Here is a 72,089-nt window from a genome sequence, read left to right as displayed (position 1 = left end):
GAAGACTCAATTACTAGAATAATAAAATGTGGACCTTATTTAAAGACTGTGAAAATAATGGGGATAATTGTGAAAGTAATACAAACAAGAAAATTTAGAAAAACAATAGAACAAATAAAGTGAAAGGATGGAAAATTTTGACCAAAATTTGGAGTCAATGAGAAAATATTCTAATGGTTATTCTAAAACTAAAAATAGAATATCTAAAACTAAAAACACAATGGTAGTAAACATCTGTCTGGGGACGGGGAGACACCTGTTATCAACAAGGGGGCTTGAATGAAGCATATTTGTATACCTAACCCTTAACTGTACCCCACAATATTATAATAAAAAATATTGATTTAAAAATAAATAAATAAATAAATAAATAAAATAAAAACACAATGATGATCTGAATGGAAGACTATATACATTAGTTTTGAACTAAATGACAGGTCAACATAAAGATAGCTCAATGGAAGCATATGCAAAAAGAAAATGTTGAGACTAAATTAAACAGCACAGAAAATAAAAGATATGTGGGAGTATGCACAAAATGGTCAACATACGTATAATGGGAGTACTAGAATTAAAAAGTCAGAAAATTTGGCACAAGCTGACAGTTTCAAATAAGTAATGTCTGATAGTTTCCTAAGTTCCAGGTGCCAAAAAATCAGAAAGCCTAAAGAAAGAAAAAGGAAAAAAAGAGTGGGATAGGCTAAAGGAGAGCATGAAGATAAATAGAAAATAGAAGGCATAGAATAAAATTACCTTCAAAGAGCAACTCTCAAAGAGACAGATGAACCTTAAAAAGAAAAGGGATACTTTTGAAAAATGTGAATCCAAATCTAATGATAAATCTTAAATATACAGAGAGTCCTGAGTTCAAAGTCTACTCTGAAGCCATCATTGTAACTTAGAGGAGTTTCCTAATCTAACTATGACACTCAGTAAATTAGGTAAGAACAAGAGCCTTGATCTTTGCTTTTGGGCCATCAAGTCAGAGAGAATCATAATAGAACTGCTTTACAGAATCATTCAAATGAACAATTACACAATTAATTTCTTTTCTCCCACCTTCTTTCTCAACTTCTAATGTCACTTAAAGTTTTATCTGGAAAAAAAAAATTCTAGAGACCTTACAAGAAAGCCAGTTGAATAATTTTAAACTTAAAACATACCTCATAAATCTGCAAAATATCTAGTGGTTTCTGCCTGAAAATCTCATTATTCTTACTTTCTAAAATAACATTACTACCTCTTCTCATGGAAACTAAAAATAGCCTTAATATATATTTTTTTAAATGGGGAAAATTTTAAATTGTCATGGATTAATTATTTAGTTCAGATTATAAATGAAAAAAGTATAAATGGGTCTAACAGATACTCTCAGTACAGTTACATAAATTCCGAAGGTACAATCAGTGCTTTTAATGGGAAGGAAGGATTTTAGCCAAGTTTTTCTTTAAATGTAATGGACAGTTTAACGCTTTACTACTTCTTTTCCAGCTGTTAACTGTATGTTACTTTAGAAAGACTGTTTCCTGTATCTAAAACACTTAGTCTAAACCATTCATGTACACTCTGCTGCTTAAGAGAGAATGATGTTTTGAGAGATTCATTTTTCAAAAAGCCTTAACTCAATATGCTATCCAAAAAAAAAAGAAAACTGTTGTAGGATTATACCCAAATACCATAGCCTAGAATGTTGACTTTTCTCCTAAAATGTTAAACATAACAAATTGACAATCATTAAGAAGAGTGTTGTTTTGCATATGCATCACACCAGTCACAGAAAATTCAGTGCTTCTATGATAGAACAAGCTAACAATTCCTTTCAGTCATACTGTAAATATGGTACACACTAAAATAGACTTCTTTTATGTTGATATTACCAAAATTTAGCAAAAATATTATATTTTGAAGGATAGTGCCAAGAAGTCCATCACTGGGTCACCTAGAGTTTTTGTTTTTTAAATGAAAAAATGTTGTGTCTTTCAAACTTCCAAACATAAATAGAGGAATTTAACTAATTGAATACAAATAATGTTTCACCAGAGTCAAGTAATTATTAGTAAGAGATAGACAAAGAAAGTTCCGAAATCCCAGTACCATTTACTTCTCCTCTCCTCAGTGGTTGTTAGTGAAGGCTTTGTCGAAGATGAGTTGGTTGAAAAATTGAGGTTTTGCTTCTGGAATCTCTATCCTGTTCCATTGGTCTATATGCCTGTTCCTGTACCAATACCAGGCTGCTTTGATTACTGTAGCCTTATAATAAAGTTTAATGTCTGGAAGTGTGTTACCTCCGGCTTTGTTTCTTTTGCTGAAGATTGTTTTGGCTATTCATGGTCATTTTTGTTTCCATATGAATTTCTGTATTGTTTCCAACTCTGAGAAGAATGATGGTGGTAATTTAATGGGTATTGCATTGAATATAAAGATTGCCTTGGGTAGGATGGCTATCTTAACAATATCGATCTTCCAATCCAAGAGCATGGAATTTTTTTCCATTTGTTTGTGTCTTCTTTGATTTTTTTGAGTAGTGTTTTGTAATTTTTGTTGTAAAGGTCATTCACTTCTCTGGTTAGGAAGATGCCAAGGTATTTCTTTTCTTCCTTTCTTTTTTTTTTTTTTTTTTTTGTGGCTATTGGTATTGTGCTTTTTATTTGGTTCTCTATCTGTTTGTTGTTGGTGTATAAAAGATGACAGTCTTTAGCAGATTGATTTTGTACCCTGAGATTTTGCCAAAGTCTTTTATCAGTGCAAGGAGGTTTTTGACAGATTCCCTTGGGTTTTTGAGGTATAGGATCATATATCATATCATTCACAAAGAGAGAGAGCTTAACTTCTTCTTTCCTATTTGGATAATCCTGATTTCCTTCTGTTGTCTAATTGCTCTAGCTGGGGCTTCCAACACTATGTTGAACAGGAAGGGTGAGAGTGAGCAACCTTGTCTTGTCTGGTTTTCAGGGGAAATACTTCCAATTTCTGTCTGTTTAGCAATATGTTCGCTGTGGGTTTATCATAGATGACTCTTACTATTTTGAGATATGTTCCCTCTATACCTAGGTGTTCAAGTGTTCTTATCAAGAATAGATGCTGTATTGACTTTTAGTTCTCTTTCTTTGTTGGGTCTTTGCCTAGTTTGTGCATCAATATGATGTTAGATTCGTAAAATTCTTTGGGGAGATTTCCATCTTTCTCAATTGCCTGAAATACTTTCAGTAGGAATGGTATCAGTTCCTCTTTGCATCTTTTGTAGAATTCTGCTAGAAATCCATCTGGTCCTGGGCTGGACCACATGCAGAAGAATGAAACAGGACACCTACTTATCACCATAAACAAAAATCAGTTCTAAATGGATCAAAGATCTACATGTAAAACCTCAAGCTACGAGAATCTTAGAAGATGCAGGAAACATCCTTATAGACACTGGAATAAGCAACAAATTCCTGATCACAACCTCAAAAGCTCATGACATAAGAGATAAGATAGACAAGAGGGACCTCATCAAACTAATAACCTTTTGCATAGCAAAAAAAAAAAAAAAAAATCAAGAGAGTGAGGAGACAGTCCACAGAATGGGAAAACATGTTTGCCAACTGTATATCTGACAAAGGCCTGATATCCAGGGTCTACAAGGAACTCAAATGTGCTAAAAGGAAACAAACAAACAAACAAAAAGCCCTATTAAAAAGTGGGTAGGAGACATGAATAGATACTTCTCAAAAGAAGACATACAAACAGCTAACAGATACATGCAAAAATACTCAACTTCACTAATCATCAAAGAAATGCAAATCAAAGACACACTGAAATACCACCTAACTCCAGTCAGGATGGTCATCATTAATAACTCAAAAAACAAAAGATGCTCAAGAGGATACCAGAAAAGGGATACTTCTACATTGTTGGTGGGAGTGTAAATCAGTACAACCTGGGGAAAACAGTGTGATGATTTCTTAAAGATCTAGAAACTGACCTTCCATACAACCCATCAATCCCTCTTTTGGGAATATACCCAGAGAAACTCAAATCATTCTCCAAAATGATACCTATGCACACATTTGTTGCAGCACTATTCATAGTAGCAAAAACATGAAACTAACTATGCTGCTCATCGAAAGTGGACTGGATAAAAAATGTGGTACATTTACACAATGGAACTTTACACAGACATGAAGAAGGACAAAATTATGGACTTCATAGCAACTTGGATGTATTTAGAGTCTATCATACTCTGCGATCTATCACAAAAACAAAGAACTGAGTGCCACATGTTCTCACTCACAAGTAGACCTGAGCATTTACCATAATACTACAAGACAGTGATTGGCAATAGTGATGAACTGCTGGCGGAGGGGTACATAACATCAATAAGGGTACCTGAACCTAAATCAGGTGAAGTGAACATCAATGGAGCACCTAAACTTCAACTATACGTACACCATTTATGTGCCTAGTACTGACTTACACTCTACATTTTAATACAATACAATTAAATTAAATTAAATTAAAACATTTCAAAATCAAGAGGATGTATTATAAGACATGGAGACTCAGTTAGGTCACCAAGGAAAACAAGAGATGTCGTCATTCCTATTTCTTGAGGAAAGCCTATTGTGAGTCAAGTCCTGCATGGGATCCATGGGCAACACTGATGCGACTGGAATCTATTATTGCCTTCCAGATGTAACAATTTAGAAAAAGGCAAAAAGCGCATGGCGCATTATACATTTATAAATAATCATGATGCAAGTGAACTGATACATGGAAACTTGGAAACATAATACATAATAGGTAAGTACTATTGATTTTAATGGACTGGAAAGACTGGGCACATCTAGGAGAATTTATTGGATAAGGTGAGGTTGAAACTGGAATTCAAACAGGACTCTTAAAATAGATATGCTTATGAATCTCCTGAGGATCTTGTCAATGTGCAGCTTATAATTCATTAGGTCTGATGGCACCTGAGATTCTGCATTTCTAATAAGCTCTCAAGTGTGGTCATTGCTGCTAGTTCTGCAACCACACTTTGAGAATCAAAACTTTAGAGGACAAATAAAGTTCTATCTATTATCATTTTGGGGTAACAGCAATGTAATTCAAATGTAGAGAACCACTTGAGAAAATACACAAAGGCAGCAAAATGCAACAATTGTTTAGGAATTGCAAATAGCTAGTGTGACTGTTGTGTTAAGGGGGCAGCATGCAGAATTGTTGAATTTTACTCCCAATTATCTGTCAAATTCACCTCCACCTACTCCATGCTATCTCTTCAATCTATACCTTTATCACTTACTATGATATCTGAATCATTGGAATAGGCATTCCTTCTCCTAACCACTTGCTTTTTGAAATTATTCTTCATGATGTTGCATAGAATTATTTTTCTAAAATACAAATCCTTGCCTCTCTCATTCATCAGGTAAAGTTTGGATATTGGGGAATGTCATAACTAGTTTCCCTAACACTCTCTGGGGTTTCACTGTTGCAATCTACAGCAAATCTTCTGACTATATTATAGCAGCACCAAATGTCTTAGAGTTCTCTTAATGTGTTATGTGATTTTGTTTTTACACAACTGTATATTTGCACACTTTTTTTCCAGCTTGAACTACACTTCCCGACTGTGCAACTGAGATAACCCTATTCACTTTTCAAGACTCAGCTACTCAAAAACTGAAGCAGGAGATTTACTTGAGCCCAAGAGTTTGAGGCTGTATGCTAGCAAGGAAAACAGAAAAAAAATCGTGTCTCAAAAAAAAAAAAAATCAATGTTAGTCAACATTTGAGCCATTATAGGCAGATTGACTCACTTTCTCCTTTGTTCTCTTATTTTAACACATGCATTCTCCCGTGTTCTCTTATTTTAACATATGCAGCAATCATTTATTGAAACACAGACACACATAAACAGCTAATATATGCCAATCAGTGAAAATGATAACTGATGCCCCAGCCTTCATGTTGCTGAGCGTATAGTGGGGAATGTAGAGAGTGAACAATTACATGTGTGTTCTTCTTAGAAAAAAAAGGCAGATAAGTACCCTTCTGTTGAAAAAAATGGATAGTCAGAAAACACTGATCCAATATTCCCATGTGAAACAATCAGCCAAGGATGAGTAGTGGCTGATGAGTAGTTTAATGAGGGTAGTGCATTCTCTCAAGTTCAACAGTCCTCACCTTACACATGTGTTAGTCTGGGTCTTGACATATTTGGGTTGATTTTAAAGCAAGAGAATGGCATAAGCAAATTTCATGTTTGGAGGACTATTGGTCAAAAATAAAGAAAATAAACTAACAGTGACAAGAGTTGATATTAGGTAGGCAGTCACAAAAATATTGTTGCAATAGTCCTGGCAACAAATGGAGTTGGCCTAGATACGGATGGTATGAGTAGATACAGAGACAAACAGGTGAGTTAAAAAAATATTTATGTTTTAGGTTAACAGTGTTTATTACTTGTGTATGGGGCATTATGTGAATAGAGAAGTAGATGATGACTTCTAAAACTCTGACCTGAATAATTTGCACCTTCTGGTATACAATGGGAAACAACATATTGCATAATAGCAGTTATGAAGCTCAAAAGAGATCTTGACTCTAATTTTGTGCACTTTCAGTTTGCATCTGTAATATATATGTGTAGATATGGCAAGTAAGCATTTAGGCCCAGAGCTAAGAAAAGAAGTCAAGCTGATGGATGTACATTTGGGACTTGTTGGCATATACAAAATAGCTGTTTTATGCAAAAGGATGAGACCACATAGAAATAGGGCTTAAAATAAGAAGTAAGAAATACTTAAGAGGATATTCAGCATTGAATAATTGTGTAACAGAAAGACAATTTGGCCTAAGACCGAGAAAAAAATGAAAGACTTCTAAAAGACAGGAGCAAAACCTTTTTTTGTTGTTTGTTTAAATAACAAGAAAACCAAGGGAAGACAGTATTTTAAGAAGAGAAGTAAGCTAAGAATATCAGTACACCTGCTCTGAAGAGCTTCCAATGCAGTGCTGACATGGAGCTAACAGGTTCTCTCAGTGGAAGGTGTTTTAGAAGAGACATGTTATAATAAACTAGCTAGAGAGGGATGAGGAGTGGATAAATGATAAAGAAGTAAAGGCAATGAGCATAGACAAGCGTTTTAAAAATGTACAAATGAAGAGAGGAAGACAGACAGGGTTAGTTAAAGGATGAGCAGAGATGGACCCAAAGGATGAAATATTAATGTAGATGATGTGGATGTTTAAAGGCTGATGAAAACACCAGTAAGACGGAAGAGAGGAAAAGAAAGGATGTGGATTCATGTCAATGACCTTTTTAAGATAAGAGGAAATGGGAGAGAGGAGAGACCATTGGCCTTGAACAGGACAAAGGCCACAGTGCCTCTGTTAAAACCGATAGTCAAGACGAATGATGGCTGCAAATGCAAATACTTGCATGGAGTGAGAAGTTCAGGCAACTTTCCTCTGATGGCTTCTGTTTTCCTCCTGAAGTATGAGGGAAGTGTCTCCCAAGGAGAGATGGTAGAGAGAGAGAAGTGATGTCTCCCAAAATGTGACTCATCAACACTTCCCTACTGACAGCATCAGTAGGGAGACAAGGAGGAGTGCTCAGCCTCACTTAATGAAATACCAAAATTAGCATTTAAATAAGTTACTTCAAACACATGGACGTTTGACAATCACAAAGACAAGAGAAGGAAATAAGGGAGTCTGCTTCTTTCAGAGCTTGCTTAATGTTCCTTAGAAAACACCCCAAAGATATTGCTTTGAACTTGAAGCTTTAGATCACTCATCTCTCTTTGTCTCCTTATAAGTAGAGACCTTTGTTTCCATTCCAGTTTTGACATTTGCTTGGTCAAAACTGCTAAGTCCTCACTTGTTCCTCAGCTAGTCTCTGAAAGACTCCTGTTCCAGAGTGAGCTGGGCATTGACCAGGTCACTTCCTCCACCCAGGGAGGCACCCTTCCTTAGCTTCCCCATGACAGAATACTGAAGTAAAGCCTGATTGTCCTTTCCTTCCTTTTCTTTTTAAAATTCCCTTATGATTTATTATTAACATTTCTAAAGAGAACAAGTAGAGATGACTTTGCTTTGTCACAGTATCAGTTATAGAACATCTTACTGGGTATGTTTTTATTTTAGAATTCACTCTTTTGAGCAACCCCTTTGGGTCTCCTCCCACTGTGGGAGCTTTTCTGTCCTCTCGATAAATCCTGTTTTAAAAAAAACAAAAAGAATTCACTCTTTTACAGTTACTGCTCAGAAACTTTCACAAAAAAAAGTCGTGTTGTGAGTGATACATGTCACCATATAAACCATATCCACTGAATTATGAATTATTAGTCTGTCGTCTCCATAAAGCAGTTAAGTTTTTAGGGTGTGAATAGCAATGAGATCAAAAACCCCTCCAATGAACAGGAACGCTTGTCCTAAATTCTTATTGTTAAATTATTAACAGTTCAAAAGGCATTTGGTTGTATATATCTAACTAAAAGCTCTCTATAACCATTTTTTAAAAGGTACTAAATTCTGGTAGTCATTACTAAATTTTATATGAGAGGGACTCCCAAAAAACCAGAATTATCTTTTGGAGGACAGGCCCCTTGTAGTCCATTCAGAATTTATTCCTCTAGATCAAACAGTCAACCAAAGCTTTTCATTTGGAAGTTTTGAGAAGGTTGCACCACAACTGGGGAAAGAAATGTCTATCTTGAGTTGTGGCAAACAGGTGACTTGTTCTTCCACCATGAAAACACACTTGCTCACACTACTCAAAGTGTTCGGCTGTTTTTGACCAAAAGCGGCATGACACACATGCCCTACCCTCCCAATTCACCTATTCATTTATTCAGGGAAAAGTTTTTTGCTGATGTGGAAGAGGTGAAACAAAAAATGGCAGAAGCACTAAAAAACTTCAAGACTGACAAGTTCAGAAACTGTTTTGAGCAGTGGAAAAAGTGTCTCAATAGGTATATTACATCAAATGGAGAGTACTTTAAAAAAATATATATATATATATAAAATCTTAAAGATGGGGGTACAATTCAGGATTAGGTGTATAAATGGACAACATACAGGCAAAGAGTAATTTGAAGGTGACTGATGTTTAAACATGTAAGAATAAATACACATTTTTTTATAAATAAATTCTGGGGGTTTGGGGGTTCCCTCTCATATATTACCAGGGGTTACTAAATATTTCTGCACTTGTCCACATTGTTAAAGGTGATACACAGCTAATGTGTCTAAATTCTTATGTAATGCAACTTCTTCAGTGATTAACTACCTATGAATGTGGATTTAGAAACCTGTAGTATAGTGTAAAGTATTGTCTAAAAATTACTAGCTATTTTAAAGTTTACAAGGCATTATTTTTTTGTTTTTTTGTTTTTATTTTTGAGTTGGAGTCTCACTCTGTCGCCCAGACTGGAGTGCAGTGGCCGCTCCCGGCCACCGCAGCCTCGACCTGCCGGGCTCCGGCGATCCTTCCGCCTCAGCCTTCCAACTAGCTGGAATTACAGGCATGCGCTACCACGCCCGGCTGATTTTTTGATTTATTGTAGAGATGAGGTCTTGCTGCCCAGGCGGGTCTCGAACCCGCGGGCTCAGGCAATCCACTCACCTCAGCCTCCCAAAAGGCACGGGATTACAGGCTGAGCCACCGAGCCCGGCTACAAGGCACTATTTTAAAATTAAATTCAGCTATTTAAACTTATAATTTCTTATAAAGAAAATAATAAACTACCACATTTCCTATTAGGAAATGGTTTGCCATTACTCCTTTTAATTTTCTTTCCTCTAATTTGTTAACTATCACTTGTTCTTTTTCTAAATAAATTAAAGTAGGATGGTCTTGAGACTTTTTCCCCCTAGTAAGGATTGAAATGAGTGCATTAGACCAGGACATTTGTGAATAAAACTCCCTAGGGATACTCAAGGCATGTTGTGTTCATTTGGTTTTGTTGTTGTTGTTGTTGTTGTTTTGAATTGGAGTCTCACTCTGTCGCCCAGACTGGAGTACAGTGGCTGCTCCTGGCCACCGCAGCCTCGACCTGCTGGGCTCCGGCGATCCTTCTGCCTCAGCCTTCGAGTAGCCGGAATTACAGGCATGTGCTACCATGCCCGGCTGTTTTTTTTGATTTATTGTAGAGATGAGGTCTCGCCAAGGTGCCCAGGCGAGTCTCCAACGCGCCGGCTCTGGCAATCCACTCACCTCAGCCTCCCAAAGCGCGGGATTACAGGCTGAGCCACCAAGCCGGCTGTTGTAGTTCATTTGTATTCTCCATACAGCAGTAGTTCAAAACAAACTCTAGGTCTTGGAGAAATGTTGTCAGGTATTAGCATATGAATGAATTACTCATTTAACAAGTATCTGTCAAGTATCTATGCCAGTAATAGAAACGAATCACTTACATTATTTTGTTTTATTTTGTTTTCCTTCTTCTGAAAGATTTAGACAATTGAACAAGACTGCAATGCAGGAGGTACTCAGCTTTTGGTTGCCCCACCCTTAGATGACATCTCTCATGGAGAATTTGATCACATTATCACATGACAAATGATGAGGAGATGTTTCAAGGTAGCAATGATGAGGGAGGTAGTGGACAGATCTTATTGAGCTCCCACTGCTCAGGCAGAAAGCTACATCATCCTTTCATCTACCCCAGCCATACTGACAAAATCCCATGTTGATTTTCTACTTCTCATCCGTTCCCCATACCCACCTAAAAATTTCAGGAACAGAAAAAGATACAGAGTTGTCAGAGGGTTGGCTGAAAAGTCTCACCAAAGGATAACTGCCTGAGAAGGGTATGGGTAAGATAGGGGACTTAATACATATGTATTTGTATTTGCATTTCTACTATCTCCTGCTCTTGGAATCCATGTTCTTAGATGTAAAGACAGCAAATTTTTCAACCATCCACTGGCATAAGCACGTAAGAGGTGCTGGCTCATGGGAAGTGAGTCTCTTTGCATGAACTTCCAAAATCTTCAAAGTACCTGATGGGACAACTTGCCTGGCCCAGATTTGTGCAATTTTGATCCTCCCCTCATGTTGCATGGTTCAATGGAGGTAGTGTTTGTGAGGTTTAGTAACTTTTTAAAAAAATTAAATAATTCATTTGCATGCTAATTTAACATACATCCACATATTTGTGTTTGTATAAAATGGTAGTAACTATTTTTTGAAATAGCTTTTTTCTTGAAGTACTATCCTCGTATTTGGTGAACATAAAGTTATTAAAATGATAACACTTTAAACTGTAATTTTAAAAATCTCAGTTTCATAAAGGCAGAACTATGACTTGCTTTAGATAGAAAAAAATCAGCCAATAGAAAGTTCTAATTATGGAGAAATAAATGAATCTAAATACTTTTGACAGGTGGGAGTTACTCTTAGATGTGACTGAATTAGCCACAGCTGCTTTCCAGAGAATAAAGCCCATAGGCTCAGTAAAAAGGCAGATTGTTTTTTGTCATATAGTCATGTTGAGCAATAATATTTAAGGAGCTATGTTAATGCAAGTTAACTCCATTTGTATCTGGTGCACTAAAAATTTAACACAGAAAAAATGCACCATATGTGAAAGAAATTAAGTGTATGACCACCCAGAGGTATTCAACAAAGTGGCATTTCATGGAACATTGATGTTTTTTGCAAATCTTGATATTTCTCCCAGTTACTTCATTCCATATTAATAGCTATATCTAGAGACCTGGTCATTGACAATAATTGAATTTAATATAGCTCAGTTTCAATTTAAAAAAACAGCAAATTTGTCTTTTCTGTTTGGAACTAACAAATTCAATACAAACTCATGATATTCATGGCGACAAATGAATTTATGTTACGTCTGGCGTGTGGCTTCATTTTTTCCCACATTGACTTCCAAATAGTCATAATTATTCCAACTATTCGCTCTGTTTAATCACTAGGTATTTAGTGGCATTATTATTTGCAGACATATTATTTTATAATGAAAACATTAGCTATCACAGAAAAAAAGAAAAGGCCAAATATATTCAATGAAACAAATGTTTGCATAGACTTACATTATACAACTATGGAATAAAAACAAAACTTATATCAGTTGAACATTATTTGGTTTGAATTACCATAAAAGAAAAATAGAATATTCTTTCAAAGATTGAATTGAATTTAAAAAGAACTTTTCTTTGATCCCATAAAGACTGAATTGTGCCGAAGACCTGAAAAGAGTAGAAAATGGGAACATTCCTTCAACTGATGAAACCAAGTACACTTTCTATGTAAAATAATGTTATGTTATAATCAACTGAATGAGAATGAAAGGGAAGTGTGACATGCACATATCTTATTTTATAGAAGAAAAATCATATTCATTTTTATAAAAGAAGCTTTTAGAGAAGTCATGGTCACGATATACTTTCTATATGATCCATTCATACCTCTGTATTAGCACATCTAGGAGCCCACAAGAGGGAGTAAGATCCAGCAGCATGAAGCAACAATGAAGTTAAGGGAAAAAAACACCTTTTTTTTCCTGGCATTAATACGTCTCATTGCTTAGGCATGACTTGAGCAATAACAAACAATAGATAGTTCAGATTCATTAGGAAGTACTCTGCTTTTTGTGGACACATGAGGTGAAACTAAATATGACTTTAGCTAGAGTGGATCTCATCAGTTCTGAACTTACTCACACAAATATGCTTACTATGTCAGCAACGCAGGAAATGTTATCTCAAACCTAATAATAATCTCTCAGTTTATATTTTAACTTTGATACTATTTACTCATTCAGGGAATATGATGAAAATTTTACTATTATAATTAGTAAAGCATGAATGAAGACCAAAGTATTTTGAATTCTATTTTTAAAACCATGTAGATCCATTAAAAAAAGAAACAAAATGTAGAAAAATACAGAGAAGAAAATATAGAAAAATAAATCTCTGCAAACTCAATCTAATGGACTTTGTCCTATTTTGCGACTTATTTTCCAGAATTTTTTTTAAACCCTTAATGCAAAAATTACTTAGAAATGTTTAAAGAATAAAGTATCTGCCAAGATTTCTATGCTTAAAAAGAATTTTGTACTAATCCCCAACCTCATTAAACTCCTTTACTCAAACAGTAATTTTGCAATAAAATATATATTTACAAACACATACATATTCCACATAAATTGCTAATAACTGTGTCAGTACTGTTATAAAGAGATTTTTCCAGGACGAAAGAGAATCTAACTTTTGACTTCTAATTTTTGTTCCAAAGGAAAAAAAAATCAGAGCCAATGGCACAGATAGGAAATCTACTAGCATTTTCTGCTCCAAGACTGTATCAATGTTCCCTACCACACCCAAAGAAATGCTATTTTGTTCACATTTGACATGAAGAAGCCCATTCATACTTGGGGATTTAATGGGACTGGTAGAGCTCTTATTTATGGACCTGATAGAAGCTCCCTAATGCATGAAACAGATGTACCACTCTTAAACATCTACATTCACATCTGAAATAGTTGTGCAAGGAAGTCCTCTTTCTATTCTTCAGGGAGAAAGAAGTAGAGTATCAGAAAAAAATTTCAAGACACATCGATAGCATATTTTGTGTTATGAACAATGAAACACAGCATGAATGCATGAATATATTCAAGAATTTTGATACAAAATTCCTTAGCTTGTTCTTCAAACTACACATTGTAAAGAGTGTTGTCAAAGCTACAAAGAGTTTTAACAATCTTATACCTGATCCCACCCATTCAAAAATAGTATTAATATATTCCCAGTAAACTTCACTGGCTTTGTTTAAAAATCCAGTAGCAAAAAGAAAAATGAAAGAGAAAGAATAACAAGGCTAAGATTCAGTAAAGAGCTGAAAGTCTGGGGGGCAGCATTTAGCATCTTAAACATTTGTTTGGCCTATTTAGAAAACACATTTGAATATAAGAAAAAAATATATATATATATACCATGATAACTCTGAATGAAATGAATATGCCATTTAGAGGTAGATATGGGGAAGAGATCCTGCTTTTACTGGCAGAGTAACAACATTTGTGACATTATTGAAGGCCTGCTACCTCCACTGAAGGTTGTATTCCTGTAATGGAAGACTCTAAAATGAATACATTTATGAGGCAGCATACTAGAGGAGTCCTTAGTTCTGTGTAGGGCACACTTGGGTTTGTGAGGTAATTGTCTGGACATAAGATCTTTCCACCATATACCTGGCTTCTTTCCACTCCCTTATCCCTTTAGGGAGCAGCCTGGGGCCAAGGCTGGTCCCGGTATAAAATCCCAAGTAATGAGTCACAGGGTGCAGGTGATGGAGCATAACTGAGAACAATGTAGGTGGCACCCTTACACACTGTAATTGTGAATGCCATTTAACAATTTGAATAATTAGCTAACTTGATTATAAAACAGCTTGCTGTATTAACCTGAGGCAAGGATTCTTTCTTCACTGACAGGCTGCCATCAGTGCCTCCAGTAACTTCTAATAATCCAAGGTTTTTCCCAGCTGGACCTCCAGGTGACTTCTTTGGAACAGACAATGAACGTCATGGGCAAGCCCTCTCAAATTTGGGGCTACAACATTAAAGGTTTGAATTCTGGTTCCAACTGCCATTAGCTATGGTCCTTGGGCAAGTTAGTAAAACTGTTTTAGTCACAGGATTCTCAATTTTAGAATAATTATACCTATTTTACAAAGATGTGGGAAGAATATACAGTATGATGTAGGTAAAGTCTTTAGTCCCCTTTCATGTGAATACTGCTGACCACACTATAAACTTCCTCCATGTTTGATATTTCCTCCTTCTTCCTTTGTTAACTTCTTTCTTCTTAACACTTCTTTTTTCTTTCTCTCCTTACTTTATTATTTAGGCACCTTAGCATTACTTGAATTTGAATACTTGAATTTTATGATAGCTAGGAAAACTGTAATTTTCCAAATAAGAGAGTATGCATTCTTTCTGTAAATTCTGTAGCAAAAAAAAAAAAGGTAAATTAAAAAATTGGCAGAGATTATTGTAAGCATGTTTAAAATTCTGCCACATGGGATAAATAATAATAATCTTTATTAAGTGATTGTCATGATCCACACAGTTTGCTAAACCCTAAGTGTTATGTAATTTAATTTTCACAGAATGTTCATGAGGTGGTAGTTACTATGGTCTTAACTGTAGAGCTGAGAACCACAAAAACTTGTGAAGATGGCATAGTAATGTACTTTATTCTACACTACAATTTTTTAGCAAGACAGGATTTGAAACTTGACCATCTAACTATGCTGTTTTCATAGACATAATCTCTAGTGGAAATTCTGACAAGAAAGGTTTGTGTCATACCCCCAGAAAATACTGTTCCTGTCAACAGTAGATAATGGTGTAAAACACAGGGGGAGCTCAGAAAAAGATGATCATTAGTGGCAATAGGGTTTCTTATGTAATATAATATAATTATATTATATAATAAAACATATATAAACATATATAAAACATTATATAATAAAACATAGTCATAAACTTTAATCTTAAGAGAGGCAACTGCAACGTAGAAAAACATTTGGTAATAAACTCAATCCCATAACATTTAAAAAAATGAAAATGGCATTTACTACTTAAATATCTCAAAGTAACTTTGATTATGAGGCACTTTTATAATAAGCTTTTTACTTTTGAATAGTGTTTTACTATTCAAAAGAGAGGTTCCATATAGCCCACACACAGTTTTCATTATTAACATCTAACATTAAAATGGTGCATCTGTGACAATTAAAGAACGTATACTAAAACATTATTATGAACTAAAGTCTGTGTTTTATTCAAATTCCCTTAGTTTTTATCTAGTCTATTTTTCTGTTCTAGAATGTCACCCCAGAAACCACATTCCATTAAGTTGTCATGTCTTCCTAGATCTTAGGCCTTTCTTAGTTGTGACATTTTGTCATTAGACATTTTAAAGAAACTGATCATCTATTCACATGGAGATGGAATTTCATCCATTTGTAGTAAGTCTTCAGAAATAAACATGCTCAAGCCAAGTTTTTAGTAAACTGTAGCTGTGAATTGCTCATATCAACAAAGAACTACATGAAGTTCAAAAATAAAAGCTGGCTCTGTTAATGCATCTTACTTCTTAAATGCTGTTTCCAAAATGCAGACATTTACATACGGGAGAAATTTGTACCATACCTGCCTTTTAAATAGAAACAACTGACAGCTAAACCAAGCACCATGACATGATAATTTAAAGCGAAGATGATAATCCAGGGAGGGAGCTTTGAAATCATCCAGAAAGCTTTGCAAAGCCTCACTTAATCTGCTGCATTAATGAAACTCCTGAGTGTGTGTTCAGTACAACTCCTGAGCTATTTTAGAGCTCATTTTAAATCACCCACAAAACCTACAGTTGAATCCAACTGAAGAATGCTACTAAGCAAAAGCAACTGTCCTTAGTATGGCTAACACATAATGCAGGTTTAAAATATATACATATATAAGGATTGATCATTTTTTGTTTGTTTGTTTTTGAGTTGGAGTCTCACTCTGGCGCCCAGGCTGAAGTGCAGTGGCACACTCACAACCACCCCAGCGTCGAACTGCTGAACTCCGGCGATCCTTCCACTTCAGCCTTCCAAGTAGCTGGAACTACAGGCTCACGCTACAATGCCCGGCTAATTTTTTTTATTTTATTTTAAAGGTAAGGTCTTGCCAAGTTGCCAGGACTGGTCTCAAACCCACAGGCAGATAGTTCTTTCAACCATTAGCAACTGACCAAGAGTATCATTTTCTTTTTAGATTTCAAAAAAAAAATCAGCTCTTTCAAGCAGAATTTTGAGCTCCTCCCCACAGTCCTCCCATATCTATATAGCTTCTTTGAAATGGAAGGAACCCTTGTGGATCCTGAAATCATTGCTCTCAGCCACTGGCGTTGGCTCTTCAATGTGGATTATTCCTCTATTTTTGCTGGTGGCTAAGGGTTCTCTATATGAGCCCTACTTAGTGCCCTGTGGGGACTCAAGAATTTTAGAGAAAACTATAGAACCTATTCTAGACAAAAGGTAGCCTAAGGAATCAGTTTTCATTGCATAATGAATATCAAAATGGAAATTTCTATAGTCTAAAAGAAATAGTTTAAAAAGTGTCAGGAGAATGTCAACAAACCTATGAGGTAACGCATCCTTTTTTGTTGTTTTTTTCAAACAATCACTCTCGTCACAAGGTATCATATAAGATTTCCTGATTCTTGGACAGAAGAACAAACTGATACTTCAATGAAGATACATTGGTCAATTTTTGTGTCTAAATTTATCAGTAGAGAATTAACTCTACCTGAGTATTGGGAAGGTAACAGTCTAGGTAATCCCAAAAGAATGTGAAAAAGTGAGGCAATAACAATGAGAGGAACAGAACCAGCATCAGAACCCTGTGAGTTCTCCTTTCACATCACTGCCTAGGTGCACAGAACAGGTGCCAGGTAGAGGTTATGGCTCAGTAGAAAATAGGATGCCTGGGTAGGCATGAGGTAGCAGTCCTAAGTAGCTAATTGTTTCAGGGTAGGGCAGATCAGTGGCCAGGATATCAGTAAAATGCAGAACAACTTGAAGACATCAGCTCAAAGTTTTAGGAAAAGAACAACTCTAAGAAATGAAGGCATTCTCTTTGAGTTATATAGTCATTTAAAAAATCATGGTCCTCTGGCTAAAAATGATCAAATAATTACCTAAATGATGATACTATTTTATGCAACAGAAGATTTTAGAAAATATATATTATACAGAAACTACTAACTGGTATTTGAGGCAGAGTTAAGAGTGGAGGATTTTTCTTAATTGAAGAATGCTAATAGATACTCTTAACAGAGTAGGTATTAATAATGCTAATATAATCAAAGTAGGAAGACAAAAAGAAGACAATCGTATAAAATGAGATTAAACTCCACCAAGTGTTTTACTTACAATGGTGTATCTAATAAGACAATCCAAAATTAAATACACATTAAATATTGACCACTTTTTATACTTCTTGTTTGGCAGCGTCTTTAAAGAAAATTGTATGGTTAACTCCAAACCTCTGAACACAATAGAGTCTTTTTTAGTTTGTTCAACATTAGCTCAAATACCTTACTGTTGATGCAGCATCGAATTTCTGTGATGCCTTATAAAGGAACTATATTTAAGCATAGACGTTTTAAGTTCTCTAAAATTAGTAAGAGGAAGAAATTTTTAAAAATACTAAGGAAGGGTGATCAAATAGCAATAGTAATAAATAAACATGGTTTCTATTTTATAATCTACAAACAGAAATAAATAATATTAAATATTTCTCAAAATCTCATTGTCTTATGTGAAACCTACAACTTTATATATTCCCATAATTTTGGCATCTCATTCATGCTCTGGAGTTCCTGGAACAATTATACAATCTAGGGGTGGGGAAAATTCAATTTGGTTAAATGCAGAGAGAATTCACAAAATCTTAGTGACTAACTTCAGAAAGTAGTCTCAAGATTCTTAGTAATCAAATGTACTTGCTTTGGGCCAGATTTAATTCTTGTCGTTTAAAATGCATGTTTCAAACTGGCCAATCTGAAAATACACATAAGATTCTCTTTGGGGATTTATCTCTGCGTTGAACACTGTTGGTATTCCACTCAGATCCCCTGAGATACATTTACAGCCTCTGTGTAGTTTGCCTGTAACAGCTGGCTTCTACGGCATGCTTCAGATTATTTCTCCTGAGTTAGTGAATCTTTCAGGGCCAGAAGTATTTGGAAGTTTACCTTCACTCAGTTCCTCCAGGCAACCCCATAGCCAATAGCTGACTGGCCCTGGAAAAGAAGCAGGCTCCCTTGTCCTGAGAAGGGAAATGCTCTGCAAAGCTCCCATTGGGATGGGATGGAGGATGGGAATTTGATGGGGAAAACAAAAAAAGGCTTACCTTTGTTCAACTTCTTCCTCTCGGTACTTGATACTTCCAGGTACCCTTGCATGTAAATCTACATCTCCTTGTTGGTTTCTGGGAATCCCAGTATACTCTATTAATGTAATAGCTCTTCAAAAGAAAGAAAATTAATTTCACATATAGATATCGGTGTGAAAACATAGATTATCAACTACATACCTAACAATACAATTAAAAAGATCACATGGCAGTAATTTCAGGAAAGCAAAAGTTGTTCTTTAATAGTTTTACTAAATATAATTAATATTATTTTTTTCAAAGGTAAAAGTAATCATGATTCGTGGATAGAAAATAAGAAGGGTAGGACTCTCTGAACTTATAAAAATGAGTGTTAGTCTCATGCTTGATGAGAAGTAATCACTTGTATGCAATTTATTGTATACAAGGGGTTACTTTCTGTATTAGAATTAGCAACGCACCCCTGTTGTATAATTCCATGATTATTTCTTTTCATGTAGAATTCATCAAAATCAAATACAATACATAAATGAAGATCAGTATCACCAGACTAAAAACGAGATCATTATAATCGTATAAAATAGAAAATAAATTGGTTGAAATATTAGAAAAGCAGTAAATGGCAAGCTCTCCATGATATATTTCAAAATAAATTTGTGACGTTTGAAGTTTGTATTTCCTGGATTTATCAAAGCAAGCCTTTAAAAAATATAATTTCTCTCATTGTTAGAATTCTTATATTTGCAGCAAGTTTGGTTTTTTGTTTGTTTCTGATTATAAAAAAACTAGCTTCTTTAAAACCGATGTCTAGTTATTCATACAGAAGGCTTAACTCATACCACAGATATTAATAAAAGCTTTTTCAAGACTTGAACATCTCTGAAAATGATCTGTATTGTTGCGGGAAAACAAATCAGAGAGACTGTGACACCGAGCTTGATAAACAGAAAGCTGCACTTATTCCTGGAACGCCGGCGTTTGGCCCAGCGGACTCCAGTCGCAAAGGCTGGACCCCGATCGCAGTCGAGTCTCAGCTTATATAAGTTTTACATTGGCTTTGTGGGGAAGGGGCATTTCGTGGTGTAAGTTTTGTACTTCTTGTAACAATAGCACAAGCTTTTGGTTTTGCTCGCAGGCACAGAGCAAGGCGTTTTGCGTTAACAAACTGGAACATTTTCATTGCAATATATGTTTTGAAGCGTTTTCTAAAAGCTCCTTACCACAGTGTGAGGGAGGACCCCAAATGAAATTTAGTTACAAAAAAAATCAGTATTTATTCTTACATGTTTACATTTCAGTCATCTTCAAAATATTCTCCATTTGATGCACTGTACCTATCAAGACACTTTTTTCACTGTTTAAAGCAGTTTTTGAACTCATCAGTATTGATGCCTTTGAGTACTTCTGCTGTTTTTTTGTTTCACCTCTTCCACATAGACAAAGCGTTTCCTTTTGAGGACTTTTTTAAATCCAGAGAAACAAAAAGTTAATCAGGGTGAGGTCAGGAGAATAGGGACGCCGGGGCAAAGGGATCATGCTGTTTTAGGTCAAAAACTGTTGAACGCTCAGTGCGGTGTGGACAAGGGCACTCGTAATTCACCCATCACAAAAAATAGTGAAAGAATCTCCAAAACAAACTCACTGAAGCTGAACACAACCTTTCATAACAACGCTAGCTGGTACACTGAGGCTGAAGAGTTCTGAGAACACTTACCTAACGGGGAAGCCTATACTACAAGCCCATCCTCCCAAGGATAATTCCGGATATTTTGGGTCCCCCCTGTTATATATCTGTCCTTTTAAAATATTCTAAAATGGTATGACTAAAAAGTATTAGTGATCTAACTATTCATATTTCCTTAGGCATTTATAAGCGACAACAACAAAAAAATGACATCTCTAGTCACACAAATAAAATCTGCTGCAGAAGTAATTGAGAATAAGGCAACCTAGTGAAAAAATGCTCTTACTTTAAAATAATGGATTTTCTACTAACTTACTTACCAAATAAGGACATAGAGAAATGAGAAGGGGTGAGAAGTTTTCCTCTCGAAATTATGCATTGTTAGAATCAGACTATATTACTATAAATCATTGGATGATGTAGGTATATACCAAGCTTCCCATGGGGGATAATTAAAGGAAAAAACAGGTATGTTGCTCCTATATTTATGATAAGAAAAAAAATGCATGAACATGAGAAGTAAATACTGTAATTCCTATTTTTCAAATCAGGAAATGAGGTTTAGCTGTAAGTAAAAAAAAATGCAGGCATTAACTCATTAACTTCTCTTATAAAGCATGCCTGCAATCTTGACATTTTGTCAGGAATGAAGTGTTGATCCCTGAAAAATAATGACATCTTTAAAAACAAAAATCTTTATTTATTTATTTTAAAAACAGAGTCTGATTACATTGCCCACACTGGTCTTGAACTCCTGGCCCCAAGTGACCCTCCTGCCTCACCTTCTGGGTAGCTGAGATTACAGGTGTGAGACACTGCATCTGACCAACCACATTTTCTTTCTCCTCGTTTTGCTCATAGGCAGAAGGAGAAGTAGAGAGGCCATCAGAACAGCAAGATTTGTTCTACAGAAATGAATAAGATCAGTTCTTGGAAGCCATGTCAGGTTTTTTCAGATTTTATGCTCTGGTGACCTCAAGTTTATGTGGACTTCTCATAAAGTCACAGAGAAAAAAACAACAGTAGGTAGAACATTCCAAGGAGCACAGGTCAGCACCCTCACAAAGACCTGTATGGAAGCAAAATTCATGTAATATTCTTACCAAAACAATCCCCTCTTTAGAGACACATTTTAGAAATGATTTTTTATTATTATATATTGTTTATATTGGTTATCCACTTGCCTTTTCATCCAATGTCATATGGAACAGAGGTTAGCAAACATTTTCTGCAGTGGACCATGTAGTAAAGATTTTAGAATGATATGTATTCTTGTTTTAGTAGTAAATATTTAAAACTGTAAAATATACAATCAGTTTGTGAGCTATGCAAAAATAGGCAGCAGGCCAGATTTGGCTATAGGACCATATTTTGCTGACCTCTGACATAGAACATGAAAAACTAAGCAGAAATCTTATCTGGATAATACATCCTCCAAAAGACTGAATTTGAACATGAATCAAGCCTTAAGTTGTTTCTATTTAAGAAGGGCTGAGTTTCCTTTTGATACCAGCATTTTAACATAATATATGAGAAAGGATGAATTGTGGTGAATATTTTTGGTGGGTTCTCCCAAACAGCCATATTACACCAGATGCTTGTTCTAGTCCAGCTGTGTAATTCCGTCTTCCCTGACAATGATCAAGTAAGGGATGAAAATGCTGCACAATTATAGTCAATAGGATATATGGGAAGTTTACTTAGAGGCATTAGAGAAATATATTTTTTTTCCTAAGAAAGAGACGAAGGAAAGAAATTACTCTCTTCATTCTCTAAATATGGCCTTATATGAATATGAGATGTGATGCCAGGAACCACTGCAGCCATCCTGTTACCAGCCTGAATTTGAAACCAACATGAAGGATGGCATACCAAAAAATATAATATTATTTAGCTGGTTCTGCCCACTCACCATCCAGATCCTAGACCACCCACAGATTCAGACCTTTCCCAAACCTCTTTCTCTACTATTTCTGATTTCCAAAATTATTTTGTCTTTTTGTCACTATGGCCTTATCTTTTTAGTTTTAATCTATTTTTATTGGTGTTCAGAGCTATTTAAATCTTTGTTGCTAATAACTAGGTCTTTTAAATGTAGCTTCTATGTATTCTGTGAGTACTTGAGGAAGAATCAGAGAAGTTTCCAAGTATGACCTATGTGAACATCTTGACCTCAAGTGTCTAGATTTTTCTGTAGATCTAGCTTTCAAATGCAGGTGATTAAGTTGGCCTCTTGCACCAGTTTGTGGCATATACAGGTCAATCTGTGGATGGTGTCAGTCAACTAAGTGCTCATTTGACCATAGTGGTAGAATGATATGGTGAAATAAGGTATGACTGTAGTTGAGCTAGACAATGCAAAGAAAGGACAAAAGAAAACATCTGTGGCTGCTTTTGTTAGAAATGTGCAATATTATGGAAACATCCCTAAATAGATCTATTGAGGGCTATTCTAAGAGACAGAGATATTCTCCAGTGCAGGAGAAGTGACTAAGTCTTCTGCCACCAAACCTAGGGAACACCTCTGCTGTATTACAGAATTGTATGTCTGGAGATCTATTGGCTTGAAATATGAATGTAGGGTTCACAGCATAAGAGAAGCAACCAAACCAGGAGGTATAATCCTATATCTGGGGCTACAAAAAAGAAGAAAGTTAACGTGTAAGTGGAGAATTCCCAGGAAGTGGCTGAGAGGTTAGAGGAATATGTTCTTGAGGTACACAGGATAATTTAGTTGTTGAGGGGAAGTTAATTTTAACCCTAGGTTCATTTATCTTCCTTATAATTCTGTATGTATTCCTGCTTACTTGTGCTTTGTAGTTATGTTCCATCAGACTGAATTAAACACAACTGAAAATGAAGGAAATATCCCCCACCCTCACTACTCCTGCCAGGTAAGAGTATAGCACTTTCTGCCAAGTCTCCTAAGTAAATAAATTGTACTGAGCCTGAGCTCTTGGATTTGAACAACCATTTCCAAAATACTACTATCAACCTGTCATTGAAGTGGGGGCAAGTAGCCCTTCTTATCTGGCAAGTATGAAAGAATGCTGGATGAATTAATTTTACTACTGCTATATCTCACGGGAGTGAGTTAAGCCCATAAAAAAAAAAAAAGTGTGGGCTGATTAATTCTTTGTGTTTATTGGCAGGACATTCCTAAGATATTCCACCACATACTCCCTAGGTTTATATTATGTTGGAGATGTCTAATATGGTTTTAAAATCCATTATTCAGGAATAGAGGAGAAAGTCTACATCTTTTATGTGCCAGGTCATGAAAGAAAGTGATCATTGAAAAAATACAAGCAGCCTTTGTCCTAGGTAAGTTTTGCATGAAATTCTGCATGCTGGAATTTGAAATTGCTTTGGGAACCAGCCAGGCAACAACCCATGGGGTGACAGGACAAAATAAAAGAGGACATGTATGTGTTATGTACATTTAATATGTCATGAGTCCCATCTAAAGTAATTCTGAATGTGTAACCACAAGGTCATTTCCAAACAATTTCAAAAACGCTATTTATATTTCATGGATAAAGAATACTAGGCTACAGATATGATTTATATTGCATTTCAGAGAGTGAGATATTGGTACTGGAAACTCAAATATGATGGCCAACCAAATCAAATTGAAATATTTCTACCATCATTATATTATCATAAAGAAATTAAGCTATTAAATAATTGTGGATAAATTAAGCAGCTGATTGGCATTTCAGAACAATGCTTTCATTCATTCATTTCTTAATTCATTCCTTTAACAAGATTGAGTGTTTACTATGTGTGAAGCCCTGTGCTTAATGCTGTGAATACAGAGGTAAACAGTCCTGAAACTCATGTAATTTATATTCTAGTGTATTTTATACACCCAAAGTTATGATTTTGAATATGCATAGTAATAGTATATATAATGTAAGTCAGAAAACATAACTAGTATTTCAGAGTTTAGGTAAAGAATGATTCAATCCTAAAATATGGTAATTAACATAGTAAGATATTGTAGCTCCACTGATCAATTTTTCTTGCAACTTTATTGTGAATATTTTGTATATTTCTCTTGCTTTAGATTTTCAAATAATGTAATAGATGTGTGTAATACAAAAAGTGGGCTTTAAAAAGCAAGGATTCTTCTATAAAATAATACAAACTAAGTAAATGTTTTTACTTTATATATTACAGTCATATTTATTTTTCATACATTAGGATTCTATAAGTAATCCTTGACTCGCTTATATTCTTCAGTCCTCCTCCTCTGTACAACAAATCCAACCTAATGACTCTGTATTCTTAATATATCTCAAATCCAGCACTTCCTCTCCATTCCCACTGCTACTGTCTTATACCAGGTCACTGTAATTTTTTCCTGGAGTAATAAAACAGTCATTGTATATGTTTCCTGTTTTTGTTCTGGATGTGTTCTTCCTTCCTTCCTTCCTTCCTTCCTTCCTTCCTTCCTTCCTTCCTTCCTTCCTTCCTTCCTTCCTTCCTTCCTTCCTTCCTTTCTTCAGTTGGAGTCTTACTCTGTCGCCCAGACTGGAGTGCAGTGGCCACTCCCAGCCACCGCAGCCTCGACCTACTGGGCTCCAGCGATCCTTCCGCCTCAGCCTTCTGAGTAGCCAGAATTACAGGCATGCACTACCACACGCCTGGTTGATTTTTTGATTTATTGTAGAGATGAGGTTTCGCTGCCCAGGCGGGTCTCGAACCCACGGGCTCAGGCAATCCACTCACCTCAGCCTCCCAAAGGCGCGGGATTACAGGCTGAGTCACCGAGCCCGGCTGGATGTGCTCTTAATTTATCTTCACATGCCATGCAGGGTACATTCTGAAACCCACATTTGTTTCCTTAGTAAACTCTCCAGTGGGTCTCCAATGCATGCAAGATAAATTACAAAATCCTTTAACATGGCATTCAAGGCCATTGCTAACCTATTCTCTGCCTGCTTTGGGAACTTCATCAAGCACCACTGTTCCATCTAATACTCCACACTCTCTTCTTATTAAGTCCCTAACTAACCCCAACACTTCTCCTTATTTATTATTCCTTGTCCTTTGTAATGTTTTCTTTTCTCCTGATTGCCCTTATTCATCCTGTAAAATATCTCTTTATTTTCAGAACTTAGTTGAACCACTTTCTTCTCACACCTTTCCAAGAAACACCAACTCTCCTAATCCCTATTGCAAAGTGATGGTAGCTACTTCTTCTGGGTTCCAGTAACAACTACTCCAAATCTTTATGACTGGTCGCTAAGTATCTGCTCCACCTATTAATCCATCAAGCTTCTCAAGAATATGAACAAGCTTGAATTCACAATTGTTTTCCCAATGTCTTGCACAAAGTCCTGACACGTGAAATTCAGTTCCTAGTCATCTAAAAATAAAAACAAATGAGCAAATGCATAAATATCAAACCCTGTTCATTTTAAATATACCAGTAATGGAAGGAACTCAAATGTCTCCATGGAATATACTAAAAAGAATGCTTTAAATGTTGAATAAAGAAATAAATTTCTGCTTGAGAAGAGATCCAATATCCTTTGCTTTTCTGACCTGTAACAAAATGTGCTGTTTTACTGTAAATAATTTACATTTCACTCAAGAAAGACAAAGAGATGTGTCATTTTTGGCAAATTAAACTACAGATTCAAAAATATAGAAAAGTTAAGAAGGAAGGATGGTGGATGAATGGGTGGGTGGGAGGGAGGGAGGAAGAAAAATAGATAGAAACTCCTAGTACTTTAGGCTACATCTTCTTGATAAATCTATTTAGTTAACAAGCATGAACAAATATGCATGCATTTAGCCCTCAACGCTGTTGCAGTCATTTGCACTTGCTAAACCTAATATCCTGTTAAATTTCTCCCTGTGGTACACAAGCAAAAGTCTCCTCATAACTATATATATTCTCTTAGAGCCTCTATCCATCACTGATCCTAGCTTCTCCAAACATCTACAACAAATTTGGAGGTACAGGTAAATAATCTTTCAATTTGTCTTTCATTCATTTCTTCAAAAAGGCAGTTCCTGAACACCTTACGGATAGCACGTATAAATATACCCAAAACTCCAGAGGTGCAAAGGATGCTAGAAAAGACAGAAATAAGAAAAGACACAATTAAAGAATGTTAAAAGTGTGAAATAAATGTATAAGCAAATTGCTTAGGTATTTTAAGGAGCAATATAGCATAGTCTTATTTTACTCAGTTTTTTAATATTATTATTTTACTACAGTCGCCTATACTGTGCACTGTTTTACATTTCCAAGTGAGTCTTTGCGACCAGTCTCTGACACAGCACGCTTTTTCCTTAGAGAATGGGTCAGTGTAAACTACTTTTAATTGTGGTCCATTTTTTCTGTCTTTCTATCTTCCCTATTGAATCTGAATTTCAAAACAAGGCTTTCCCATCTTGGTCCTCCTCTTAAACACAATTCAATCATTATTTTAAAATTAATGAATGTGTTACTTTAATTCTGATAACAACCTGATGATAAAAGGAATCACTAGACTTTAATTACTGGCACCAAAATTGAGCCACAAACGAACAAAGTAACTTAAGCACAGTCAATGCATAGTAGAGACAAGGATTCAAACCTTGATTCTATTCCTGCTGCCCACCTTAAAGTCAGTAGCATCATAAACAGACCACTGTTAGCAGATTCTCTTTTATTTTCCTTGACATAGTGAACTAATTGTAGAAGGAAAAAAGTAAAACAGCAACATGTTGCATTATTTTAACAATTATTCAGTGAATGTCATTTTATTCTGTTTATTGCTCAGGCATTATATTATCACATTTTTACATTGATATAAAAAATTAAGTAGACAGTTATATCGGTTTGAGGCCTAACCCCAAAGTACATAATTAGTCAATTAAAAAATTAATTTCATGCAATTTACTGAAATTTTAATGATGTCTAATAGAATGTCAATGGAAATCAAATTAGAAATTCTAAAATGTTACTTGAAAAAGGCAAATAATCAGTATATGTGCCTATGAACATTTCAAGTGAGTAAATGTCTTTTTAAAAATACATTCAGCAGGGGTTAGAGGGGTAGAGGGATGACTAGGCAAAGCACAGAAGAATTTAAGGAAAATGGAACTACTCTGTAAGGTACTGTGATAAAGGATACATGTCATTACACATTTGTCCAAACCCATAGAATGTACAACAAAGAGTGAACGCTAATGTAAACTATGGTCATCTATAACCAAAAGAGAGAGACCCACAGAAGAAACCAACCCTACCGACAACTTGATCTTGAACTTCTACCCTCCAGAATCGTAAAGAAATAAATTGCTATTGTTTAAGCCACCAGTTTGTGATGCTTTGTATGAAAGCTTTACTAAAATAATGCAGAAATAAATGTATCCAGAAATATGTGTTGATAAAGCAAAACTTTCTCCATTGAATTGGCTGTGTGTCTTTGTCCATATATGTGTGGATTTATTTCTGGATTCTATATTCTGTTCCACTGATCTATTTGTCTGTCTTTAATCCAGTACAAATGGCTTGATTAATGTGGATTTATATTAAGTCTTGAAATCAGGTAGCACTAGTCCTCCTTCTTTTGTTTTTCTTTTTCAGAGTTGTTTTAATTATTCTAAGTCTATTGCATTTCCATGGGAATTTTAGTATCAGGTTGCCAATTTTTCCTTAAAGCTTTCTGTCAGATTTTGATTGGGTTTGCACTGCATGTTTTGATAATTTGGGAAAGAATTGGAATCTTAACATATTAAGTCTTCTAAGCCATAAAAGATACTACTACAAGTGGTAGAAACAAAAATCTATATATTTAGGTCTTCAGTTAATTTCAGCGATGTTTTGTACCTTTTTAGTGTACTGATCTTTACAGTTGTTATATTTCTCCTTAAATAGTTATTTTTATTATATTTCAGTGGTCTTTTAAAATTTTATTTTTGATTGTCAGTCATTTATATACAGAAACATATGAATTTATATATTGCTCTTGTATTCTTCAATTTTACTAAAATTGTGTTAGCTCTAGAAAACTTTTTATAGATTTCTTTGAATTTTTCATAGATAATCTCGGCAATGGTTCCTGCATAATGAACATTTGAATACCTAACCCTGAATTGTACCCCACATATTTAAAATAAAAATTTTTTTAAATAAAAAGAAAATGAAGGCAGTTTTAATTCTTTCTGTTCATTTAGATGCTTTTATTTTATTTTTCCTATTTTATCATTAATGGGTAGAATCACCATTATAATGTTGTATACAAGGGTAAGAACAGCCAGTCTAAGGAGTAAGATTTTGCTTGTGATAGCTTTTGAGGAAGTTTCCTGCTTTTCCTGGTTTGCTGTAAGGTTTTTTTTTTTTTTTGAGTTGGAGTCTCACTCTGTCACCCAGACCCACTGGGCTCCGGCGATCCTTCCTCCTCAGCCTTCCAAGGAGCTGGAACTACAGGCGCGCACTACCACACCCGGCTCATTTTTGATTTATTGTAGAGATGAGGTCTCACCAAGTTGCCCAGGTGGGATCTCGAACCCACGGGCTCAGGCAATCCACTCACCTCAGCCTCCCAAAGCGCGGATTACAGGTTGAGCCACCGAGCCCGACTTTTCTTTTTTTTAGCAGAAATGGATGTTGCATTTTGTCAAATGTTTTCATCTACATCTATTAAAATAATCATTTTTTGGTTTATTAATATGATATGTTACATTGATTAACACATGTCAAACCCAATTTACATTTTTAAAATAAACTCCACTTGGACACGTGTAGTGAATTTGTGCAATATTGGATCTGAATTGCTAATGTGCTTTGTTAGAAATTTTGCATCTCAGTATGTGAAGGCTATTCCTCTATAGTTTGCTTTTTTTGTAATGTCTTAGTCTGATGTTGTTATAAGATAATACTAGCAAAATAGAATGAGTTAAAAAGTTTTCTATCCTTTTCCGTTTTCTGCAAGAGTTTATGTCAAATTATTTTATTTCTTCCTTGAATATTTGATTAAATTCACCAGTGAACACATTCTCCCCTGGAATTTTCTTTGTGAAAAGGTTTTTCAATTACAAATTCAACCTTTTAAAATGGATATAGGCTATTTAGGTTAAATATTTCTTCATGAGTGAGCTTTGGTAGTTTTTGATTTTCAACAAATTTGCTCATGTTGTCTAACATTTCAAATGTATTGGCATAAAATAATAAAGAACAGTCCATTATTACCCTTTAAATATATTTAGATCTATAGAAATTTCATATTTCTGTTCCCGATAACTGAAGCTTGTGTCTCTTCTTCTTCTTCTTCTTCTTTTTTTTTTTTTTTTTTTTTTGGTCTATTTGGCTAAAATTTATAAATGTATTGTTTTTTTTCAAAGACTCGAGTTTTTGCTGTCATTAATTTTCTTTGTAATTTGCCTGTTTTCCATTTTATTGATTCTCTCTTCTGTATAAATTTTATTTCTTTACTTATTTTAGATTAAATTTTCCTTTTGTCTCTAGTTCCTTAAGGTGGATGTTAAAGTCATTAATTTGAGCCTTATTTTTCTAATATGTGATGACAGTGATATTTTATAGAATAATATAATATTTACACGAGGAAAAAATCTTTCTTTAAGTACTTACTTAGTAGTTTTGTTCAAATTCTGATATGCTATACCCTGTGATTGAAATATTTGTCCCCTCCAAAACTCATGTTAAAATTTGGTTGCCATTGTGACTTTTGAGAGGTAATTTTTCTGTATGGTTACTGTCCTCAGTATTCGCTTTATTGTCGTGGGACTGGATTTGTTCTAAAAGGTCAAGTTCAGGTCCCCCTTAGGTCTATCTCTCTCTCTCACTCTCTTGTCTTCTACCATGCGATTACACAGTAAGAATGCTTTTGCAAGATGCCAGCACCTTAATATCAGATTTTCCTGCTTCCCATACGGTGAGCCAATACATTTCTGCTAATTATAAGTTACTCAATCTCAGGTATTCTGTTATAACAACACAAAACAGACTAAAACACAATGCTTTCATTTTTATTCAACTCTAAATATTTTTCTATTTTTCCTTTGATTTTTCTACTTAACTCATGGGTTATTTAGAAGTGTATAGTTTAGTTTTCAAATATGCATGGATTTATTTTAGGTATCTTTCTGCTATTGATTTCTATTTAATGCTACTGTATTTTCTTTTAACTTCATATGTTCATAAAATATTTACATATCTAATAATATTTAAGTACATAAAATAACTTGAATGCTTGTAAACTTATTGAAATTTGCTTTATAGTCTATAACATGGACTATCTTGGTAAATGTTGAATGAACATTTGAAAAGAACAGGTATTCTTATCCCAGTTCTCACATAATTTAATCGAGGTGAACCTTTGCTCTATTAAGTATCTAATTCTCCAAAGTAATTAACACTTCTGTCCCACACTGAGGAAGCATAAACTTTAAAATGACATGAAATTAAAATAAATTGATCTCTTTTCTGTTATGTTGCTTAAGTATAACAACTTATGGGAAAAATATAGATTATCACACTTTGTAAGTTATAGCAGAAATTTTACACACACAGACAGAGGAGCGAGTGAAAGAAACAAAAAGCAGAAGGAATTGTGCACTTGACAGTTTCTTCTCCTAAATGCCATTTCTCTAGATGGGATTTCAGTGCATGTAAAGTTCATAGGGTACAGAACCTTTAGGAATTTTACATTGCTATTGTAAAATAGAATGTTTTCTCTTTTAGACCACTTAAAAAGATTACCTAAATCAAAAGGCTGTACAAACATAAGCAATCATATATTTAATCATATTTTTAAAAATACAGTATGTAGAAGAAACCATACTGGATTTTTTTCAAGTTTTCCGGTAATGAGTTCAAGATGCCTTAACCACATGTCACTGAATCCTTGCAAATTCAGGATTGTCTGTAGGACAACAGACTTGCACTTTCAAAGTATGTTTTCTTTCAAGAGGCCTCAGAACTCTAAGACACTCCCCACCCTTCATTCCATGGAATGACTCACCATGGGTGGGGAGTGTGGGATATCACCATTCATAAGCCCACCAATGCGGTCTTGGCAGTTACAAGATTCTACTGACAAAATGGCACAAAACACAAGGAAACCATGACTTTATGTTTTTATGCTACACAAAAACTATTCTTGCTAAAAAATATTGCACAGATTTGAAAATCTTAGAAGTTCATAAAATATATTTTGATGCTTTTTGCTTTACATAAATGTTTATATTTGCAGTTTTTCAGAAAATATCAGTAATAAACTTTATTTACTGGAAATCAGAAGTATCCCCTATGGCCACCAAACCAAACTCATCCATATTTTAAGATTTTTAATTGTATATTAAATCTGTCAAACCAATTTATTATTCATAAATGAAAAGGTCATTTTCCTGATATGTTAGAAAAAGGAATCACAAAATAATACTGGACTAACCTACTTATTCTTTGACTTAACTAGAAATAACATCAATAATTGGTATTCCTTCATCTGGTGATAAACAACAACTCTTAAAATTGTGGCAAAAAATAAAATGTTTATATTAATCTAGTTCACACTCAAAAAGTCAATTAAAGAAAACTGTAGTCAGGTATACTCCATGCTAAGGAATAAAAAGACCAAGAGTGAAATTTCAGATTGTTCTCTTGTATTTTTTATAGATTTCTCCAAAACTTGGCATATGATATTTATAGTGTTTATTAATTAGGATTTTTTTTTACATAAATAGAAAAATAACATAGCATTAACAATTAAGGATCTGTTTGATTTTAAGTGTTCAGTCAATAACATTCATGTTTTTCCTATTCAGTATAGAAATAGCTGAAAGGGAGCAAGAATCAAAGGGCATATGGGGATGTATGTGTGTCATACATAATATCGATAAAAGGCAGATCAGAGTTGGCAAATATGCATAGTCATAATTGCACTACTAATACCATAACCTGTAATTTAACTTATTCCTCAAACTTTTGTCCTCCCCCTTGGGGAAATACCTGTCCTGTAAGACTGATGTGAATATAACAAGAGGTTTCAAAAAAGACAGAGCTAAGCTCATTGAGTTTGCTTTGCTATCTTTCAACAAATTGTGAAATAGATATTAATTTTCATCCCTAGTATATAAATGTAGAGATTTAATCATGATAGTTTGAAAACTGTAAGACACCTGTTATTTTAACCTTGAAACTCCACTTTCAACAGGACACAGAAACTGTAAGTAGAGAATAACAATATTTGATTTTCCTTTATAAGTAAAGACCTTTAACAGAGGTTCTACATTATGAAAAGTGAAATTTTATAACCAGAAAGATCTTAGTGATAACAAATATCATCTCCCTAACAAATAAGGAAACTGAAGCTCAAAAAAGTTAAGTGACGTGCCCAACTTTCCCCAAGCTATTAGTGACAGAAGTGGAGATGAAACACATGCCTCTTGAGTTACATATTTTATTGAGTGGTTTACCTTACATTACCTTTCACATCAAGCTCTCCACTGACTTATTCATTGGGGGAAAAAAGACATTTCTGGGCTTTTAGAATAATCTCTCTTTGTTAGGCTGATTCACTTTTGGCCATATTTCTTTATATCCTCAGCATGTTCATACTTTACAGAGTTCCGATGGGCCAGCTTCCAGTGGGTGTCAGAAACATGGGCAAATGGGACTCACAAAACTAGCTGTTCTTAATAGCCACTTCCAAGAGAGCTTCAGGCCATTAAAAATCACATATTATGTTTTACTGGGCACAGAGCCAGTTTGTTCCAAAATTAGTGTATTATCAAAACCCAGGTCCTAGTTAACACTTTAGGAAATTTTTCTCTTTTCCTCTCTTATTCTACATCTCCAAGTAAACTTGAAATAACAGACTGATTGTAAAGAACCGTTAATTAAAGAATTTATTTAAGGGCTAGCCTTTTATGCACTTATTACAAATAATAACTTACTTGCCTGAATTTAATTAAAGAAAAAATAGTTACTTAAACACAAAAACTATTGTTTATACCTGTGCAATTAGTGTGTATGTGTGGGTGTGCGCACGTGTGTGCGGTGTATGGACCATGAAACAGCAAAGCAAGTAAAACTTAAGCTTCAGGGGTGCTCACTTGAGCTGGCCCCTTCCAATACCCCGGGAAAGGCCCAGCAATGGATTAACATGGCCATGCGGTGGATTCACATAGCCATATGTTTTTTAAAAATTCTCAAAAGTGAGTTATTTTTACTCTGCTTGGTTAAGAGGGCCATGTATTTTTGCTCCCATTTAATTTTCATTACCCTTCACCTTGTGTAGAATTCACAGGTTAAATTATCCATTAATAATCTTTGGTTTTCCTAATATAAAGGCATGATGCCACTTCCCGGCATTTGATGTAATTTTTTACATTTCTAATTTTTATCTTAATGCCTTCTATTGACCAAACTGGACTCCTCTGTTTTGAATATAAATTTTTTATGTTAATTATTTGGCCTAAAAGATCCTCATCCAATCATCCAATCACATTTGTACCCATTCTTATTAACTTTCTCTTTTTTTCTGTTTCAGCATGAAATGCTGATATTGGTGAAGGGGACATAGATATAACAATAAACCACTGCAACAATGCTGAGCCTGAAACTGGTTAGTGTCAAATCAGTTTAATCACTTAGTCATTGCATAAAGAAACAGAAAATATCCAGAAATCACTGAAAATTCATATAAGAAAAAGACTTAATGGAATTTTTTTCTAAATTCATTTGTAACCGTTGCCTTGCTAAGTTGTGGTTTGGCCATGTGCTCTTAAGCTTTGGCCCCCTCCCCTAACTTGGGGAGGTGAATCCCCTCTTTCTCTCTCTCTCCAATTTACTTTATAAATAAACTATATTTTTAATCTAAAAAAAATCAGTTGTATTAATAAGCTTTTCATAATATGACCACTAAAAATTTGTGAAGAAGAAAGAAACTTTATAGAACCACTATCAATGTGTTCAAAAAGTTTATTCAGCCCAGTTAGAGGAAAGATTGGATTATTTTGTATTCTCTTTGTTGAAAAGGATATTAAAAATTAGGATAATAGGAAGCAATAAAGCTGTATGTCATTACAAAAACATAGGAATATGTGGATTATCAACGTATGTCTGGGAGTTACACATAAGAGGTTACATTATGTAGCTTTTCTGAATTTTTAAAATTATTTTATTTTATTAAAGAGATGTAGGATACGAGTCAGGATTAGGTACATAAGCAATCTACGTGCAGGTGAAGTTTGGACTTCCAACTGGTCCTCACTTCCCCTGGTTTAGGACCAAGGAATCTTTGTATTGTTACACCCCGCTCCCATCCCCCCACTCCCTCCCTCCCACAGGCAGTGTCCCAAGACTGCTGATCCTTCCCTTAGCCTATTGTGATCAATGCTTAGGTCTCACTTATGAGTGAGAACATGTGGTATTCAGTTCTTTGTTTCTGTGATAGATCACTAATTATGATTTTCCCCACCCCATCCAATCTAGTGTAAAGTACATGATTTTATCCTTCTTTATGCTGCATAATATTCCATCATGTATATGTACCACATTTTCTTTATCCAGTCCACTTTTGCTTGGTAGCAGGGTTGGTTCCATGTTTTTGCTGTTGTAAATAGCAATAAACATGCATGTGCAGGTATCTTTTTTTGTTGAATAATTTATATTGCTGCAGGTATATTCCCAGAAGAGGAATTGCTGGATCATATGAAAGGTCAGTTGCTATTTCCTTTAGAAATGGTCACTTTATTTATTTATTTATTTATTTATTTATTTATTTATTTATTTATTTATTTATTTTGGGTTGAAGTCTCACTCTGTCGCCCAGGCTGGAGTGCAATGGCACGCTCACTGCCACCCCTGTCAACCTGCTGGGCTCCGGTGGTCCTTCAACCTCAGCCTTCCAAGTAGCTGGAAATACAGGTGTGCACTACCACACCCAGTTAATTTTTGATTTATTGTAGAGATTTTGATTTATTGTCTAGCCAAGTTGCCCAGGCTGGTTTCCAACCTGATGGCTCAGACAATCCACTTGCCTCAGTCTCCCAAAGTGCTGGGATTACAGACTGAGCCATTGAACCTGGCTGCCAAAGTATTTTTTATAGAGGCTGTACTAGTTTGCATTCCCACCAACAGTGTAGAAGCGTCCCCTTTTCTCTGCACTCTTGCCAGCACCTGTTATTTGCTGGTTTATTAATGATAGCCATTGTTATTGAAGTTAGGTAGTATCTCAATGTGGCTTTGATTTGCATTTCTCTGATGATTAATGAGGCTAAGCATTTTTCATGTATCTGTTGGCTTCTCATGTGTCTTCTTTTGAGAAGTATCTATTCATGTCCTCTGTCCATTTTTTAATACAGCTATTGTTTTTTTTCCCCCTTTTAGCTCATTTGAGTTCCTGGTAGATTCCAGTTGTTAGGCTTTTGCCAGATACACAATTAGCAGATTTTTCCCCCCTCAATCTGTGGGTTGTCTCCCTGCTCTCTTGATAATTTCTTTTGCTGTGCGAAAGCTTTTCGGTTTGATGAGGCCCCACTTGTCCATCTTATTTTTTTATGGCATTCACTTTTGAGGATTTAATCAAGAATTAGTTGTCTACTCCAATGTGCCTAAGAATGTTTTCTGCATTTTATTCTAGGATTTTTCTAGCTTGAGGTTTTGCATTTAGGTCTTTGACCCATTTAGAGTTTATTTTTGTATATGTGACAGGTAGGGATACTTTTTCATTCTTCTGCATGTAGTAGCCAGTTTTCCCAGCACCGTTTGCAAAGTAAGGTCTCCTTCCCCACTGGTTGTTATTGATGACTTTATTGAAGATGAGTTGGTTGAGAGATTGAGGGTTTACTTCCGGAATCACTGTCCTGCTCCATTGGTCTATATGCCTGTTCTAGTACCAGGCTGCTTTGACTATTGTAGGCTTATAGTAGAATTTAAAGTCTGTTAGCGTGATGCCTCCCATTTTGCTCCTTTTGCTGAGGAATGTTTTGGTTATTTGTGCTCTTTTTTGTTTCCATGTGAATTTCTGTATTGTAGTCTCCAAGTCTGAGAAGAATGATGTTGGTAATTTGATGGGTATTGCGTTGAATCTATACATTGTCTTGGGTAGGACAAACATCTTGGCAATATTGATGCTACCAATCCATGAGCAAGAAATGTTTTTCCATTTGCTTGTGTAGTCTTTTATTTCCTAGAGAAATGCTTTGTAGTTCTCATTGTAAGGGTCTTTCACTTCTCTGATTAGGTAGACGTCGAGGTATTTATTATTTTTTTGTGGCCATTGTGAATGGGATTGTGATTTTTATTTGTTTCTCTGCCTGCTTGTTGCTGGTGTATAGCAATGCAACTGTCAGCCGGGCTCGGTGGCTCAGCCTGTAATCCTGTGCCTTGGGAGGCTGAGGTGAGTGGATTGCCTGAGCCCGCGGGTTCGAGACCCGCCTGGGCAACTTGGCGAGACCTCATCTCTACAATAAATCAAAAATCAGCCGGGCGTGGTAGTGCGCACCTGTAGTTCCAGCTACTTGGAAGGCTGAGGCGGAGCTCAGCAGGTCGAGGCTGCGGTGGCCTGGAGCGGCCACTGCTCTCCAGTCTGGGTGACAGAATGAGACTCCAACTAAAAAAAAAAAAAAAAGTGCAACTGTCTTTGCCTGTTGATCCTGTACCCTGAAACTTTACCAATGTCATTTATCAGTGCAAAGAGGTTTTTAACAAATTTTCTTAGGTTTTCAAGGTATAGGATTATATTGCCCATAAAAAGGGATAGCTTAACTTCCTCTTTTCCTAGTAGGATGCCCCTGATTTCCTTCTCTTGCCTGTGCTCTGAATTTCTTATACATGTGTTATTTATCAGTATTAAACAGAATAGAAAATATTTCTCTATTTTCTGAAAAAAATTGCATTTCATAATTTTTATTCGTGATTTTACATTATTTTTTCTTACAACAACCCACACTCACAAACTGTATAAGTTTTAGTTCCCACAAATCCTTTATCTGCTATGATGCAAAATAGTTCTTAAAATATTTCTAACCTTGGCCGGGCTCAGTGACTCAGCCTGTAATCCCAGCACTTTGGGAGGCCGAGGTGAATGGATTGCCTGAGGCCCACCTGGGCAACTTGGCGAGACCCACCTGGGCAACTTGGCGAGACCCCATCTCTACAATAAAATCAAAAATTAGCCAAGCGTGGTAGTTTGCGCCTGTAGTTCCAGCTACTTGGAAGGCTGAGGCAGAAAGATAGCCGGAGCCCAGCAGGTCGAGGCTGCAGTGGCCGGGAGCGGCCACTGCACTCCAGTCTGGGCGACAGAGTGAGACTCCAACTAAAATATATATATATTTCTAACTTTATGTATTTAAATGGCTAACATTAATTCACAAGGTGGCTATAATATATGTAAGAAGTCATATTTATCATTTTTAAAAATTCAGTAATTTTTAGTTTTGAGGATTTTCATTCATAAAATTCTAAACTAACTAAATCCCAAACCCTTATGATACTTTTCTTTTTTTATTCAAACCAGTTATTTGTTAAAGTCACATAGCTCTCCTTTGGGGTCACTTCTTTCTTTCTTTATCAAAAAATATATCAAAGTAATATTGGCGTAAAAGTTATTTAGCTAGAATTCTTGTTTCAAAATATTTGAATTTGTCTAACTACACATTTCTTTGCAATGTTCTTTAATTAGTTATAAAGTATCTGTCTATTTGAATTCAATTCACTGTTATTATTTTTTTATTTTAAAGATGAGGGGTACAATTCAAACTCGCTATTACTAAGTATTGTTGAATATTATTGTAACATTAAATCACTTAATTCTCAAACTTTCCAAATGAATTATCCTATAACTGTGTTGGGGAAAATATCATTCACTATTTTTAAAAACTAAACAGGTTTTGGCTAAACATACATTTGACAAATATAAGTTGGAAAAAAAAATGAGCTATGCCATTAACTTTTTAAAATTACCTGACAAAAATAAGAAGAGTTAACATTCTTCTCATTATATAGGAATTCTAATAAACATTTAATGATCTTAACTTATTTCTGAGATTTAAAGTGTATTTTCTTTATTAGATTAACAAGTGCTTTATAACAGATATGAGGTTTTTTGTATTATTCTGTTCAAAAATAGCTGCTGTAATACAACTCTTGCACCATTGTTTTCATGCTCCTTAACACATTTAATTCTAAGCCATATTGTTTCTAGTGCTTTGAAAATAAGATTATATTTGACTTGAAATGTTTATTTTGTTATAAAAGTAAAACTTTATTGAATTAATACTTTTAGAGAATAGATATGTTTTCCCATGTACATAAACTCAAAAACAGAATGTTGTCAAATGATTCATATGAAATAAGACAGAATTTTTTTCTGTCAAAATATAAGTAGTGAAAGCAATCAATATTTATATAGTATGTGAAGAGAATGAAATTTTATCCTACTTGCAAGCTATTAACCATCCAAAGTTTAATGGGTGTTGGTGGAAGACATAAGTCTCCTAGGTCAGAGATGAAGGACAATTTATTATTCACAATAATGGCAATGTCATTATTTGCTATCTGGTTCTCAAGCCTCAATTTTCACAGAGCAACACAAAGTCATATGGATGTTTACAGATGCAGTGGGCTACATTACAGGAGAGCATCCCTGAAAGGGAATCTTTCATAAACATACCTGCCCTTTGTTCTGAGAGGAATCACTGTCTCTATTTAACCAGCACTATTTGCTATACAAATATCCTTGAAACCAGGCTCGGTGGCTCAGCCTGTTATCCCGCGCCTTTGGGAGGCTGAGGTTAGTGGATTGCCCGAGCCCGCGGGTTCAAGACCCGCCTGGGCAGGCGAGACCTCATCTCTACAATAAAATAAAATAAAATAAAAATTAGCCGAGCATGGTAGCGCCCGCCTATAATTCCGGCTACTCGGAAGGCTGAGGTGGAAGGATCGCCAGAGCCCAGCAGGTCGAGGCTGCAGTGGCCGGGAGCAGTCACTGAACTCCAGTATGGGCGACAGAGTGAGACTCCAACTCAAAAAAAACACACAAATATCCTTGAAAAGCAAGTCCAGAAAAATGACAGTCACTATTTCTGTTTGTAAAAAGTAACATTCCTTCTCTCAAGAATGTCCTCTCTCTCAATTTTCTTTAATTAACTTAGACTCAAATTTCAAATTTAAACTCAATTACCACTTACTTGAAGAAGTCTTATCGGATTTTGTAAGCAAAGTCCTCCTACTTAGGAGAATGCTAATAAAATTCTCTTAGCTTAAGGTTTTTAGCTTATGTTTCTTTTCTGTTAGCTATAGTGTATACATTCTCATTGGAGAACAGTATTAGAATGTATTAATAATAAACTGTGCATTGATCTTGGACCTCCTAGCTTCTAGAACCATGAGAAATAAATTTCTGTGTTTATAAGTCACCTAGTCTATGATATTCTGTTATAGGAGCCTGAACAGAACAGACTAAGACAGAATGTAAATGACAGGCCATGAGATGATTTTAAAATGAGCAGGTTTATCATGAGCATATGTTACAATATATACAATCTATATTTTATTTAAGAAGGAATAGAAGACATAGACATGGAAGGACAACAATGATAATAACTGCTATAATTTGTTGGTCATCTGCTCTAGCTTAAGTACAGGGTTCAGTGATGGACATATGTTATCTCTAAACAACCCTGACAATTATCACTGTCCCAATTCATGGGAAATACAATCAAAGAAATTATATCAGTAATTTCAGGTCATAGCACCATTAAATCTTAGGGTCAAGAAATGCATGTCTTTAGATATACATTTCTTCTTTTAGTAGGAAAGACTAATTGAGTATAACGAAGAGATTCCAAATTTAGTAATTTAAAGACAAAAGCGAATTTTTTTCCCTTTCTTATGCAGAAGTTCACAAGAAGAATACGTCAGGTGATTTATTAATCATGAATCATACACTTCATTCACAAAATCTTTTCAGATTTTTTTCAAGCAATATATTTATACATCCTTTTTCCTTTTTAAATCATTGTTGTCCTCATTTATTAGCATTATAAATTTAAATTTGTTCCCCACCATGTCCCAGATATTCTGCTGAGTGTCAGAGAAACAACTATAAGCAAAACAAAATAGCAATGGCTAACATTTATATGATATTTCCAAAATACTGTGTACTATTCTAAGCAATTAACATAAATTCATTTATTTATTTATTTTTTACAGAGATTTGAATGCATTTCAGATGGAAATTTAATAATACTTAAACACTAAATAACTTGCCCATGATTATAAACTAGAACTTGGGTTTGAACTTGGTTTTTGGCTCCAGAATCTATGCTCTTTACAGTAGACTTTCTTGTCTCATAGAAGACAGAGTTCAGTGGAAAACATTACAGCATCAATAACTGTACAGATAAACTATAGCTACAAACTGTGATAATTGCTGCAAGGAAGAAATATAGTAACTATTTCAACTTTTAACACTGCTTGAGTAAAAGAGGAAGCATCAGTAAGAGTTAAGCCTTCCAAGCAGAAAGACAATGTAGACAAGGCCTTGAAGCAGGAAGAGCAGAATGCCTATAGGAACTGAGTAAAAGGTTGTATGACATTACAGCTCAAAAATGGAGATCCATGTAAAAAAGGTCAGAGATTTACAAAGAGATCAGATATTGTATCTTTTAAAAAAATATTTAAAAATTTTTTTGTATGTTTTCATGCTAAAGGCAGTTATAATGGCTAATTTTATGTGCCAAATTGATGGGACTAAGAGATACCCAGATGTCTAGAAAAACCTTATTTCTGAGTGTGTCTTTGAGGGTGTTTTTGGAAATATTATTCTTTAAATTAGTAGACTGAGTAAAGAAGATCACCCTCATAAATGTGGGTAGGCATCATCCAATAAATTGAAAACCAAAATAGAACCAAAAAAATGAGGAAAGGGCAAATTTATTTTCTCTTATTGAGCTGAGACATCTATCTTCTCCTGTCCTGGTACATCAGTGCCCCCAATTCTCAGACCTTTGAACTCAGACTGAATTACAATATAAGATTTCTTGCTTCTCAAGTTTGTAAATGGCAGATTATGGGACCTCCTAGCACCATACCATAATTATGTGAGCCAATGCCTGTAATAAAATTCTCTCTCCTCTCTCTCTCTCTCTCTCTCTCTCTCTCTCTCTCTCTCTCTCTCTCTCTCGTCTTTCTCTCTCTTGCTCCTCCCTTCAGAAAGAGAGAGAAAGACATTCTATTGGTTCCATTTTTCTGAAGAAATTTGAAAAGCACAATAATAAAAAATATATACAAATAAATGACATCGTCTGATTCAAATGTTAAGATTCCTTCATTCTGCTATGCATAGCATAGATAAAGAGGGATCACATAGATGTAGATAAAACTTTTAGGAACCCAAAAAAGCAGTATTAGATAAAAGTAGTTTGGGCTAATATGATGGTGATGGTGCAAATGGAGAGATGTTCATGAATTAACAACAAATTAACAGGGTAAAATCAACAGGACTGGAGATTGGTTGAATATGATGGTGAGGAAGAGAAGGGCTGTGTCAGCGATAATGTCTGGTGTTTAACCCTACATGATACCATTCATGAAGCTGGGGAATTTTGCCTTGGAGGGGTCCGGTGTAGAAGTGATTATTATGAGTTCAATTTTGGGTTTATTGGTTTTGTGGTATATTTTAGACAAGCAAATGGACACATCTAGTATAAAATTGAATTATGTAAGCATGACATAAAAATGTAGGAATTTTCTGAATAGATGAAGTTTTAAATTCATGAGTATACATAATATAATGGAAATAACTTACAGAGTGAGAGACAAGAAGGCCTAGTTCTAAGTCTTAATTAATGTAAGACTGGTTGGAATACACAAGAAACTGCTACAGAGAACCTGTCTAGGAATCCGTAGAAGGGGAGAGTTTCACCTTACATGATATACAATCTTTTATGCTATTTAGATATTTAACTGTGACTAAATGCCATTTGCATTAAAATAAAAATGAAAAAAAAATTGATTAGAAGAGTATGACCGGGTAAAGAAGAATAGAAATGAAGAACTGGACAACCTATATCTGATTTATTGTCCAAAATGACATACTTATTTTATCTCACTCACTTTATTGTCTATTCTACACAGCATTGTCAATGTAATCTCTCTTAATTATGCCTATCTCTCTTAAATATGCCTAATCTCTCTTAAATATGTCTGCATGCTGCTATTTAGTCCCTCTTACTTTATGCACATATGTTTTAATAAAACCTAATATAGGATTTTATTATGATAATTATTTTTAGATCAAAAGAACAATCCAATATGAGAATAGTCAAATGATGAATGTTACCTTTTGGCAGTTAATCTGGAAACTTTAGAAATAGCTTTATTAGTGAAGAAATGGTTAACAGAAGAAAGCACGTTATTTTGTCTTTATTGTCAAGGTTTATTGTTAAAGCGTATGCATGGTAGTTCAATAACAATTTTGTTATAAAAGAAACTTTACTCAAATAATTTTTCATTTCTCTTCAATCATGATTATTTTAAAATAGAGCAAATGTCTGCAGAAACAGAAGACTAGACACTACAAAGACAAAGAAGGATGACTGGTTAAAAAAAATAATAATAATGACACAGAAATTAAATCCTAAAGATCACTGTGGAATGTTGGAAAGTGCCCATTGACTCAAGAGTACAAGATGTTTTTGTCTTTAAAACATTATCTATTGAAAATCTGTCTCATGTCAAGCCCACACTACCTGGTTGACTAATTTACTTTTGTCTAGACTTAATCTAGTTCATCTCTTATAAAAATGAACTCATGAAATAGACTCAGATTTTTTCTCTGTGACAAAAGAGAAAAAAAAGAGGAGAGTGAAGGCAATAATATCTTTTTCTCAATGTTCACATGGTGAAGAAGAACAAAAAGAAAAGCTTTGTTTTGTTTTGTTTTTTCTTAACATACATTGTAGAGAATGTTCAGAGACACACTGGTTCAACAGTGCTAAGCAGATGAGGTACTGGGAAAGCAAGTTTTTCCTTCTCACTCTACTTCTTGACTATAAATGGTATATTAAAAACTTGATCATATTATGAAAATTTTAATGGGTAACTTGTAATGAAAAGGGACAGAACTGATAGTTATTACAATTATCTATTTTTAGCATATTAATCCATTAAAAATGAACACTATTTGGTAATGTTAATATATGTCATCGTGGTTCTGCTTATGCTCCATTACAGTTTTAAGTAAACGTTCCAAATGAATAAAAAAGTCACAGAGAAAAGATTAAAGAGACAAACTCAGGGACAGATTTCTATTGGTGTTTCTCCTGCTATTGATATTGTTATAGTTGTTTTTGTTACTATTACTTGAATTATATTATGTTAAATATCAGGTGCTGTTTATGCATATTTCTTTATACTATGTAGAATGAAAAAGGCATCTACTATAGTCGGATCTGATAGAAAAGCTTTATCTGAAAGGTCTATATATTCCTAATTACATACAATTTGAAGCAACTTTGACTATCAGAAAGAGTTTAAAGGGATAATTGACTTTTTTTTTTTTTTTACCTCAGGCAATCAGAATAACAGGAGCATATGGTAGGGGGGGAAAAATCACCTGAGAGATTATTTTGCAGATAACTTGAATGAGCTTTTTGCTAAAACCTTAGTAGACAGGCATCATGCCTAATGGACCCAAAATAACATTCAATTATGCTTAAAAATGCATTTGAGAGTACATACCTGTCCTTTCCGAAATGCAGTACAATGATCCAAATGATAATGGAAAGTCTAATTTTACACTCAAAACAAAACTCATTTCAATAAACAGAAAACTGAAATTGGTAAAGAGAAAACCATTAACCAACCTAAAACAGGGGATCATCTTTGTGTATTTCTGTTGCCTTGATACAAACTGGAAGATAGCCTAGCACACTGAAAGAATCCTTGAACTTGGAACCAGGAGACATGGGTTTAGCCTCTGAGCAAATAATTCTTTTGTGTGCGTGTATGTGTTGGAGTCTCACTCTGTCACACAGGCTAGAGTGCAGTGGCACACTCACAGCCACCCCAACCTTGACCTGCTGGGTTCAGGTGATCTTTCTGCCTTAGCTTTTCAAGTAGCTGGAGCTACATGCACGTGCCACTATGCCTGGCTATTTTCTTTTAATTATTTATTTATTAATTTTTTAATTGTAGAGATGAGATCTCCCCAAGTTGCTGGTCTCAAACACCTGGGCTCAGGCAATCTTCTCACCTCTGCCTCCCAAAGTGCTGAGATTATAGGCATAAGCTACTGTGCCTGACAAAACAACTCTTGATCTTATTGTTTTAACAAAATATATCAGGGGTTCTCAACTTGGAGGCCACACCAGTGTATGGCCTGTTAGGAACCAGCCCACACAGCAAAAGGTGAGCAGCTGGGGATGGAGCATAACTTCATCTGTATTTACAGTTGCTCCCCATTGCTTGCTTTACTACCTGAGCTCTGCTGCCTGTCAGATCAGCACTGAAAAGCCAACTTCCATTTCCAACATTCTGTCTTTGTGAAGTAGGGTTTTCTGCAGTGACAGCAGCCAGAACAAAATTACAGAGTAGACTGAAGAGAAGCAACACACTTCAGGTATCACTGCCGCCCACCCCTCCCAGATGGGATCATCCAGTTGCAGGAAGAAAACAAGCTCTGAGCTCCCACCGATTCTTCATTATCGTGGGTTGTATAATTAGTTTGTTATATATTTTACAATATAATGACAATAGAAATAAAGTGTACAATAAATGTAATGTGCTTGAATCATCCTGAAATCATTCCCTCTACCCTCCCAGTCCTTGGAAAAATTGTCTTCCACAAAACTAGCCCCGATGCCAAAAAGATTGGGGACTGTTGCCAACCTGAATGCTTGCTTTTCTCAAAGCAACCTTTGAATATTTTCTGCACTTAGAATTTCATATATTAATTTAATCCTCACAGTAATTGTACTATACAGGCCATAGTTCTCTTTAAGTATCATTATTTGTGTATATACTTACATATAAAATTACCTCTAGCTGACAAAACTTAGACTCAGGAAGTTTGCAAAATGTAAACTCACACAGCTACAAAGGTGAAGAGTTGGAATTAATCTTACTTAAGAGAAAGATCCTGCTCTTAACTTATATCAGTACTATGCAATAATGGATAAATGAAAAAAATTAAATATAAATCAGAATATGTATGTATGTAAAATATTTTATTCACTTAATGCTATCTGTAATGAAGTAGTTGCATAATTAATTTTACTAAATCATGCACATATCTTTTCATTATTCTGTGTGAAGAATCAGGAAGTGCATATATAAAGCACTTTGCATATTCTTATATTATTGTTTTCTGAAGGAAAATAAAATGCTTGATTTGTGAGTCATACAAGCTGTTTTCTTCCTTGAATGTTACTGTTACTTGAAAGAATGAATGATAGATAAATGGTTATTTAAACTACAACATTTGCTGATATTTTCTCTGAAATGAAGTAAGTCTGTGACTTTAATGAAATCATCAGACATTAATTGTTAAAATTCAAGTTTTCAAGTCATAATTAAAGCTTTGCAAAATGTGTATAGGTTACTGTGAGCTTGACACCTTTCCAACACTTAAAAGACTTTTCGGGTGAGATCAGTGGTGATATTCAAGATTGTTGTCTCTAGATATTATATAACAAATTGTAACAACATTTGGAAAATCTGCCTAATTCAGTGAATTACTATTGTTCAAATAACCAATGCATGATGTTACAAAATCTTGCATAGGTAAGTAATCCATTGACAGTATAAAATAAACCAATAGATTTTAAGGTGAAGGCTATAAAATGTTCACTGATAGGGTTTCAGATTCCATATTGTAACTAATCTTCATCAAACTCCCAGTTCTATAGTTTTTATTCTTCCAAAATAGAATATTCACATTTATCAGAGACTACAATTTAAGTAGTACTTTCCTTTCCATCCACATATTGGTATGGGACTGCATTTTCCTCAAATACTTTAATCAAAGCAACAGATTGAAAAACTGAAGACAATAACTGTTGAAGATTCCAGTTCTTTTCTATTAAACATATTACAGAGATTTGTGATATGTAATATAATGTCACTCTTCTAGCTTTTTAAATGATTTTTAATTAAAATATGTAATTTAATTTAACATGTTTGTTACGGTTACTATTTTTAAATAAATTAATAATAGATATTCTTTAAACTTCTTTAATTTCTAATGAGGTGTCTGTTGATGGATATAACCTACATAAAGAAAAGTTGTATGGCATCGCCATTAATTTCAAAGTATGTGTAGGGTCTGGAGATAGTGTTTATGACAATGACTAACTATAGAACTATAGTCAAATGCTTAGCCTCAAACCCAAACAGTTAATTGGCAAGTAAATGCAAACTAGTATTAGGAAATAGCTCTGATCTGCCTTCCACAAATGTGGCAACTAAGGTAAGGTAAGGTAAAACTTTCAGGAACACATACCTACTGGGTGATAAATCTTGCTTTGTATATAACGCCTAAAGCTAAAGCTAATAATCTTCCCTTTCAAAACTGTAATTGGGTGTACATGTTTGAGCAGGGAGGGATAATTGAAAAGAAGGGTGGACAAATGAGGTATTAGCAGAAACCAAGAATCAAGTTTATTTCAGTTGTTTTGAATAATCTTTACAAATGAATTTTTCTACCCTTGCTTTTACCCAGAGTGAACAGTGATTTATCAGACCTCTTGGCAGGTCACCTCCTCATGGCCACCTCCCATGAATTCCTGAGAACAGCTGAGAAGTTGTCATTTGCAGCTGTGAAGATAGACTTTAAAACACTGAAATCTAACAAATAGAACTTGAACTTACTACAGTATTATGAAATATATCTGTGGCAAAATCACTCAGAAGAATATTCAAAATTGTTTTCATTTTTGAAATGAACTCATTGCCAAATTATTAACACCCTGTGAATATAACCTTGACTTGAAGAATTCTGGAATTTCTTAAATAATCTTTTTTATTTCATTTTGGAGACCACATAGGTATACAGTCATGAAACTTTCTAAGTCCATTTTTACTGAAATCACAATGAAAAGATAAACAATAGAAAAAATGAAAATAATGCATAAAGCGAAACTTGATCAAAGTTAATTTCTAGGAATAAATATAGAATCATTTAATAATTTCAAAGACCTACTTCTAAGTACTTGTTAGAATATTTTAACTTAATTATCTTTGAGATTGCAAAAGTGAAAAAGTACAGTTTTTAAAACCTATGACTTTGGTTTTTCGTTCTTTTCACATCTATACATATTAAATATGTTGTGATTCAAATTTAAAATGTGTATACTATTTGAACCAGCAATTTCATCTTGGATATTTTCAAAAAAAAAGTTTAACTGATAGAATAAAGATAGGTCAAATATATTAATTGCAGCATTATTTATATTATCAAAATTATGAAAATGCAATATATTAGTTTGGAACAAAAATGGCAGTTAATAAATTTTTTGCAGGAGACATGCGTTTTTAACAATTTTAAATAAAAATTAATGCACATATACCGACTTCAAGGACATATAATTTTATGGAGTAACACTAAACGATTGTAGAACTATTGAATAAAGAAATGATTGTTTATTTATGTCTCCATTGTCCAATATGACTTTGTTCTCAACTACCAGAGACCTAGACTCAAACCTAGAATAAAGCCATTCTGGTGGTTCAGAAATAGCCTAAACCCACCTTTGCCATGCCTACAAAATTAGATTCAAAACTTTTATAATGAGCATTCTACTCCCTCCATGATCTTATGCCAACTTATTTTTATTTGTACCCAGATGCAACAGCACCCCTCCTGACTTGCACACATGGAGTTACTGCCCCACTTCCCCATCCTCTTTCAGCTGCCATGAAACATGGTACAAAGGATTGTCTCAGAAAGATGGTCCTGTTCATTTCCCACTTCACCCCCCCCCCAACTACTTGTGCCATCTTGGGAACATTGCCTAACTTTCCTAAGCTTCAGTCTCTGCAACTGTAAAATATGGATGATAAACATGCCTATCTCATAGAGTTGTCATGAGAACTAAATAATATTTTATATGTAAAATGTTTCACCAGGTCCCAGTTTTGGTCTGTGAAGGGAAGTAATTTGTAAACAAAAACAAATCAAACTCTTTCAAATAATTTCCCTAAAATTCTATAATTGCAGTTATTTACTAAAAATGTTAGGTTGAGGATTTGTAAGTTCCCTGGTATTACTTTCCAACACTAAACTAAAAAAAAAATGGATAATAACGTTGATGTAGTCCGCAAGCAATGTCTATCCCCTTGCCTCATTATGATCTTGATGAGATGCTTGCCAATATAAAATCATGACAAAGCTATTTCATGGGTGTGCACCATGAGAAAACCACTTCAACTTCAATTTGTTTTGGCTTGGTTTCTTTCACAGGTCATTTTTTTGTTGGTTTCAAAATTCAGTGATATGTCTACTAAGTCATCTGGCCTCCTGGGCAATCATATCTTTCTGTAAAACCATCAAACTATTAATATTTTACCAAAAAGCGATCAGTAATATTAATGTAAAATTTCCTTTGATTTCAAGTTCCTCTAATATATATTTTTGTCTTTCTTTTGTTAGCTCCACATTATATTTTGTCTAATTGGCATTCAATAAAACACTCTGAAAGAAAATTGATTTTGTTATAAATAATAGAACTTTTTCCCCATACACACTTTTAACTTGGAGATAAGCTTTTGCTTTAATGTAAAGAAAAATAACAATAAACTGCAAAAGAAAGACTAGATTATGTTGATGTGAATTCTATTTACTACTAACAGGAGTACTGATTAAAAATTGAATAGTGTTAGCAACACAAACAACTTTCCACTCCATAGGGGTAGGAGGGATGAACAGAAGAGGATTCACAATTATGTTTAATCTTTATTTTTGGAACATAAATACCCATTGTATGCAGCACTTATATTTTCAGTCAAATTTCCCATATAAAAGCAAGGTTTCAACTATATGTCAGTAATTAATTTCCATTTTTAAATAAGACAGCCTGATAGAGTTAAGAATTTTCAAGGAAAATGATAACACCACTTTTCCAAAGGCTAATTCAAAACAGAATATTTAAACAGGAAAAGTCAACATTATGCTGAACCTAATACGTCCCTGTAAGAAGTTAAAAATCCTCTTATTTGGTAACTTAGAGTTTTAAATTATTTTCTGTACTTCTAGTTATAAACTAAAATAACAGCTGCATTTACATAATAAGATTTCATTTTCAAGCTGGTATTTATTTTAAAACCAGATCAACACAGGTCTTAGGTTCACAAGAAATGCCCTTCCCTGCCTTGTCAGTTCAAGGCAGATGTTTAACATTGTTCAGACATAGTGTTTTTTTAAGGTTTAATTTCCATTCAGTTCCACTTTTCAGAAGAGCAGTATTGCAACTTAGAATTACCACAACACAAAAAATCTCAGCCATATGGTAAAAGCTGATCCAAAAACAAATGAGTAACATCAAAACCAGGCCAAAAATCATGTCCAATGAACAACAACCAAAAAAACCTCTAACAATTTCAACGGAAACTCCTACACCAATTTGAATCTTAAACACGACACTAAGGGTGGGGAAGGCCATTATTATATTAACTTTGTTAAGCACTGAAAATTTGGGGACCAAGGTGAGCTTTCTATTTCCCCGTGGGAAAGATAGAGAATTTTAAAAATTACAAGGATACATTTGCTACTTAGTGATCAGTGGTCTCTAAAGTTAAGACCTATTGAAAGCATAATCAGATTAACAGTCAAACAACTTCCTATTTACTTAAATCTGTTCTGTCAACTTTTGCTTAAATAAAACCTAAAGGAACATTACAAGGATACATTTGCTACTTAGTGATCAGTGGTCTCTAAAGTTGAGACCTGTTGAAAGTATAATCAGGTTAACAGTCAAATAACTTCCTGTTTACTTAAATCTGTTCTGTCAACTTTTGCCTGAATAAAACCTAAGAAACATTCTCTTTCAATATTATCATTATCTATTCCATCAGGTCGTATAAAGGTGGGAATGAAATTAACCATTGTAAACCCGGCTCGGTGGCTCAGCCTGTAATCCCGCGCCTTTGGGAGGCTGAGGTGAGTGGATTGCCTGAGCCCGCGGGTTCGAGACCCGCCTGGGCAGAGAGATCTCATCTCTACAATAAATCAAAAAATCAACTAGGCGTGGTAGCGCGTGCCTGTAATTCCGGCTACTCGGAAGGCTGAGGCGGAAGGATTGCCGGAGCCCAGCAGGTCGAGGCTGCGGTGGCCGGGAGCGGCCACTGCACTCGTCTGGGCGACCGAGTGAGACTCCAACTCAAAAAAAAAAAGAAGAAGAAGAAATTCAATTGTAAATGGGAAAAAAAAGACACTGACTTTTTAAAAAATAAGGAATTTGCTTAAGCCAATTGTTTAAATGCCCAATGTTCTTTGGGTCTAAATTAATTTCTGATAAGAGATATTTTCTTTTTAAGTATGACAGTATTCTGATCAGAATTGACATCCAGTAAACACTGAATGTCTAACACAAAACCTTGTATTATATGTACTTCAGGAAGTAGGGAACAAGTCCCACATGCATTGATGCTGCTATAACAAACTCTTTTACAAACAAGAGCCTTGGCAGTGCGTTGGGCGGTCCCACGGATCTGTCTCTTGCTTCAACAGTGTTTGGACGGAACAGACCCAGGGACTCCCTCTCTTCCAGCCTCCCACTGCCCTCCGATCTCCTCTCTACTTGCAACCTCTGAGACCACCTTCTCGGCCACCTCCTGTTTCTGGGACCAGCGACCACCGTTTTTGCAGTTAGCTCCTTTTTGCCGACCAACCCTGAGCTCCCAGGTTCGCCAGAATTATTCCACCGAGGTGGAGGCAGCCGTCAACCGCCTGGTCAATTTGCATCTGCGGGCCTCCTACACCTCCCTCTCTCTGGGCTTCTATTTCGACGGCGACGATGTGGCTCTGGAAGGTGTGGGCCACTTCTTCCGCGAATTAGCGGAGGAGAAGCACGAGGGCGCCGAGCGTCTCTTGAAGATGCAAAACCAGCGTGGCGGCCGCGCCCTCTTCCAGGATACCCAGAAGCCCTCTCAAGATGAGTGGGGTAAAACCCTGGATGCTATGGAAGCCGCCATGGCCTTAGAGAAGAGCCTGAACCAAGCCCTTTTGGACCTTCATGCCCTGGGATCCACAGACCCCCATCTCTGTGACTTCCTGGAGAACCACTTCCTAGATGAGGAGGTGAAACTCATCAAGAAGATGGGTGACCACCTGACCAACCTTCGCAGGCTGACCCAGCCCGAGTCTGGGCTGGGCGAGTATCTCTTCGAAAGGCTCACCCTCAAGCGGCCTCTGGGGGGGCCCCCTCTCAAAGTATCAGGGCTTCTTCTGCCAGAGCCTCCCCCTCCAGCCACTGGGCAGCTTTTTAACCACCCTGGACCACATAAAAATAAAGGTTTTTGCAGCAAAAAAAAAACAAGAGCCTTGTATTTTCTCAGTCTAAAGAGTCAATGATGTATTATTTCTGGCTCAGGTATCTATGAAGCTCAGGTTAAATTATCTAATCAACAATATTTTATTTTCCTTATCTACCCCAAATAAGCGTGAGTTCGTTATACTATATGGGTTCTTAACACTATACTCATAATGTAATAGTGTTAAAGAACATGAGATTCAAACTAAGAGGGAAATCTCAAGACAGGTTGCAAACATGTGGAAGAGAATGCCAAATAAAGTGAGATCAATCACAATGATATCTCTAACTAGAGGTGGTGGAAGCTGGGGGTGTGGGAGACGCAACTGATCTGGACCACCTAGTTAAAAGTTCAAACCAGTCAAAGCTGAGAGAAGATGAAGACCAAATGCAAAGTCATTATCCCATCAATCTCTCATCTTACTGAAAAAGTGAGGAACATGAACTCTGGAAGTAATTTCTTTCCCTCTCACCTAGGTGGACTCTACAGAAAGAAGCATCAGTAAGTTTTTAAGGAATTGTGAACGCAAAGATAAGCTCACAGCCAAAGATTCCAAATTATCTGAAAAGTGTGGAGACCATATAATTACATAACAAACCAAAATACACCCAAGAAAATAGTAGTACTAGCAATCAGAAGAAGACATTAAAAGAAGTATAATTAATTAAAGTTAATTAAGCAAGGACGAAGATGGAAGGAAGGAGAAGAAATGAGAACGAAGCAAGAACCAGATCATGTAGCACTTCCTAGGCCAAAAGAAGAATGGGCTTCTTTCACTTGATAAGTGAAGCCATCAGAGGGTTTTAAATAGGAAGTCCAATAAAGTATGAAACAAAAGCAAATTGCCATTAGGATCCATTAGAGATTTTACACACACACAGACACACACACACACACACACACACACACACACACATGCATCTACACACACACATATATATATGTTAGATTTAGATAAATAGACACACAGAGTAGATAAAGATACAAATGTAGACATATGTCAGAAAAATTGATGGATAGGTCAAATAAAAGAATGGTTGTAGATGAAGTTAAAATTGATGGCCTGAAAACACTATGGATAGTAGATACCAAAAATCTATAATAGCTCAATAGGAATGCCAAAAGAATAGAACAGAGAACATGGAATTAAGGATGGTAATTATAGAAATGACCAAATAGTTATAGATCATACCTAAGATGCCATCAACAAAGGAAGTACTATAAAAAAAATGTTTAGGCAGAAATGGAGGAAACAACTGCTTCCTGATTGTATTATACTGTTTATTACACTCTAATTCAAATATGAGGGGGTGCCCCACCCAAAAAATGGAGCTATCTTTTAGAGGGTCTCTTGCTAGGTAAGTGTTCTAGGAACTCACTGACATCATTGTGGGAGCTTGTTGTGAGAGGCTACATTCAGTTTCAGTGAATTTTGTTTTTGGAGATTCTTTCAACACATCTGTCCACTTTATGATAGGTGATTTACAAGTGCACTTGCCCACATTGAACTGAGTGTTCAGCAGTTTTTGGTCAAAAACAGCATGACCCCTGTGCCTTCCTATTCGCCTGATCTCGCCCCCAGTGACATTTTTTGTTTGTTTTTCTGCATGAAAAAAAATATTCAAAGGGAAACGTTTTGTCAGTATGGAAGAGATGAAAGAAAAAATGACAGAAGCAATGAAAGACATCAAATTGACTAGTTCAAAAACTGTTTTGAGCAGTGGAAAAAGCATCTTCACAGGTGTATGGCATCATTCAATGAAGACTACATTGAAGGTGACTGAAGTTTAAACAATTTTTTTTTTGAGTCGGAGTCTCACTCTGTCACCCAGACTGGAGTGCAGTGGCCACTCCCGGCCACCGCAGCCTCGACCTGCTGGGCTCCGGCGATCCTTCCGCCTCAGCCTTCCAAGTAGCTGGAACTACAGGCGCGCGCTACCATGCCCAGCTAATTTTTGATTTGTTGTAGAGATGAGGTCTCATCAAGTTGCCGAGGTGGGTCTCAAACCCACGGGCTCAGGCAATCCACTCACCTCAGCCTCCCAAAGGCGCGGGATTACAGGCTGAGCCACTGAGCCCAGCTAACAATTTTTAAGTAAATAAATTCCATTCTTGTGTCTCCCCTGCTCCATATACTTGTGTGTATTGGGAAGTATTATGCAGACAGAATGAGAGGCCAGAAGGTGATCAGGCAAATTCTCTGGAGGACTATGAGACTTTTGAAAAGAAACTTAAGTAATGAGTCAAATGAGAAGTTAGTAATGTAAGGAAAGGCACTCTCAGTGAATGATCTTAAATTTGAAATGAGTTGGACATGTTCAAGGATTATTAAGAAAACCACTGTGACAGTGGCAGAGCAAGCAAGGAAGAAGATGGAAGGAAGGAGAAGAAATAAGAACGAAGCAAGAACCAGATCGTGTAGCACTTCCTAGGCCAAAAGAAGAATGGGCCTTCTTTCGCTTATGATAAGTGAAGCCATCAGAGGGTTTTAAATATGAAGTCCAATAACGTAATATATACTTTAAGACATCACTGTAGATTCTTTCTGGAGAATAGAAAACAGCATGGAACAATGAGGGAAGTATATTGAAAAATGATCATACTCAGTGATCTATCACAGAAACAAAGTACAGAATACCGTATGTTCTCACTTATAAGTGAACCTTGAACAATTATCATAATACTATAGGAAATAGATTGGTAGTAGTGTAAAATTGGCAGGAGGTGGGGTTGGCAGTTGAGGGAAACTGCTAGGGGAGGGAGGGGCATACCTCATCAACAAGGGTACCTGCCTAGTCAACATCTGTATCCCTAACCCTGAATTATACCCCACATCTTTAAAATAAAATTTTTTAAAAAATGTATTTTTATCTTAATTGTTTATTAAGTCAGCTTGATTTATCAGTATTTATTATTTAACAAAAGTATAATGTAAATTTAATGTGAATTTCAGCACTATTTTTAAAATAATTCTTTCTAGTCAGCACATGTTATTTATGCAATGCTATTTATGATATATGATTTGATTTTTTTTCCTCTTGACTAGCTGGAATAGCTTTATACTAATCTCTAAACACACATTCATCTAATTTCTTTGACAATAAATAGTAAGACTTTGAAAAATGTTTTCCTAGGTTTGGAGGTAAAGGGATTAGGCTGTTAAAGAATGAGAAAACAGATGACTCTCAGACAAAAAGTCTTAATTTATATTCATTGATTGGTTTATATTAATGAGCCAATTGTTATAACAACAAAATGAGTATGTACTACATGTAGATTAATTTTAATCTAAATATCATGGCAATTTATTCTGAATTCTGAGGAACTATGTTATCTTTAAATGTTACATTCACCAATGACAGAAGCCTCTCCAAGTAAGAGTCACAGAATAGTTGTGTTGAGTTATTGCAATGTGCTAACCATTATGCAAAGTGTTTGCATGCTTCATCTCATTAAATCCTCATGACTATTAGATTTGGGTATTGCCGTTCCTGTTTTACAGGTGAGGAAGCTCTGTCTCAGAAAAGTTGAGTCATTTTTTGTTGTTGTTTATAGTCAAATGACTAATGTTAAACTGTTTTGGCCTCACAAACCAAACCAGCTGTTCTCTCCCTCAGGTCAATCAGACACAAGATGCAGAGGACTGGGAGAAATGGTTGTTTAATCTGATACCATGTAATCAGGGAGCAAATCAGTGTGTTAACCTGAAAAAAAAAAAATCACTCCCTGACAGTACAACTTACTCAGAATTTATACTCCATAACCCCCTCTCCACCCCCAAGCCTAAACTAACAAGTTATGAATCAAGATCTCCTAAGCCCTTCACCAACCACCAAGGCCGAATTAACAAAGGCTATGGGCAGTTTTGACATGACCCAAGATCTAATCATGATGATAGTTCCTTAAGGAGAAATGAGAAATTACAGCAGTCAAAAAAGTTACCTTGGTACATTTAGATAAAAAACTTCAAACAAAACATAGTAAATATACAAAACCTCTGTTCCCAGAATTATTGTCTATAATAAAACCTGATATACTACATCACATAAAATAAAAATGGCAGACCTGATACCGATTTCAGCCCAGTTACTAACTGGTGGTGTGATTTGGAGTGAGTTACTGAAACAGTTTAGGGTACATTTTTATCTGTAAAAGTATAAATGTAAAAATTCACCTTTAAAATATTGTGGAACCACTGCTATGAAACTTGAAGGGCCAAGTATATACAGAGATGACTTCATTTCTAATAAAACTATAATGTCTCACTTTAGTTCATACTAGAGAAGAGTTGAAAGTGTAAGTCAATTGAGATAACTAAAATTTATTTGTATACAATTATAAAGGTTTGAGAGGAATAAAAATTTAAAATGTCAAATATATTGAATCTAATAAGAAGATGTCTTATTTCAAGGGCTATTTAAAATTTCTAATTCATTTTTGCATCAACTATTATAGTGTGAGGTTATGTTTCTTGATTAAGGAGGGTGCATTTCCCCCTTTGTAAATTAAAGTTTTATTTTGAGCATTTCAATATTTGAATAATAGAAGGAAAAGTCAAGTCGGTCAAAGTTCTCAAACATTAATTCGAATTACCCAGTAGAAAGAATCCATGGTTAAGGTTTCTACATTTGAAAAAGATCTTGCACAAAATTGGAGAAATGTTTATTTTAGTAGAATAAAAATGACATTGTAGCTCCCTGATGGAAATAATCCTGAAGTCAGATATAAACAGACTCTGAGAGGAAAGATAAAATGTATTTAAACTAAGTTATAAGGGCATAAAAATGTAATAGATTTTGATGACATCATAAGTTTTGCAGCAGAAGTGGGAGATTTCAATTTGAGACTGCGATTTTATTTTTATTTTCTTAGGAAAAGAAGAAAAGTTTTCTTAAATGATTAAAAACTGGCCATAAAACGTTCAAGAGAAGTAGAAGCCTACAATCAGGGATTTGTTTTAGTGAACACTTCGAGCTTAGCCTTTTCAAAAATATGTTTTCCTGTCATCAACTTATCTTAAGAAACTGTGGACTGGGAATAAAGGTGAGGCTGACAGTAGAGACCAAGTCGGAAGTGACCGGGAAAGAATTCAGATCATATGAAATCTCTAAAATGTTTTAAAATAAAAATTAAGATTGTGTTTTAAAATAAAAATTAAGTTTGTGCTGTTTATACTTTAGCTCCGGGCCATGTTGTAATAAATAAATAAGACCTGTTACAATGAAGTGGGCTTTCTAATATTCCTCTCACTGGCTAAAGAGTGATTCTGTTTTCCCAATTAACTGTGTTGTTTCGGTTGAGATTCAGGTGTATAAATAAACTGAAAAATTAGGTAGGCCAGGAAAGCAGCATGCTTTGCTTCCTTCTGCCTGTTACTTTAGAAAAACAGTACTGCTCCCAACCACCACTAACCATGTTTCATTCCATGGGTGGCAATTCTATTTCTTTTTCTTTGAGGCACTTGGGGGAAAGACTGCTCCTATTTTCATGGGTGGGTAGGTCTCTGAAGGTAACATGACTTTCATATGATGGCAGCTCAATGGTGAAAGCAAATGAAGAAATCTGTACTCCCTCCCCACAGATCAGACCCCCTCCACGGTGTCTGGTGGAGATTGGGTCTGATCTAATGCCTTTTGGTATTGCTCAGTCTACACAAACATTCATATCTGAAACCCAGCCAATCATAGCAGTCCCTGCCCACAAGCATAATCACAGGCATTTCAGAGTTTAGTCTTATGCTCTGACTGTTAAGTTTGTAATGAAAATTTGCTATTTAATGTTTGCAGAATGAAGAAGTTTAACTGGCCAGGTATATTTTTGCCAAGTTGCCAACTATTCTCAGAACCTAGGAGGCTTTTTTGTTTTGTTTTGTTTTTAACAGTGACACTTTACTTGCATATAGTTCAGTTGGTACCCACTCTTTTTGATCATTTGACATTCCTACAATAAGAGTTGAAGCTTACAACTTTAATGAAAACTTTGTCATCGCCAATCAAAACTATAAATCAAATTAAATGCAGTCTTCCTTTTAAGAATCTGATGAGTGTTATCCTCTTAAAACTAGCTTATATTGCAAAACATCTACTTTCAAGCATAACGGGTATAAATCAGAATGAATGACACACTTGTTATAATATATTCCATTATTATAAAAGTATTTTAATTTGGTGCTGTGATTTTATTTTTTAAATTTTTTTTTAAATTTTTTATTTTTTGAGTTGGAGTCTCACTCTGTCGCCCAGACTGGAATGCAGTGGCCGCTCCCAGCCACCGCAGCCTCGACCTGCTGGGCTCCAGCGATTCTTCTGCCTCAGCCTTCCAAGTAGCCGGAATTACAGGCATGCGCTACCATGCCCGGCTGATTTTTTTATTTATTGTAGAGATGAGGTCTCGCTGCCCAGGTGGGTCTCGAACCCGCAGGTTCAGGCAATCCACTCACCTCAGCCTCCCAAAGGCGTGGGATTACAGGCTGAGCCACCGAGCCCGGCTTATTTTTATTTTTTTACTGCCTTCCTCGTGTATTATTTGCATACCATTTGGTCAAACCATATTTATTGAAATTAAAGGAGGTAAGGGGCAGATACAATTGTGTCCTGAGCTTCAAAAGATTTCTAATATTTTACAAAGGTGAATTTGCAAATTCTGAGAAAACACAGACATACACACACACACACACACACATACATGTACACACACAAAAGATACATTTCTGTGGATATAATAGGTAAGTGCTTTTTGTTTTCTTGACTGTAACTGCTATGACCGAATGTGCACTGCCAAAATTAATATATTAAAACCTAATTCCCCACTCAGGCTGATGGTATTAATAGGTAGAGATTTTCAGAGGTGACTAGGAGCCCTCGTGATTGGAACTGAAACCAGCCCAACTTCCCCAATAGTCCTAATGGTTACTGTCTCCTTTTTTGAGTACACATAGAAATTGGCCCTTCTAGACTTAAAGCTTGGAACATGCATTTGTCTTATCCAAATTTCTTCTTCAGAAACCAGCCTTCAGGCCTATAGTATCAAGAAACAGAAAATCACCAGATCACCACATCCAGACAATGAGATGCCAGACCCCACGTTTGCCAACTTCTTTTCCTTACCCCTCCCCAATTGCTGTTAACCAACTCCTCTTTCTTATCCCTTTTCTAGTTTCTGTTTTCTACTTTCCTGCCCTACTATCAAAACCCTTGACTTCAGTAGATTAGGGAGACGGAGTTGAGAATCAATCTCCCATTCGCCTCAGTTTGTCCTACGCAATAAAACGTCTTTCCTGGGAATACTCATCTCAGTGACTGACTTTCTATGCCATGAACAACTGAATGCCAACCAAATCCCTGACATTTCAGTAACAGGATTAGTGCTCTTATAAAAAAGCCTGTTTGTACCTTCTGCCATGTGAGGACACAGCAAGAAAGTGCCATTCATGAAGCAGAGAGCTCTTACCAGACAGCAAATTTGCTGGTGCTTTCATCTTGGACTTCTCAGCCTCCAGAACTGTGAGCAATAAATTTCTATTATTTATAAATTACTCAGGGTCAAATATTTTGTTGTAGCAGCCAAAACTTACTAAGATAGCACCCATATGAATAGAGGCACTCTTCTCCAGGTTCATATTCTGTTTTACATAGTCTAGACCTTTAAGATCCATTCCCAGGCAAATTTTTCAAGTTTTGATTAGTACAAGTTAGCCTGGCCTATAGTTGTATGTTAAGTAATTCCTTTGTTGCTCTATCAGGAACATTATTTTCCTGGTCAACACAACCTGCCTTATATGATTTGTCCAGAAACAATTAGGAAAAGCAGGGCAAAGTAAAAGTGAGTAGAACAGGCATCACCTTGTGAGTCACCAATCTTGAGTGAATTCTTTGCGTAGTTTCAGGCGATGAGACGATGAGATGCTACTCTCTTCTGTTAAGATGGGGGAAGGGGACTTATTCCTACTGGCTCATATGGATCAAGATTCTCATGTTCATTCTCCCAAATATCTCCATCCAGGCCCAGTATTCTACTCCTCCTCTATCAGGGTCTAGAATTCAGTGTAGAAGAATTTGTCAGAAATATAAATTTAACCTCCTTTTGACTTTAACTTTCTTACTATAAAATATTGAGCCTGATTTGCAACATATTATGCTCTTCAGAGCATAATAAAAAGTGTGTCTTTTTAAGTGCTTCAAAGAATGACTTTTGGCTATTATTCTGCAACCTTATTTGATAACCTCTATTTTCTTACCATAAGCCTATCTGGCTACTAACAAGTAACCAATTTCATAAACTTATCAATATAATTTACCCCCCGTATTTTATGAGAAAAGATACTACAAAACCAATGCATTATCTCTTCGTTTGGACTTCAATCCACCACTGGTGGTGAAAAGCAAGGTGCTGATAATCTCAGCTGGCTTCTTTGGATTTTGGAAACAATGCTGAAAGGAGGGACCTCAAGAAGCTTAAAATAAACTTAGTTCACATTTTGCCTCAGCAAAGTCATTTTTGCTTACACTGACACATTTTGAATCTAGCACAGATTATACATAGATAAATTTTCAATAGGCAGGTTTTAGGAAGTGTTCAGACATTTTACTGCAGGCCAAGTGGGCAGTCTAACCCACCACCTTGGCAGATCTCCATGAGATGCAAGACGCAGACAGCCCAACCTTTCAATTCACAGTTTAGCATAATAATCTCTAAGAAACTTTCAGGTTCCTTGTCAAAAGCAGAAGGAGAAAGATCACCCCTTAGCTGGCTAAAGTCATAAAAAATGATAATAAAACCACCTTTTTGCTATGGAGCTTGTGCATTGGAAACATCTGACAGATCTTTTGCAGAAAAACCCGTTTCCTTGTCTCCTCCCATCTAGCCCACCACCGTGGCAGCAATCATGTGACTAACTCACCCATCTGCCTTCTGTCCATTAACTTATGTCAGTATTTACCTGCCCCATTTTGATGATGTGGAGCAGACCACTACCCAATCACCTTAATGACCTTCCCCCATCAAAGGGAAGGATTAAAAGGACTCAACCAGGAGCATCCAGTGGCCATTGCCTTGCTAAGCTATGGTGTGGCCATGTGCTCTCTGAGCTATGACCAGGGCTTTGGCCCCCTTCCCTACCTTAGGGATGTGAGTCTTTCTCTCTCTCTCTCTTTCTCAGTCTCTCTCTCTCTCTCTCTCTCTCTCCCCTCTCTCTCTCTCTCTCTCTCTCTGTGTGTGTGTGTGTGTGTGTGTGTCTCCTTAATTCAGTTTTAAAATAAGCTATATTTTCTAATCTGACTTCTGTGCAATTCTTTGCATCTTGATCTTGCATGTGACATCAGTACACACACCAGACACCCACAGCCCCAGCAGGCCTGACCTGACATTCTGGAGGTCTTGCTGGGAGTGTGCCCTAACATTTTTGGAGGTTCCACTGAGATCTAAAAACTGCATACAACACTAGTGATATTGTTTTATTCAATGTAATGGGTAATTCATAAGGCTGTCAGTTTTGAATGAGATCCATAGCAAGAGAGTTCTGCAGTAGTTTCAGGTTATAGTATAAAGTACTCTTCCACTTTGTTCAGATGACTTGCAGCTCTTATGGTACAGGAGGACTTTTTGGTAGATAAAAACATTATGACTAATTTCTGTAAAGCCACAGACAAAAATTACTGCACAGACTTAGGAAATGAAAAAAAAATCATATCTTTAGCAAAGAACTAGTCACATCTGAAAAGCAGATTCTTACATGCAATTAAATCCTAATAGAGACTAAGCACCAGAACATGAACTATCAAGGGACAACGTAATAGGATGTTGATCTAAAGGTGGGTCCATGAACCAGGTCCAGGTACTTTCCTTCTCCATCAGATCATTGTAGAAATGTCCAGTTCTCCACTCTCTTTCCAGAACCACGAAGACTAAAGATGATAGCAAAGGGAAGGAAGTCTGTACACCAGAGGTAGGTGGCATGGGCATGCCCTCTTCATCTTCGAAACATAAACAGTACGTCACTTCCTTCTTGTTTTTTGAACCTCTCTAACTTTCCCTTCTACTACCAGCCAGTAGTAATTCTCCACTGTTCCCACAGGAGACAATTCTCTGCCATCACATAACAAGGAAATCCTTTGCTTCTGTTCCAATAACATGCCCCTCACTTCCTTCTGAGCCTGTACCAGAAAGGCTCATACAACTCATATTTCTACTTATAATCATTTGAAGACAACTTAGGCATTCTCTATCATACTTTTCAAAATATTTCTCAAACTTTTTCCCACCTCCATCTAGTTGGCGTCAAAGTCACCTTCATATTTTGTGTGTATTTGTTAGGTGCCGCAGCTAATTCCAAATACCAATATCATCTACGCCAGTCAGAGTTCAACCAGAGATATAGAACTTTTAAGATTATACATGTGATAAGAATCTATCTTTCTTGATAGATTGATGAATTTGTGGGAGGGTAGATAGATAGAAAACATGGTTATAAGGAGTGAAGAACAAAGTCCTAAATCCATAGAATAGGTGGTCGGGAAGAGGCAGCCTTGAACCCATGGCTTGACTGATGCCATCGTCCACAAGAAATGAAGGTTACAATCAGGATAGAACTCTATGGGAAACAGATTGAAGTTGTTATCCTCCAGGGGAGTTTATTCTTTCTCTCAGGGAATGTCAACCCTACTTTCAAGGCCTTCCAACTGACTCACTTAAGCCCATTCACATTATCCTGGATATTCCCCTTATTCAAAGACAGTGTATTGAAACCCTTAATTATATCTACAGAATTCCTTCACAGCAACATCTGTATTTGTGTTTGACTATATAACAAAGTCAAGTTGACACAGCACAACAGCTACCACAGTAATAGTGTTCTTAGTACTCACTCTTAGTACTCACTCCTCCCAGATGGACTGAAAGTGTCCTACTGTAAGCATTTGTGGTTCTTAGGCCAAGAGTTTTTCTCAGTCTATGCTCTGGACAGAATGGAAATATTGGGGAATTAACAGCTCTGGAAAGTGTCCTCAGCACATGAGAAATGGAAATTCAAGGATAAATACATCAGCTTCCACACTCGATAGGTGCTCTTTTCCAGTAGGCCTGAACTCCAGAGACCTTCACCTGTATTCTACTTGTCACTTCCTTCCCTTCGATCTTACCTTTCCACTTCCCTATAATGATTCCTGAAGGTACCTTCCAAATAAACCATTGGCACTCAAATTCTTCCCTCAAAGTTGAATTCTTGGGCAACCCTTCCTAAGATACCTCTCTTCTCAGTATTCTCCTTTCACTAACTGCTAACCAAATTAGCATTATTGATATCAAACATGCAAATCAACTCTCGTCAACTTAATAGGTAGAGACTTTGCAGCAAGACTTTCAGATGACTCTATAAATGAATGGAGAGCTAGAGAATTAGGTTTAGACAATGATAGAAATTGAAGAGAAGTGAGTGGTTGAAACCATAGCCATTACTTTCCCTTTAAAAACTGTCTGCTTAGAAAATCCCACTCCCTGGAAATTCACTATAGTATCTTGACGCTACCTTCTCAAAAGATTTATCTGTCCTTGTATCTTTGCACCACTTTCTAATATCCTGAGTGGGACTCAGATGCAGGGTCAACATGGCCATACCTTGGCAGTTCTGGGTCAAGAAGAGTGTATACCTCATCATTACAAGATAGAAAGTTTAACCTGCGGGGTAGCTAAAGGAAGACAAACATTCTCCATATTCACAGTAGCCACTTGCAGTAGAGAGCTTGGCATCTGAGTGGTCTTATTTTAGTACATGCAGTGATATTAGTGTAAATACTGAAACTTTTAAAATCTAAAAATGCATTTATTGGGATGGTTTCCCACTCATCTTGATTGGGTTGCTTTTAGTGCTGCTTCCTCCTTAAGGAACATCCTTTCTATGAGCCTTGCTTTTCCTCCTGTAGGTTGACAGAGGACAGAGGAGAAGCCAACACACAAAACTACTGTTTGTGCATGGCTGAAGATCATGGTGATATTATAGAATCCTGGGCATTTCACGTCCATGAAGTAGGAGTTGGGCCACAACAGGCGTTTCTTCTTGTGCTTCCTCTTCTCCTCCTCTGAAGAGGGATGAAGGAGATCCTTTGCTAGAGGCATGTTCTCGTGGGTAGGTCAACACCACCGAAAAGGCAAATACTGAATTCTTAGGAAAAAAATTCCACCTTCCATCATGTTTGTGGCAGAACATTGTCATGTGAGTTCTGGGTATAAATTCCACCTTCCATCATGTTTGTCATCAGAACATTTTCACATGAGTTCTGGGTATAAACAAACACAGCAAGGTTGTACACACATATGTATACACCTACATACAAACACATTGCGGGAACTGCTTGAGGTAAAAATTATTTTATATGATTTCAAATAGTGACTAATTTATTCTCCTTCCCTCTTTATGTTAAATAACCTTGAAAAAAACCCTAAATATCAGGTATAATTGCTTCAGAATGGTATGTGTTCTCTAACAAGATGTAATTAACTAAAGTTACAAGCATATTTTAGATCACTCAAAATGAACTAGCTATATTTGAATTTCCCTAACACAAGGGAAAAAAAAGAAAGATATGTAAATGATGAAAGCAAAACTGCGGTTGAAAACTGTTTAGGTCATGGTTAGGTTAAATCTAGGGTGAAGCAGAAAGAAGGGTGAGAAAAAGTGTAAGTGGATGATACATATGCATGATGGAAAATTATGCTGCCATAAAGAAAGACAAATATATAGACTTTGCCGCAACTTGGATTTGTAGTAGATCATACTCAGTGATTTATCACAGAAACAAAGAAGAGTTCCATATGTTCTTACTCATAAACAGAGCTTGAACAATTATAATGCTATAAGAAAGCGATTCGCAGTAGTAGGAAACTGTCGGCGCGGCAGGGGCGGGGTGGTTAGGATTGGCTGTTGAGGGAAACTGCTAGGAGAAGGAGGGGCATACCTCATCAACAAAGGTACCTACATGATCAATGTTTATATACCTTACCCTGAAATGTACCCCACATCTTTATAATAAAAATTAAAATTAAAAAAATAAAAACAGATTCCCATCTCTAAAACTACCCGAAAAACAGCCATGTATAAACCTACATACATACATGTTGTGGGAACTGCTTGAGGTAAAAATGAGAACAGTGACTTTTGATGCCTGTCAACCATATTGTTAAAAAGAAGAAAAAAGAAAGGGAGGGAGGGAGGGGGAGAGAGAGAGAGAGAAAGAGGGAGAGAGGGAGAGAGAAAGAAAGAAAGAAAGAAAGAAAGAAAGAAAGAAAGAAAGAAAGAAAGAAAGAAAGAAAGAAAGGCATAGAGAAAAAGGGATAGACAGACTAACACGACCTACATTTTAGGCACATGGAAATTTTAGATAAGCATTTTTTAAAGCACCGAAAGCTCACATGCTTTGCAGGTGGTTTTTATAAATTCCTCCTTTATTACAAAACTTAATACTCCCCTTCAGTGTTCCTACAACCCCCCAAAAGCAACTTTCTCACATCTTCCAGACAGAATACATGAGACCAAAAGTCTCACAAATTATCTTTTCTATAATTTAAAGGGGTTTAATGACATCTGCTCCTAGGTTTACAAAATCAAAAGAACGGAACAAATTTTATTACTACAAATTGTGCTGAGGACTTCGTTAAGTGATGGGAACATAAAACCAACTAAGAAACTTAGAGTTTAGAAAAACACATACACAGATAGTTACAATACAGTGCAAAGATGTTATTAATAAGGCATGGACAGATTTCTAAAGGGAGAAACACATTGCTCAAGGAACCCAGTGAGTGCATCATGACCCACCGGCGGGAAAATCTTTCAATGTGTCATAAAATATACAGTTGCAGAAACAGAGACCAGGTCAGGGAGGTCCTCATGTGCAATGTGACAGAATGTATATAATGATAGGTGGTGAGGCAATATTAAAAGGCTTCACAGTAGGACCATATCATCAAATCTACATTTTAGATGGATGGAACTATAGAGTACACGTAAGGAGCAGGTTTGGAGATACAGAGCACAGGTCTTTGCAGCAGTTCAAATGTGAGTAAATAATACCTAAACCAGAAAAGAGGTGGTATGAATCAAATAGAACAAATAGAACGTATACATTTAAAAATGCTTCAGAGCTAAAAAAAAAAAAAAAAAAAAAAGAAACAGACAGAGAAAGGGGGACACTTATACACTGTTGGTGGGAGTGCAAACTATTCTAACCTTTATGGAAAATAGTGTGGCAAATTCTAAAGGAACTAGAAATTGACCTTCCATGTGATCTGACAATTCCTCTTCTGGGAATATATCCTGGGGAACATAAATTGTTCTACAAAAAATGACACCTACACATGCATGTTTATTGCAGCACTAGTCACAATAATAAAAACATGGACTACTGCTCCTTGAAAGTGGACTGGATAAAGAAGATGTGGTACACGTACTTGATGAAATATTACACAAACATAAAGAAGGACAAAATCATGGACTTCGCAGGAAATGGGATGGAGTTGGAGATAACCATACTTAGTAATCTATCACAGAAACAAAGAACTGAATATCACACATTCTTACTCATAAGTGGTACCTGAGCATTAACCACAGTAACACAAGGGAGGGATCGGCAGTGGTGGGACACTGCTAGGAGGGGATTGGGGCACATGACACCATAAAGGGTTCTTGGTCCTAAGCCGGGGGAAGTGAGGAACGATGGGCCCAAACTTTATCTGCGCATAGATTACTTATATACTGAATCCTGACTTGTACCCTACATCTCTATAGTAAAAGAAAATAATAATCGGTTTAGTTTTTGGTGCAAGTGGAAGTGAAAACTTCGTTTCAGACAATCCCCAGTTCTCTAACTAGATAAGTCTGTGCTAAGGTGAGGTATCCGTGGTGTACCAATGGAATCACAGCAACCAATTCTGTGGGAGATGAACCATTCACCTTAGATCCTTTTGTGTTTGGTGTGTGTGAACACATACATGCAGCTGGTAAACGAAAGGAAAGTTAGAGATAGATGCTGGGAGTCATCACTGCAATAAGCAGGATAATTCCCCCCACCCCAAATAGATGACAAAAGGGACTTTACATATGAAGGGGCTTGTGTGATTAGTTTCTACATCTTTTTAAAATTTAGATTCGGGGGTACATATGTGTGTGCACTCCATGGACATATCGCATAGTGGTGCCATTGGGTCTCAGTCATTGCTAAATCTTGAAATGGGTAGATTATTCTGGATTATTCAGGTGGTAAAATGTAATCCCAGGGATCTTTAAAAAAAAAGACAGGAAAATGAGTTTGTGAGAGGGAATCATGAGGAAGTGCCATAAATAGGCAGGCTCCAGACCATGAAGGAGGCAAGAGAACAGAATCTCCCTTGGAGCCTCCAGCAGGAATGCAGCCCTTGGAGACACCTTGATTTTAGAATGCCTGACCTCCAGAACTGCAAGATAGTTGTTTGTGTGTTTTTAAGCCACTGCATGAGTGGTGAACTTTTACAGCAGCAATAGGAAATATGCTAACTCCACATAAGAGTTGGCCAAATTCACAAGTGTGGTTTGAGAGAGAAAAAGGGTAAATACTGAAAGGGAAATTGTGGTAAAATGGAAAAACCAGATTTTAAGGAGAATAGAGTAAGAAAGGTAAATATGTGGTTAATAGCTTCACAAATTTATATGTATATAAATTATATATTATATATAATATATATTTTATGCATCATTCACATATGCATTTCAAATTCAGATTCAATATGAAAGAAAATGAGAAATTAAAAATGAGATAGACCTAGGAAATTTAGTTGTTTTTCATATGACATTCTTTCACATTCATTTGATGGGGAAAATCTTGTTTTCTTCATAGCTAGAAAAAGTTACTTGATCTCACAGTCTTTTTTTCTTTTAACACTTAAATGAAAACATAACCAAACTAAATACTCACAAAGTAAACTTAGCAAATATTTCTAGGTGCAGCTTGCTAGGCACAGTTTCTAGGGATTCTGGGCTATTTTTCTGTACTTCCTCAATTGGACACATACAAGAAGGGTAGGTATCCCAAGAAAAAAAGAATGACATATCTCCAGGGTACTCTGTCCCTACCTGAAAGTCTGTATATGAATAAATGCTCTCTGTTAAATAAATGTCAAAAACTGATACTCCTCATGAATATGTGTGAGGATGTCATGTAAAAGGAGACTAAAGGCATTGAACATTTTCAACACTTTTTTTCTCCCATTCCTCTGGTTGAATTCAAACATTTCACCAAACTTTTCTGCCAGCATAGAATTCAAGCATGCAGTGTGGGCATAAGAAGAAAAATCTCAGGAGGCCAAGAAAAACATGAGCTAATCCTATAGGTTTCCCAGTTATTTAAAAATTTGTCTTTCAAAGAAAGAAACAGCCAGGAAGGCAAGACACTGGGCTGATGGTTTCTGCAATAGTCTCAAAATGAAGACACATGGTATTTTTTTTTCTTAAGACTGACATTTACACATTGAAGAATTTTTTTACACAAGTTTAATGGAACTTTTTAAAAAATGTGTCTTCTACTAGGATCAGGACATTGAGATGTAAAACCACAGGCTGTGACATGACAGAGGAGTTATTGAAGGGTAGTTATGTAGGTGTAGAGTCACAGATAAGTTCTCCAAATTCTGATCCCTGTGGGCCTCTTCAACCTGTCCCACTGGTCCTTCATTTCAGACAACTTGTATCCCTTGAGGCTCCTCATGCTCCACTTCTTAAGGCTTTGCATATTCCCTGTGCTAGTTCAAGAGTCCCTCCCGGACTTAGAGAGGCATCCGTGATATTCTCAAGTGTAAATAACTAGTCCTTTCATTGACCTAGACCTGTACTGTTCCAGTACAGTAGCCACTAGCTGCATGTAGTTACAGACCACCTGCAATGTAGATGGTCCAAACTGAGATTCATTTTAAGTGAAAAATGCATGCTGGATTTCAAAGACACAGTAGCTAAATGGGATGGAAAGCATCATATTCATCTTTTTTTATATTAGTGACATATAATAATGAAAATATTTCGTATATGTTCCATACATGACATATTTCTTAAAATGAATTTCCCCTGTTTATTCTTACCCTTTTAGTGTGGTTAGTAGAACACTTTAAGTTATATATGTGGCTCCTACTGGTATCCTATTGGTAGTGGTACTCTATGACTTGTCTACCCTGATGGGGAACTTAAATTGTATGGCAATGTTTTGACAGATCTCTTCTAATAGACTAAGTCTTGTTCATGGAAAAGATTGTGTCTTCTTTATTTCTTGTTCTTGCTGCCTATGACAACACTCAGAACTTGTTAGACACACAATAAAAAATCTTCAGAATACATAGAAAGTAAAGCCTAAGAAAAAAATTTTTCCAACAATTACATAACTCAAGTTATATTTTCACATATTAGCCAAATATATTAGTATTGAATAAAATTGTTTGGGTTTACATTTCCTCATTTTTCTTTTTGGTTTGTGAGTAGGCATTTGTTAACCTATTACTCAAAGGTTATGAAATTCTACCACTAAAATTAAATTTCCACTAGTTTAATTCTAAAAAGACTGATGATATACTTAGGCCAACAAGAGGCACAAGATTTATATTGACAATACAGTAATAGTTAATATAAGAACTAATCAGTACCCACTTAACCAGAAAACATACAAAATTATTTTTAACTTCAAGAATATAGTATTGAATATAAACAGCACAAGCTTATCTTTCCATATATAATTTCCATATATAATATTATAGACCTATATGAATGACATTTTAAAGAATATATTTTTCAGAACACAACACGGAATTTCAAATTATGTAACAAAAGTCAATTCCATAGCCAACATTATGAGTTGGAAGCACTACATTGTAGTCCAATGGATAACATCCCTCCAATTGTGATGCTTGAAAATACTATAGAAAATAAAATAATAAAAAAAAGTCTTAGAACAACGAACTCCTCCGATCTTAAAAGGAAGCTTCAGTTGTGTTTTTTATCTTGTACTTACTAAGATTTATTTTTTAAAAGCTAATTAAAATGTCTTATAAGTGCTACTTAACTAAAAATTCTAAGTTGACAAAAACGTGCCCTCCTTTTTGGAATACTGACTCGACCTGGATTTTATTATTTCTTTATGCATTTTCTGAGTCCACATTATAGAAAATGTATTGAAAAGGAGCAAGAAAAAGTCAGCAGAGGCACGCTAGGCGTCTGCTGACCATATCACGGGTCAGCAATTTTAAGTATTAGCAAATATTGATTAAACATTGTTTTTGTTTAAAAATAAAACTATTGAGTAAGATACATTTATGAATCATAATATCCTTTTTATAAAGTGCTTGAGAAAATAAGCAGTTAATTTAAGACAATACTATTCCCCTTCATGCTTCAAAACAAACCCATAGTGGAGCCACTCATGAACCACTTAACCTTGGGAAAACCAGTGAATTTATAGGAGCCTCAGGTTTGTATGCATATTAGAGACTCATCCTGTGGCCTGCCTGTTTCACAAGCTACAGTATGCCTAAAGAGTTGTGAAGCTGGATGCCGAAAATCTGGACGCATTTATGAATTTAAATGAGTTTCACTTCACTGACTTCTGTTTCTCATCCAAAAATGAGAACTTTAGATTTGATAACCTTCAAAATCAATTTCACTTTAAAATGCATTCTGGGTGTGGTAGTTCATGCCTGTAATTCCAGCACTCTGGTAGTCTGAGACTGGAGAATTGCTAGAACTCAGGAGTTTGAGACCAGCCTAGGCAACATAGTGAGATCTCATCTCTACAAAAATAAAAATCAAAAAAATTAGCTGGTAGTGATACATGCCTGTAGTCCGTTCCAGCTATTCCACTGACTGAAGCAGAAGGATAGCCCGAGCACAGGAGATCAAGGCTGCAAAGCGTCCTGATAGTGCCACCTGACTGGGCAACTGAGTGAAATCCCAAGTCAATTAAAAAAAATTTTTTTTAAATCTGTTTAAGCAATCATATTGTTCATGTTATATTCTTTAATATTGTTAAAATATGGTGTTATATACAAAGTACTGTATAAAATGGTATTTAATAAATTGTAAAGAACTATGAAATATAAGGATTTGTTTATATTATAAGAAAGTTGAGCAATTTATTACATCTTTTTTACTATAGTGATGATTAAGACTACACTCTCTACCATGAGAAGTATTTGGAGACCCGAGAGCACTATCTCATCTCAGGTATAGATTTATAAAAATAAATCTGTGATCTCATCTCTACAATAAATCAAAAAATACAGCCGTGCGCCTGTAGTTCCAGCTACTTGGAAGACTGAGGCGGAAGAATCGCCGGAGCCCAGCAGGTCAAGGCTGCAGTGGCCGGGAGCGGCCACTGCACTCCAGTCTGGGCTACAGAGTGAGACGCCAACTCAAAAAAAAGAATCTGTGTTCATCTGTGTACCAGTTTCAGAACTATGTTTAGTCACTGTTTAATAATACACCATGATGAATAAAAGGAGTTTTAACATTTCTTGAAAAGTGACCCACAATTGGAACCTCACATTCTTGTATTTATGATTGGGTAGCTGCTGGAATTTGCAAAGCCGGAAGAGCTGGGTTCAGATTTAACGAGTGCTATAAATACCAGAGTAGAGTAACCACAAAAGACTTCTCAGTCCATATACTCTGAATTCTGTCACACAGACTGGTGGATTTAAGGATATGATACAGTATAGGACATTTTTCTTTTTTAACTTTTAAAGCAGGAGTAAGTACCTCCCCCTAAAAAAATCCTCAAAATTTTATATTTTTAAAGGACAAATACTTCATTTTATAAATTGTTTCACAACACTGTAATTTTTGGTAACACTGCCAGAGATATTTTGCCAAGTTCATAGATGTTTGGATGTCCCCTCAGCCTTGAAACACTCAGGGATGATTCTGCTGTTTACACGACAAGTCCAAATTCCAGATTGTAGCCTCACATAGCCAAACTATCTTTTGACCCTTATCTCC

At 35.7% G+C, this 72,089-nt stretch overlaps 1 protein-coding gene across 1 annotated transcript; it reads left to right on the top strand.

Annotated features, from left to right (window-relative positions):
* The first annotated feature begins 19,790 nt into the window (after positions 1–19,790).
* Positions 19,791–52,133, top strand: LOC103263058. The gene is given in 4 exon segments (XM_021713750.1): positions 19,791–19,987; positions 23,354–23,483; positions 51,239–51,319; positions 51,321–52,133. Coding segments are annotated over 4 exon segments (1,221 nt in total).
* Positions 52,134–72,089: the final 19,956 nt, after the last annotated feature.

This window comes from Carlito syrichta, unplaced genomic scaffold, assembly GCF_000164805.1.
Source record: "Carlito syrichta isolate Samal-C Ts95f unplaced genomic scaffold, Tarsius_syrichta-2.0.1 Scaffold304711, whole genome shotgun sequence".
NCBI classification, from domain to species: domain Eukaryota; kingdom Metazoa; phylum Chordata; class Mammalia; order Primates; family Tarsiidae; genus Carlito; species Carlito syrichta.
Note: the sequence above shows the minus strand (reverse complement) of the source record. Positions and strands in the feature narration are given on the sequence as shown.